The sequence below is a fragment of the Anolis sagrei genome, chromosome 4 (assembly GCF_037176765.1).
Source record: "Anolis sagrei isolate rAnoSag1 chromosome 4, rAnoSag1.mat, whole genome shotgun sequence".
NCBI classification, from domain to species: domain Eukaryota; kingdom Metazoa; phylum Chordata; class Lepidosauria; order Squamata; family Dactyloidae; genus Anolis; species Anolis sagrei.
Genome location: NC_090024.1, coordinates 110,638,161 through 110,708,221, shown reverse-complemented (window position 1 = coordinate 110,708,221; position 70,061 = coordinate 110,638,161). Strand labels below are relative to the sequence as shown.

At 43.5% G+C, this 70,061-nt stretch overlaps 1 protein-coding gene across 1 annotated transcript; it reads left to right on the top strand.

Moving 5' to 3' along the window:
* Positions 1–24,207: 24,207 nt before the first annotated feature.
* Positions 24,208–46,241, top strand: LOC132772770 (arylacetamide deacetylase-like 4). Its single transcript, XM_060771634.2, has 4 exons — positions 24,208–24,493; positions 39,850–40,066; positions 41,929–41,992; positions 45,458–46,241. Exons 1-4 carry the CDS (start codon positions 24,302–24,304, stop codon positions 46,230–46,232), a joined length of 1,248 nt encoding a protein of 415 aa, XP_060627617.2. The 5' UTR covers positions 24,208–24,301; the 3' UTR covers positions 46,233–46,241.
* The last annotated feature ends 23,820 nt before the right edge of the window (positions 46,242–70,061 follow it).

Here is a 70,061-nt window from a genome sequence, read left to right as displayed (position 1 = left end):
AGAAACTGCGGTATACAAGTAAAGTAAATAAATAAATAAATAAATTTTATTCTAATCCCTAGATCTTCCTCCCATATCTCTCTTAATGTTACATTCTTAATTTTTTCCCCTTAATATCAATTATTATCTTATACAATTTGCTAGTTATTCCTTTCAGCTTGTGGTATCCTCCCGTCGCTCTTTTTTTTTGTATCATTTGTTCACCTTGTGTAAGTTTGCCTCCTTCCCCATTATTTTTTTATCCAATTCTTGAACCATTGTTCTAACTGTAGACAATTGTCCATTGTCTTGGATGTAGTTAATCCAGCCCTGGGGACTTGAATTCCACAGTTATCACTAGGATAACCATATATAAACGGATAACCATGTATAACAGGCATATATATAACTGGGATAACCATATATAACAGGCATGGGTAAACTTCAGCCCTCCAGGTGTTTTGGACTCAACTGGCTATTAGGAATTGTGGGAGTTGAAGTCCAAAACACTCGGAGGGCCAAAGTTTGCCCATGCCTGATATTTAAGGAACGTTTGTCTGCATTGACTACTTAGGCTATCACTGTTGATATTATGTCACTGTTGCATCATTGTGGAATAATGTATAAGAATTTTCAGATATGTTAAATCTGAAAGATTAATCAGCTCTCCAGACAGCAGTCTGGGAACCAAGTTGCTCTACAACTTTTTAACTGTACTGTTTTATAATCAAGTCAGTTCCACCTCATTGCTAGGTGTGCTGCGGAGACACGTGTGAATAAATACACCCATTCAGGAGGGAAAAAACCACATATAGATGTGACCTTTGGACACTGACAATGACAAATCTGGAAGGACAGGTTCCAGAAAAACCCTACTCACACAGAACAATTTCTCACAGAGAATGTTATTGAAAATGCAAATAATTGCAACAAGGAATTAGCAAATGTTGCAGTAGAATTTTCATTGGTGAATCCATTTCCTCATTGAACATAACGCATACTTAGCATGAAAAATAAATGCATATAAAATACAGTTTCATAGACAAATTTTTATTTATGTAAGGAAAATCACCATGACAGCAAAATCTGTGAGATTTCATCTCAGTCCAGGTACGGTCAGTAGCAGATATTAGTTTTAGCAAATGGCATCAATTGAGGCTGAGTAAAGGGTGACAAAGAAGCATAGAAGAGGTGAGAAGATGCAGATGATATGTTCAGGCAATCAGAAAGAGAAATTGTGTGCATAAGCTAGTTTTCCTGTAGGGTTTCCATGGCAAAAGGATGCGGTAATACAGAAAGGATGCCTGGTACATTAATTCAAGCCATCTTCCTTAAATATGCATACTTATAAGTTTCTTTTCATTTCTTCTTGAACATTTTTGCCTCCACAAAACTATACCTGTCTTGATAATGTCCTCTAGAAGAACTTTGGAAGTGGGTAGAATGAGGTCTAGCAAGAAGAGACGGACCTTCTAAATTATATTTCGCTGTGCTTCTTTCTTGGCTGGACTTCTGAACAAAACAAGATTTTAAAATATTCCCCTAGGTATTTACCCACACACAAAGGATGACAGAAATGCAGATACATAATTCCCAAAGGCAGATACATAATTCAATGTATTGTTGAAGGCTTTCATGGCCAGAATCACTGGGTTGTTGTAGGATTTTCCAGGCTATATGGCCATGTTCTAGAGGCATTTTCTCCTGATTTTTCACCTGCATCTATGGCAAGCATCCTCAGAGGTAGTAAGGTCTGTTGGAAGTAGGAAAATGGGTTTATATATTTGTGGAATGACCAGGGTGGGACAAAGGACTTTTGCCTGCTGGAGCTAGGTGTGAATGTTTCAACTGATCACCTTGATTAGCATTTAATGGCTTGGAAGTGCCAGGGGGGAATCTTTTGTTGAGAGTGATTTGATGTGCCTGATTGTTTACTCTCTGTTGTTTTGCTGTAATTTTTGAGTTTTTTTTAATACTGGTAGTCAGATTTTGTTCATTTTCATGGCTTCTTCCTTTGTGTTGAAATTGTCCACATACTTGTGGATTTCAATGGCTTCTCTGTGTAGTTTGACATGGTGATTGTGAGAGTGGTCCAGCATTTCTGTGTTCTCAGATAATATGCTGTGTCCAGGTTGGTTCTGCTATGGCTGACTTCTCTGACTGAAGTAGTCTGCAGTGCATTTCATGTTCCTTGATTCTTGTTTGGGCACTGCGTTTGGTGGTTCCTATGTAGACTTGCAGCGTGAGTGAATTTACTCACCCTCCCCCCCCCCCCCCACAAACTCCTTTTTCCCATTTTGGCAATGGGATAGATTCATAGGTGCATGAACCATCGCCCCTTTGAAGGCAGACCTGTGCAGGCAAGTGATGCTCCATGTCCCCAGGTGGGTGCTCCTTCAAAGGGTTGCCTCTTTAAAGGAACAGCCATGTGGACAGATGCTTCCTTTGAGGGCACAGCCACACAGGTGGGTGAACCATCACCCGCTCACATGGCTGCATCCTCATCTTGACTATTACATGATGAAAGGAGGCCCTTAAATGGCACTTTTTCACCACAAAATAGTTGCCAGAGCATAATTGTCACACCCACCTTTTCCCCAAAACATGAGGAAGGGGGGAGTATAACTATTATTCAATGAAATACAGCATTGCCCAAGTGTAGGTTCCATTCTAATTATGCTGACATGTATTTATGCATAGCTCAAAGTATATATTATGAAATATGTGAACTCTTGGAATACTTGAAACCACATATAATAGGATTTGAAAGCAATATAGTGCCATTCCTTGATTAAAATTTGTTCTTTCTCTTTTACTGGCCAAGACTGGTCTACAGTAGTCCATGCTCTGGTTAAATTATTTATTTATTTATTTACAGCTTTTATATTCCGCCCTTCTCACCCCGCAGGGGACTCAGGGCGGATTACAGTGTACACATATATGGCAAACATTCAATGCCAATTTTTGACATACAAAGATATACAGACATACACAGAGGCTATTTAACTTTTTCTGGCCGCCAGGGGAGCTGTCGCTTTCATCGTCCATCTGTGACGCTGATGAAGCACTTCCGCATTCCCCGCATGCTTCCCAGCTGGAATGCTTTTGCTGGAGTCTTCTTTATGGCCTCATAAATCAGTTAATTTAGCCTCCCCACACTTTAAGGTGGTACCTTATTTTCCTACTTGACAGATGCCACTGTCCTTCGGGTTGCAAAGGTCGACAACAGGCTACACACAATTGGTTGGAAACCCACCCCAACCCGGGCTGGCTTCGAACTCATGACCTTTTTGGTCAGAGTGATCTTAATGCAGCTGACACTCAGCCAGCTGCACCACAATCCCGGTGCGAGAATTCATTTTACAGATGAGACTATTTTATTTGGAATAATAATAATAATAATAATAATAATAATAATAATAATAATAATCTTTATTTATATCCCGCCAACATCTCCCCAAAGGGGACTTGGAGTGGCTAACATGAAGCCAAGCCCAAAGATACAATACAACAACAAAAATACAGAATGCAGACAGCAAAAAATTACATCACAATAAAATGCGTACAGTAGCAAAATAGGATAAATAAAATAAATTAACACAATAGAAAATCAAACAGAATGGGCAAGCCAAATGGAGGAGGTAAAATGATAAAACCCTGGATGAGGTGGGAAAGAAAATTTGTAATTGAGGGGAACCCAAAAAGAAAAAGAAAAACCAATGGGGTAGGCATTCAATTTAGGATGGGGAAAACAATACTTAAAGCAAAGATGACACTTATGTGTAACTCATGTGTAACAGAACCACCTTAGTGCCCTCAGAAAGTAGCAAACCCTATTCTCAAATATTATTTTAACAGCAAACAAGATGTGTTCAATATCTTTGTTTGATGTTTCTAGGCACAATTCTGAGTGTTCATTATGACCTATAAAGTCCTAGATGCAGACTAACTGATGGATCATATCCCCTAGTATAAGAACAACATTATGGCCATAGGGCATTTTATAACATTATGACAACATAACAGCAGAAATAATAATAATAATAATAATAATAATAATAATAATTCGCCGATACATCACACAGTCCTAGACACTTGGGAAGTGTCTGATGTGTGATCCAATACAACAGCCAGCAGAGTGATCTTGTCTGCTATGGACTCATCTTGCTGTGTTTCTAATAATAATAATAATAATAATAATAATAATAATAATAATAATAATAATAATATTTTATTGATTTGTTTAGTTTTTATTATATGTTATGTTTTAAATTGTATTTATGACATTGTAAATATTGAATTTTGCCCTGTTAACCGCCCTGAGTCGCCTACGGTCTGAGAAAGGTGGTATACAGACACAATAAAAAAAACATAAAATAAATAATATTATTCAATGAAATACAGCATTGCCCAAGAGCGGGATCCATTCTAATTATGCTGACATGTGTTTATGCATAGCTCAAAGTATATATTATGAAATATGTGAACTCTCGGAATGCTTGAAACCACATATATTTGGAATTGAAAGCAATATAGTGCCATGCCTTGATTAAAATTTGATCTTTTACTGGCCAAGACTGGTCAACAGCCTAACTTTAGAGTTTAGTTCTTCCTTTGATGACAATGGCAGAATATTAAATTTTCCTCGAGAAAGCCTTCAGGTATGCCAGGCTCCACTGAGCCCAGCTGCTATGTAATCATATGATGCGCTGCCGTTTTGCGCCAAGGGGAAAAAAACCCTGGGATTTTCATCAGGTGTGTTAAAATAAGATGAGGTGTGTAACACATCATCAGATGCTTACAGAGACAGAGAGACGACGTTCAACAAAAGAGGGCATATTTGCTGCTCCCTCATGAACAAAGTCACAGGGCCGGCATCCTCATTAGAACTCCATTTTCACTTTTGATGGAGTTCATCTAACAAGCCGGACATCCCTCAACCAGAAAACCCTACTTTCTTCCGAGAAAGGAAATCCTTTGAGGGGAACCTCCCTTGTTCCGTTTCACCCAGCAGCCTCCAGTTTCGCAGGGAAGGAAGCAATTCTCACAAAGAATAAGCTGTGAAATGCATTTTTAAAAAGTGTTTCATTGCCATTCGTATTTGGGAGCTCAGTGTTGGAGGCAGCCATCTCCCTATAACACAGTGTCCCATGTGAGACTAACAGTGTGACAGATCAAGGGGGGGGGGGGGCACCTGCAAATTGGTTTTCAAGATTTCCTTATGAGTGAGTTGCACATCAGAGATCACTCCCTCGTGTTTCAAAATGCAATGGTTAAATCTATATAGTAATAAGAACCCTGTCCTTTGATTGCAACAGTAATTGATTTGTTTTAGTAATAGCTGCATTGCAAAATAAGTGGTGTCCTGTTTTGCAGTGAGCATCACTAAACAAGAGCCTCTAGGTTTTGTGTGATAATGATGGGTGTGCCATTAACACCTCCAGATTAAACTGAGCTGCTTTAACAGGGTAATCCAGACAGGTTTAGGCTCCTGGCCTATAGTGCTCTAGAGTAGTGATAGCAAACCTTTTAGAGATGGAGTGCCCAAACCGAGGGAGAGATGAACGAGCAAGCGGGGGAGGGGGAAGGCAAGCAAGCAGGGGAGCAGGTTGTGCTAGGCAAGTAGGCAAGCCCTATGAGGAGCGGCTTAAGGAGCTGGGCATGTTTAGCCTGAAGAAGAGAAGGCTGAGAGGAGATATGATAGCCATGTATAAATATGTGAGAGGAAGCCACATGGAGGAGGGAGCAAGCTTGTTTTCTGCTTCCTTGGAGACTAGGACGTGGAACAATGGCTTCAAATTACAAGAGAGGAGATTCCATCTGAACATGAGGAAGAACTTCCTGACTGTGAGAGCCGTTCAGCAGTGGAACTCTTTGCCCCGGAGTGTGGTGGAGGCTCCTTCTTTGGAAGCTTTTAAACAGAGGCTGGATGGCCATCTGTCAGGGGTGATTTGAATGTAATATTCCTGCTTCTTGGCAGGGGGTTGGACTGGATGGCCCATGAGGTCTCTTCCAACTCTTTGATTCTATGATTCTATGATTCTAAGTGCTGGGGTGGTGGGCAAGTAAGCAGATGAACAGGGGACAGGGGAGCGAGCAAACAAGCAGGGGGTGGGCAACTGGATGAGCGGTGAGCAGATCGGGGAGGGGGGGCAAACAGTCGAACAAGTGAGTGAGGGTGAGTAAGTGTGTAGTTGGGTGAATGGCGGCTCAACCCATTACGCAAAGTAAGCATTCGAAGTATAGTTGATTTTGCCCAGGGGCGCACTTGGGAAAAATAGACCTTGACATATGCGAGTTGTAGTTACTGGGATGTATAGTTCACCTACAATCAAAGAGCATACTGAACTCCACCAATGATGGAATTGAACCAAATATGGCACACAGAACTCCCACGACGAACAGAAAATATATATCCGTGATTGGTTGGGGGGGGGGCACCAAAATACTGTTTGCTTACCGTTGAAAATTACGTAGGGCCGCCTCTGGTGAATGGGGGCAGGTAATGGTGCACATGCCAGAAGGGAGGGCATGTGTGCCTCTCCTGGCACGCATGCCATAGGTTCACCACCACTGCTCTATAGAAACACAAGTGGTTTGGAGGGCAAATGAGAAAAGAACAAAGCAGAGCTATCCAGGAATTATCAGGAAAGAGAAGTGATAGGTGGTCTTGAATTATTTAGGGGACCTCACTGGATGTTTTAAAATAGGCCTCCCCTAAACTGATACCGTCCATGTGTTTTAAGACCATACTTTCCAGCCCTAAGTAGTCAACTATCAAAGATGAAGTTCACTATAATCCAGTGAACTTCACCAAACTTGGTAATGCTGCCCTAAAATGGCCACTGCTCTCTGCCTGCTGCTGAATGGAGCTCCACAATACACACCTAATTTCACCCATCACCTGTTTTGTGATTGAATATACTTGAATGCATGAGAATACTTTTGCAACTTAGAAAGTATCCTGTATAACTGCTTGAACTGGACAACAATTCCCATATGTTGTTAGAAACAGTGCTTAGGAAACTGACAAAAACAGCTGAGGGGGACAAATTTCTATTCTATGCAAGTCTTGGAAATTTCAATTTCCACCCACAGAAATACAACCAGTCACAGATTCAACAATCCATAACTTGAACTTCTTCTTCTATTTCTTCCTCTTCCGGGTCACTTAGATTTGGGGCTCCAACTCCTTCTTCCGAGTTCCTTCTCAAGTTTTCTCTTTCTGTCTCCTCTTCTTCTGGCGAATCTGTGCGTCTTTTCTTTTTCATTCTTCCCTTTGTGTGTTCTTCCCTCTCTCTTTCTCTTTCCATCTTTATCTTGTTTAAGAACTCTTTCGCTCTTTCTTCACTTTTAATCCAGTATCTTTGATCTCTATATGTCAGCATCAGACCTTCTTCCCTTTCCCATCTGGACCTCATCTTTTGTCTCTTCAATTCCTCAGTTAACAATGCATATTTTCTCCTTCTTTTCAGTACTATTCTTGGGTATTCTTTTAGTATGATTACTTTCTTTCCCTTATAATATACTGTTCTTCTGTTATTCAGTCTCAGGACATCATCTCTTGTTGTCTTTTTTACAAAATGTACGATTACGTCACGTGCTATTTTGTTTCTTCTTGCGAAGCTTATATTGATTCTGTATATTCTGTCTGTCCAATATTGCATTTCTTGTTCAGAACATTCCATCAATTCTGCTAGTATTTCTATCACCTTCTCCTTGATATTCTCATTGATGTCTTCTTGAATATTCCTTAGTCTGAGGTGAAATTCCATTCCTTTCGCTTCTAATTCCTCTTGCTTGTGTGTGTGTGTGTGATTTTGCGCATGCATTGTAATTTTTTTGGCTTTTTAAGTCTCTTCTGCTGTGTTTTTCAGTGTTTTTATGAGTGATGGTCACTCATTGGCCTGATACGTGTATTGTGTCCAAATGTGCTGTCAGTTCGTCCAGTGGTTTTTGAGTTATGTTAATCCCACAAACAAACATTACACACACACACACACACACACATCCATTGGTTTTTGTATCCAAAGGAATTCCTGGAACCAAACCCCAGCAGACGCCAAGGGTTCACTGTAGTTTCTCCTTTGCTTGATATGTTTGTTTTTTTTTACAAAAATGAACGATATGCTGTGAGCAACTGTGGTCAATGCCATCATGAGTTCAGCAGTGGAACTCTCTGCCCCGGAGTTTGGTAGAGGCTCCTTCTTTGGAAGCTTTTAAACAGAGGCTGGATGGCCATCTGTCAGGGGTGATTTGAATGCAATATTCCTGCTTCTTGGCAGGGGGTTGGACTGGATGCCCCATGAGGTCTCTTCCAACTCTTTGATTCTATGATTCTATGATTCTATGAATGGTATATTAAACATTAGCCATCCAGACCCCTGTGACATCATCAAATGCTTCTCTAGTATCATCACTTGGGAGCACCCACTTTAACATTACTTGGAAACATCATTACCTCTCAGATTTGGATCCAGAACTCTCAGTGTCTGTCATCCTGCTCCTGACTTGGAGTAAACAAGATGGTAAACAATCAATTTTATAGACTTTTAGGCCTATGTTCTCAATAGTTCTACCCAAGTTTTTGCAGATTTTCAGCAGAAAGGAGCATTGAAATGTTGGAGGACTGGATTCTGTATGCTGTTCTGCCTTTTCTCCAAATATGGTAGAAAATCTCCAAAGATATGGTGAAATATCTCCAAATATCTCCTTTCCACCTGCTACTAAGGAGGTTGTTGAGGTCCTGGACTGGTGCTTGGCTGCTGTAACGGTCTGGATGAGGGTGAACAAATTGAAACTGAATCCAGACAAGACAGAGGTACTCCTGGTCAGTCGCAAGGCCGAACAAGGCATAGGTTTACAGCCTGTGTTGGACGGGGTTACACTCCCCCTGAAGACGCAGGTTCGCAGCTTGGGTGTGATCTTGGACTCATTGCTGAGCCTGGAACCTCAGGTTTCAGCGGTGACCAGGGGAGCATTCGCACAGTTAAAACTTGTGCGCCAGCTGCGCCCATACCTTGGGAAGTCTGACTTAGCCACGGTAGTCCACGCTCTGGTCACATCCCATATAGACTACTGCAACACTCTCTACGTGGGGTTGCCTCTGAAGACTGCTCGGAAGCTTCAAATGGTCCAACGATCGGCAGCCAGGATGCTAACAGGAGTGGCACCCAGGGAGCATACAACTCCACTGTTGCGCCAGCTCCACTGGCTACTAATTTGCTACCGGGCATAATTCAAAGTGCTGGCTTTAGCCTTTAAAGCCCTTTAAACCAGAAAACCCTACTTTCTTCCAAGAAAGGAAATCCTTTGAGGGGAACCTCCCTTGTTCCGTTTCACCCAACAGCCTCCAGTTTCACAGGGAAGGAAGCAATTCTCACAAAGAATAAGCTGTGAAATGCATTTTTAAAAAGTGTTTCATTGTCATTCGTATTTGGGAGCTCAGTGTTGGAGGCAGCCATCTCCCTATAACACAGTGTCCCATGTGAGACTAACAGTGTGACCGCTGAAAGGGGGGGCACCTGCAAATTGGTTCTGGCCTGACTTACCTGTCCGAACACATCTCCTCCTATGTACCAGTTAGGACATTAAGATCATCTGGTGAGGCCCTGCTCTCGATCCCGCCGGCTTCACAATCACGCCTGGCGGGGACGAGAGACAGGACATTCTCAGTGGTGGCTCCTCGGCTGTCGAACGCCCTTCCTACGGATATTAGATCGGCCCCCTCCCTACTGGCATTCCGGAGGAGAGTGAAGACCTGGCTGTTTGAACAGGCATTCAACTAGGCAGTGCAATTGACTATTGGAACACGGAATAATGGATATTGAGACTGGATTCTGATTTTATTGATGAGACGTGATGGATTTGTTAAATTGATGTATTGATGTTTGATGTTTAATCGCTATGCTTTTAAATGTCCAATGATTTTGTACTGTGTATATTGAAATCAGAAGACGCTTACTTCTTGGGAGGAGAGCAATGTCCAATCTCGATAAAATAGTAAAGAGTAGAGACATCACACTGGCAACAAAGATCCGCCTAGTCAAGGCCATGGTATTCCCTGTAGTAACCTATGGATGTGAGAGCTGGACCTTAGGAAAGGCTGAGCGAAGGAAGATCGATGCTTTTGAACTGTGGTGTTGGAGGAAAGTTCTGAGAGTGCCTTGGTCTGCGAGAAGATCCAACCAGTCCATCCTCCAGGAAATAAAGCCCGGCTGCTCATTGGAGGGAAGGATACTAGAGACAAAGTTGAAGTACTTTGGCCACATCATGAGGAGACAGGAAAGCCTAGAGAAGACAATTATGCTGGGGAAAGTAGAAGGTAAAAGGAAGAGGGGCCGACCAAGGGCAAGATGGATGGATGGAAGGAAGGGAAGGATACTAGAGACAAAGTTGAAGTACTTTGGCCATATCATGAGGAGACAGGAAAGCCTAGAGAAGACAATTATGCTGGGGAAAGTAGAAGGTAAAAGGAAGAGGGGCCGACCAAGGGCAAGATGGATGGATCGCATCCTTGAAGTGACTGGACTGACCTGCAAGGAGCTGGAGGTGGTGGCGGCCAACAGGGAGCGCTGGCGTGGGCTGGTCCATGAAGTCACAAAGAGTCGGAGACGACTGAACGAATGAACAACAACATATTGAAATCGTTGTTAACCGCTCTGAGTCGCCTAAGGGCTGAGAAGAGCGGTATACAAGCAAAGTAAATAAATAAATAAATAAGATATGGTAGAACATTTTGCTAGTGCTGAATATAGTTCAGCTGCCCAGCTCTGCAGAATGAGTGCAGAGGTGCCATATTATCTCTCACTGCAAGCAGAAAAATGTTGACCAAGCTAAGCTCATTATTGTTTGTTGTTGCCAGACATCTAATGCCGAAATCTACTACTGTGTAATACCTACTGAGTTTGGCAAACACATCGGAGCTGGTCAAAAGATTTATTTAAGTGCTTGCAACAATCTACTGTCGCCATCCACAACCATGCAAGGCAGCAGAAGGTGCCTATTGTTCAAAGGAGAGGTAAAAGGGATGCCCAACCATTGCCATGGTAACAGAAGTCAATGCCAGGGAAGAGGACCATGCGGAAGAAAGAAGTGCATTATGCCAGAAATATGTCTCCATAACAACAGCAGGACACAGGGAGAGGATGTTTTCAAATAATAATAATAATTTTTTAAAAATCACCCCATGAGTGCAATGGCCCATTGAGAAAAGCTGGGCACTTGGTAAAATGCAACTTGTCAGTTTTGGTTTTATGAACTAAATATGATGCATAATTGGTTACACATCATAGACTATTACTGCTGCTTATGTGGCACACAAGACATTTTGCAGACAAAGGAGCTGTGAGAGTATGCAATCTAAACATGTTAAGATAAGAGCAAAGAGGTTACTAAATAATGAAAACTTTGCATTAGCAAATTAAATGCAGAATTATGTGCTATATAAAAAGTTCAACAAGGTCCCCCATGACCTTCTGGCAAGGAAACTAGTCCAATGTGGGCTAGGCAAAACTACGGTGAGGTGGATCTGTAATTGGTTAAATGGACGAACCAATGCTTCCTCTTCATCTTGGAAAGAAGTGACGAGCGGAGTGCCGCAGGGTTCCGTCCTGGGCCCGGTCCTGTTCAACATCTTTATTAATGACTTAGATGAAGGGTTAGAAGGCAGGATCATCAAGTTTGCAGACGACACCAAATTGGGAGGGATAGCCAATACTCCAGAGGACAGGAGCAGAATTCAAAACGATCTTGACAGATTAGAGAGATGGGCCAAAACTAACAAAATGAAGTTCAACAGTGACAAATGCAAGATACTCCACTTTGGCAGGAAAAACGAAATGCAAAGATACAAAATGGGGGCTAATGCCTGGCTCGAGAGCAGTACGTGTGAAAAAGATCTTGGAGTCCTTGTGGACAACAAGTTAAACATGAGCCAACAATGTGATGTGGCGGCAAAAAAAGCCAATGGGATTTTGGCCTGCATCAATAGGAGCATAGTGTCTAGATCTAGGGAAGTAATGCTACCCCTCTATTCTGCTTTGGTTAGACCACACCTGGAATATTGTGTCCAGTTCTGGGCACCACAATTCAAGAGAGATATTGACAAGCTAGAATGTGTCCAGAGGAGAGCGACTAAAATGATAAAAGGTCTGGAGAACAAGCCCTATGAGGAGCGGCTTAAGGAGCTGGGCATGTTTAGCCTGAAGAAGAGAAGGCTGAGAGGGGATATGATAGCCATGTATAAATATGTGAGAGGAAGCCACAGGGAGGAGGGAGCAAGCTTGTTTTCTGCTTCCCTGGAGACTAGGACGCGGAACAATGGCTTCAAACTACAAGAGAGGAGATTCCATCTGAACATGAGGAAGAACTTCCTGACTGTGAGAGCTGTTCAGCAGTGGAACTCTCTGCCCCGGAGTGTGGTGGAGGCTCCTTCTTTGGAAGCTTTTAAACAGAGGCTGGATGGCCATCTGTCAGGGGTGATTTGAATGCAATATTCCTGCTTCTTGGCAGGGGGTTGGACTGGATGGCCCATGAGGTCTCTTCCAACTCTTTGATTCTATGATTCTATGATTCTATGATTCTCTGTTTATGGGTCTAGGTGAATCAAAGTTACAGTACTGATTCAGTGGGTTAATAATGTAAACTCTGAATCTATGGGCCAATTAGATGACACAACAGTATTTAATACAAACTTTGAAAAATGTAGATAGCAGCTGCCATGCAATTACAAGTATACTTTTACACCTCCTTATTAAGATACCATCATCCATTATTAAGTTACCCTCATAATATATTATGCCTTTATTATTGCCACTGTACCAGGTGATGAGCATACAATTGTTAAAGACAAAGATACCAGAAGAAGGCACACCTTTGTAGAAAAAGAAAAACGCTTTTCTGAATTGACAATATAACTATGTATTGTCGAAGGCTTTCATGGCTGGAATCACTCAGTTCTTGTGGGTTTTTTCAGGCTATATGGCCATGTTCTAGAGGCATTTCTCCTGACGTTTCGCCTGCATCTATGGCAAGCATCCTCAGAGGTGAGGTCAAGAACCCACAAGAACTGAGAGAATATAACTATGTTTGCTCTCTATATATGAGTATGTAGTATCTTTAAGTCACCTGCCAACTGATGGCGCTTCCATGAATTCCACAGGGTTTTCTTAGGCAAGGAATTCACCAAGAAGGTTTTGCCAGTTCTTCTTCTGAAATATATTGTACAGAACCTGGTTTTTGTTGACAGTCTCCCATCTTAGTACTAACCAGAGTTGACACTATTTAGCTTCCAAGATCAAATGGAATCTGGTACATTTGAGGTAGTTGATGAGATATTTATTTATTTTACTTATTTACTATATTTTTATACTGCCTTTCTCAGCCCACGGGTGACTCAAGGCGGTTTACAGAGGTAAAATTCAATGCCAACATCATAAAGCATTTAAAAACATTAAAAACGTAAACATTAACATATACTATACAATCATAAAAGGTCATTAAAACATAAATCATTTCCATCTCCTATGTAACAGATATAGGAACGTTCCATGTTCCTATGTCTGTTACACCCCCTTAAAAATTTATAAATGCTTGGTCACACAGCCAGGTCTTGACTTTCCTCCAGAAAGATAGAAGTGTGGTGGCTGATCTAATGTCCTTGGGAAGGGCATTCCATAGTCGAGGGGCCACCACTGAGAAGGCCCTGTCTCTCATCCCCGCCAAACGTATTTGTGACACAGGCGGGATCAAGAGCAGGGCCTCCCCAGACAATCTTAATGTCCTAGTTGGTTCATAGGAGGAGCTGCATTCAGACAGGTAGGTTGTGCCAGAACCGTTTAGGACTTTATAGGCTAAAACCAGCACTTTGAATTGTACCTGGTAGCAAACTGGCAGCCAGTGAAGCTGGCGCAAGATAGGAGTAGTATGCTCCCTGAGCGCCGCTCCTGTTAGTAACCTGGCTGCCAACCATTGGATCATTTGGAGCTGCTGGACAGTCTTCAAAGGCAACCCCACATAGAGTGCGTTGCAGTAGCCTATATGGGATGTAACCAGAGCGTGGACTATCGTGGCCAAGTCAGACTTCCCAAGGTAGGGGTGCAGCTGGCACACAAGTTTTAATTGGTCAAATGCTCTCCTGATCACCGCCGAAACCTGGGGTTCCAGACTCAGCGATGAGTCCAGGATCACACCCAAGCTGCGAATCTGCATCTTCAGGGGGAGTGTAACCCCGTCCAACACAGGCTGTAACCCTATGCCCTGTTTGGCCTTGCAACTGACCAGGAGTACCTTTGTCTTGTATGGATCCAATTTCAATTTGTTCGCCCTCATCCAGACTGTCACATGGCCAAGCACCGGTTCAGAACCTTGACAGCCTCCTTAGTAGCAAGTGAGAAAGAGTGACAGGGTTGGACGTCATCTGCGTACAGGTGACACCACACCCCAAAACTCCAGATGATGACTATTTGTGAAGCAGTACAGAAAGATTCATAAGCAAAACATCTCCACCAGCGGCTTCATGTAGATGTTAAACAGCATGGGGGGCAGTATTGAGCCCTGAGGAACCCCACAAGACAACTGTTGTGGGGTTGAACAGGTGTCCCCCAATAACAACTTCTAGGTGCGACCTTCCAGAAAGGACCGGAGCCACTGCAAAACAGTACCTCCAAGTCCCATTCCAGAGAGGCATCCCAGAAGGATGCCGTGGTCGACGGTATTGAAGGCCACTGAGAGGTCCAGCAGAACCAACAGGGACACACTCCCCCTGTCTAGCTCCTGATGCAGATCATCAATTAAGGCAACCAAGACTATCTCGGTTCCATACCCCAGTCTAAAGTCAGACTGCGTTGGATCCAGATAATCCGTGTCTTCCAAGAATACCTGGAGTTGTGAAGCCACCACACGTTCCAGAACTTTGCCCAAAAAGGGGAGATTGGAAACAGGCCAATAGTTGTCAAATTGAGTGGGGTCCAGTGATGGTTTTTTCAACAGCGGTTTTATTATAGCTTGTTTTAAGCTCTCTGGAATATTGCCTTCCTGAATATTAGCTACTGTGATTCAGATATGCACATACCCATCAATTGTTGGTATTAAGGCACACACCCATTGCCTTTAATTTATTTTGAAATAATGAATATGCATTATTTTATGTCTCATTTTACTGTATTTGTATGGAGTCTGAATTGAACAAAGAAATGACCAACAACAGTGGTTAGCCTCCGTTTGGCTTGAAGGATCTGCAGCTGGCCAAAGAGAAAGGCTACCTGGCTAATCCCAGACATTTGTAGTGAGATCCTAAAGGCTTCTGGAGCCAGCTTCCATGCCCACAGAGCCATACCCTCCAATTTCACAGCAGAAATGAGAAGGATGCATGCCCTATCATCTTGCCCAATAGCCTGCTCTTCATTACATCAGTCTTTCTCCTCCTTCTCTCAAACTATGCATATATTATCAGCTGTTTTGCTGGTGTAGTTATTGTTTTGTGGCTGATGACTATTTGTGAAGCAGTACAGAAAGATTCATAAGCAAAACATAACAGAGCGGCTATTGAAGAAACCAGTAACAGTGGAAGTTGTGTGCAATGCAACAGCACTAACTAGCCCACTGTCTGGCTGCATATTGTAACTATATAGAATTTAATCTTTTGAAGAGGTATATTTGAGGTTGCACTATTTCCTGATTGTGGATAGAAAAGTATTTAATTGATCTTACTAGTATGAGAGCTGGACCATAGGGAAGGATGAGGAAGAAGATAGATGCTTTTGAACTGTGGTGTTGGAGGAAAGTTCTGAGAGTGCCTTGGACCGAAAGAAGATCCAACCAGTCCATACTTCAGGAAATAAAGCCCGACTGCTCATTGGAGAGAAGGATAGTAGAGGCAAAGATGAAGTACTGTGGCCACATCATGAGAAGAAAGGGAAGCTTAGAGAAGACAATGATGCTTGGGAAAATAGAAGGAAAAAGGAAGAGGGCTGACCAAGGACAAGATAGATGAATGGTATCCTTGAAGTGACTGGCTTGACCTTGAAAGAGCTGGGGGTGGTGACGGCTGACAGTGAGCTCTGCCGTGGGCTGGTCCATGAGGTCACGAACAGTCGGAAGCAACTGAACGAATGAACAACAAAAGTGTCCCTGTCAGAGGCCTCACTGGCTGGTATCTATCATAATCCAAGATGGAGACCTCCTGCAATGCCTGATGGAGGAGGAGGTCCCGTGGGGCTTGGTTAGCTGTTCTTCATTCGCTGCTTCTCTGAAGGAAGATCCGTAGATCAGGCCTGTAGCTAGGATTTTGATTTGGGGGGGGGGGGGTGAGTCTGAGTGAAAGAGAGTCTACTCTAGCAAACCTTTTGTATTGTTACTCCAATACCCCCATGTATATGGGATATATTGAGTATGGTGATCAGAATAAACGTAACAGTTTAAATAATGCACTTGCGGACCACCATGAGAATTTCTACATGCCTGCTCAAGATGGTGGGTTGTCTCATACTAGTGCTACTTCTTGTGAGAGAACCACCCTAAACCTCACGAGAGATAGCACTAGCATGCTAGCGCAAGACTATCTGCCATCTTGCATAGGACCCACTTGTGGGGCATGAGCTTCCTCCTTTGGTTCTTAGCTCGGATCACTGTCCATAAGTCCGAACAGGAAATCCAATGAATAATGGCTTGTATCTTGAATTTCATAAGTTGGGACACTCATAAGTTGAGGTTCCACAGTACGCTAAATTCTATACTTGGCCTCACTTGAACAGATTCAAGTAGTAAGCATTACTGATTTAAAAAAATAGACACCAATTAGAGAAAATGTAAAACCAACATTTTACAGTATTAAGAAAACTTAATTAAAGATAGGAAAATTCTAAGGATTTGAAGCTAACACAGAACCAAGTTTCCTTTTTAGTCAAACTGAGACAATACAAAGACAGAGAAAGAAATGAAAGATCTCTGAGATTATCAGTATATTTTTCCAAGGGATGAGGATGCAGGAATAAGATATGATGAGACCTTGGGTCATTGAAAACTACTTCACCTTGCTGTGCATGTGTGTGTGTGTGTGTGTGTGTGTGTATATATATATATATATATATATATATATATATATATATTAGGGCTGTCCAACCATGGAAAAATTTGTTTCTAAAATCGATTCGTTTTTTGGGGGGTTTTGCGTTTCGATTTTTAAAAGAATTCTGAAATTTTTCTTTTAAAAAGTTCGATATTTACGAAATTTCGTAAATTACAAAACAATATGAAACAATTACAAAACAATTACAAATCGATTCGTTAATGGCGGACGCAACCACGCAATACGCTAAAAAACCTCCAAATGGGACAGGGGGAACTTCTGAAGCTTCCCTCTCCCTCTGTTGTTGACTGTTGATGTGATATTTATAATTTTTTTCACTGATTAAACAAACAACAACTATAAAACTTGCCCCAGACATGCGGAAATAATAACGAAACAATTTCAAAACGATAACGAAACGAATACATAACGAATTCGAAACAATTACGAAACGAATTAAAAATTTGTTTCGTTTTTTAGTTGCTCCTGAATGGTTCGTTATCACTTCGTTATAAAAAAATGAATTTTTAAAGAATTACGAAATTACGAAACGAAACCGCCCAGCCCTAATATATATATATATATATATATATATATATATATATATATATATATACACACACACACACACACACACACACACACACACACACACACTTAGCTGAGAACTGCATATTTGGATTCAAATGGAGTAAATTGTAGGGGTGATACAGATATTTGATCTGCATCTGGATCTTGCTCCCTTCTTAACAGCTTGTTTATTTTAATTTTAGTTGTAACATGGATTGTATGCTGTATGTGTCAAGTGTATTTGTCAAGTGTTTTGATATGGCCAATGGGCTAATCAACAAAACAAATAAACAACAAACTAACTTTTTAATGCAGAGCGTTGTTACATGTCCAACAACTGTGACCACTTTCAAAGTTCATTCTTCTCTGTGTATGTGTATACACATTTTTCCAACTAATACACTTTAGTGTTAGGTACACTGTACAGCACAAATGAAGGTCATAAAAGACTTGGGCAAAGTTTTATGTTATTGATAGGCGTTAATGGCCAGTGACTTTGAATGATGGGTGCTGATCTGAACAGATTCTTGTTCTACCTGATGGGTCTGTGGTTCAAATCTGGGGGAGGGGGGCATCTTGTGTATTTTTGATTGAAAGTGGGACAACTCACCCTGTTGTAACTACCTTTAAGGAACTTCCCAGCAATGTACAGATTCCCATTGTGGGAGTGGTTGGAAAAGAGTTACAAAACTCTGTTGAAATTTATGGAATGCAGAATTGGAAAGTGAGAGTTTGCATATCAGTTTCTATATATGCCTGATGCCCCATCCACACTGCCATAGAATCCAGATTCTGAATCCAGATCATCTGCTTTGAAGTGGATTATAGGGCAGTGTAGACTCATATAATCCATTTCAAAGCAGTTAATCTGGATTCAGAAATTAAATTATACAACAGTGTAGATCCAGCCTAAGTATCCACTTCCTTTGATGACACCCCAGATGGGATCCCATAGCCAGTGTCCTTAGAATGCTCTTTGATTGTAGGTGAACTATAAATCCCAGCAACTACAACTCCCATTGTCATTAGGCCATAACAGTGGGACAGGACCTGCATATTCCCATCCTTGAGAACACTCTCGGAAAAAGATAAGGGAAAACCATTCAAAAGTGGCATCTTTCCCCACTATATTTGCATTAGATATATGGGTTGAATCACTCTGTTTCCAAAGTATTAAAGCAAGTACAAAGTTGATTTTCAGAGCACATTTTTATTCAATACTAGCTGTCCCCTGCCACACGTTGCTGTGGCCCAGTCTGGTGATTTGGAAAATAAAGAAATGTGAAAGTGTTGGTTTCTAATATATGTAATTTCTTTATGCTTGTGGGTAAACAGTATTTGATTATGTTTTCTTGCCCTGGTGAAGGGAGTTGGACTGGATGGCCATAAGTATTTTCTATTGGTCATAGGGGTTCTGTGTGGGAAGTTTGCCCCAATTCTATCTCTTGTGGGGTTCAGAATGCTCTTTGATTGTAGGTGAACTATAAATCCCAGTAACTGCAACTCCCAAATGTAAAGGTCTATTTTTCCCAAACTCCACCTGTGTTCCTAGTTGGGCATATGGAGTATTTGTGCCAAGTTTGGTCCAGATCAATCATTGTTTGAGTCCACAGTGCTCTCTGGATGTAGGTGAACTACAACTCCCAAACTCAAGGTCAATGTCCACCAAACCCTTCCAGAATGTTCTGTGATAGTAGGTGAACTATAAATCCCAGCAACTACAACTCCCAAATGTCAAGATTATATTTTCCCCAAACTCCACCAGTGTTCACATTTGGGCATATTGAGTCTTCATGTAGAGTTTGGTCCAGATCCATCGTTGTTTGAGTCCACAGTGATCTCTGGATGTAGGTGAACTACAACTCCAAAAACAAAGGACACTGCCCACCAAACCCTTCTAGTATTTTTTGTTGGTCATGGGAGAATTGTGTGCCAAGTTTAGTTCGGTTCCATCGTTGGTGGGGTTCAGAATGCTCTTTGATTGTAGGTGAACTATAAATCCCGGCAACTACAACTCCCAAATGACAAAATCAATTTTTTGAGTGAAGGACATACATTGGGTTGTTAGGTGTCTTGTGTCCAAATTTGGTGTCAATTCATCCAGTGGTTTTTGAGTTCTGTTAATCCCACAAATGAACATTACATTTTTATTTATATAGATTCCAAAACACTTTTTGAAAGCACACAACACTTTCAGAGGTTTCTTCAACTAGGAAGAAGTCTGCAGTGAGCTGAAGACTGGTTCTTCTTCTACACTAAAGTTGGATCTACACTGCACTATATCTCAGAGTCTGATTGCATATTATCTTCTTTTAACTGGATTATATGAGTCTACACTCCCAGATAATCTGGGATAAACAGATAATCTGGGATCATATCCTGAGTTATATAGGGCAGTGTAGAGCCAGTCTTAAATTCCCCATGAAGGTTGAAGAAGAGCATATCCACATTCTTCTTAGGAAGAAGGGCCAGCATCTACTGCTTTCTGAATGAACTTATTTGTGTTTGAACTAAACATTTCCCTCCATTGCCTATGGTATTTGTTCTATGGATTGTTGGTCTAAAGACCATTTATACCTGGTGCCCTATGGTATTTGCCAAGCACCACCCACTCTGCTGTGATCCAGGAGTTTCATAACAGACATGCAATCCATTTGAAAGGCAGTACATTTTTGAGCACTCAATCAACACAGAACAAACAAGTCAAGTCATTCAGGGTAGGCTGCTAATGTTTCCTAATGCTAATGTTTAGGTGGAGTGTCTTTCCTAATCATTTGCATCCATTGATTTATCTAAGTGGGGAAAGGTTGCTCTATTTTCAACATGACATGCCTTCAGATGCTTAAAGATAGCCCTCATATCACCTCTCAATCTTCTGTTCTCCGAGCTAAACATACTCAGCTTCCTAAGTCATTATTTTACGAGACTTACATTTCAGACCTTCCCCACCCATTTTTAGATTTTGCATTCAAAACTGTACATTGTATTTCAAGTGAGGCCTCACCATAGCAAAATACAGTAGTAGTAGTAGTAGTACTCCATCCAATCTGGACATTATATCCCTGTAGATGCAGCCTAGAAAGGCATTGGGTTTCTGGAGCATCACATCACACTGCTGTTTCATGTTTAACTTGTGGTGTACCAAGAGCTCTAGATGTTTTTATCACATGCATTGCTTTCAAACTAATGACCTCATCAGATGGAGCATTTTCCCCATCGTAGTACACTTCATCTCCATTTCAAGGACGAGGAGGCACACAGTCCATCAGATGATGTTTGTTGATTTCCAGCCATCATCTGTTGTCCTTCGTTCTTGAAATTGAGATGAAGCGTGCTGAAAGGAAGGAGCTCAGAACATGTGAAGTAATCATGTTTCTATCCTATTGGTGCACACTGGAACCATAGCTAATGCCAAAAAGCACATGAGATGAGATCTGACAGATTCACCCATGTTGAATTGTTTCAGTGATGTGGAGGAGTTGGCGTTCTTCATCACTTTGCTGTCACTGCATTTTCTCCTTAATTGTAATCTAGGCTTGAAATTGTGCTCTTCTTAGCTTTTAAACATCATAATAATAAGGAAAGGAAGGGAATCCATCCACACTGGTTTAAACTGATGCGGATCCATCCACACTGGTTAAAATTGCTTCTCTCGCAGGAGGGAAAGGAAAGGAAGGGAATCCATCCACACTGGTTTAAACCGACGCAGGAGGGAAAGGAAAGGAAGGGAATCCACCCACACTGGTTTAAACTGAGGTGGATCTATCCACACTGGTTAAAACCACTTCTCTCATGGGAGGAAAAGGAAAGGAAGAGAATCCATCCACACTGGTTTAAACTGATGCGGGGGGGGGGGCAGAGGAAAGGAAGGGAATCCATCCACACTGGTTTAAACTGATGCGGGGAGGGGGGGGAAAGGAAGGGAATCCATCCACACTGGTTTAAACTTATGCGGGAAGGAAAGGAAGGGAAGGGAATCTCTCCACACTGGTTTAAACTGATGCAGGAGGGGAAGGAAAGGAAGGAAATCCATCCACACTGGTTTAGAGCACTTCTCTGGCTTGAACCGAGAGTCCGACTCACTTACTGTTTCATGAGAGAAATGGTGGGAAAAGCTTCAGGAAGGCAAAGGGACTTCCAGTTTCCTTAAAAACTTTGAAATTGCTTCAAAAAGGAGATTGTTCCGAATTTATTCTGAATTATGACGATTCCAACCGAACCGAACCATGCCTAGTAGGCACATGTGATGGGATGAAAGAATTTGAAACAGGACAATTGGAGATCGAAATGTACTATTGCCTTTGCTAGATAGAACATTCCCCATGCTTCTCAAAGTTCATGTGACAAGGTCACCCATCCTATATTTGAGCATTTTATTTCTCCTACCTAGGTGTACTCTCATACATTTAACAAAATTCATTTCTTTTGATTTTGGCCCAAATCTGCAATCTGTCAAAGCTATTTTAAATTGTGATCCTTCTCACCTGGGCTAAAGGTATTAGCTCCCTCACTCCCAACAAGCACCCTATTCTGTCATCTAAGTTATGTATAAAGGTGTTGAAACACCAGACCAAGGACTGAAACCTGAAGCATTCCCTAGTCACTTCTCTCCTGGATGAAGAGCAGCCATTGGTTGACTGCTATCTGGTATGTCAGCTATTTACAAATCTGCATATCAATAGCACTGTGGGAGGAATTTATTAAAAGCCTTACTATGGTCAAGATATATGAGCCACAGTCTTCCCAGTAATATAAACATTGGCTATTTGTATGCATTTCACTTTAGGGATTTTCTTCCTTCGTCCTATTACATTCATGTCACCTTTAAATGTCAGGTCATTTTAAAGTTTCTGTACATTCATCCTTGTTTCTTTAGATACCATTCACTTTTTTCCAAATCTACTGTATTTTCTGTGCATACAAGACAACTAGGGGTATTAGACAACCCCCAACTTTTCAAGATAAAATACAGAGTTAGGTACATACTCGCCATTTAAGACCACCCCTCTTCCAATACTATACCTCCACCGCCCCCACCGCTCACCTCCTCCGAAGGCCACTGAGCTCACCTGGGCTCAAGGAAACTCCCCTGGATGACAACTCCCAGCAGCCCCGGATGGTGTTGTGCCTTGGATGTCCTCGCTGAGGCATTCTGGGAGCCATAGGAGTCAGGGAACTATTGCTCCCAGAATGCTTCAGTGAGCACATCCAAGGCACACCGCCATCTGGGGCTGCTGGGAGTCATCATCTGGAGGCTCCTCCTTGCGCCTCTGGATGATTCCCAGCAGCCCCAGGCTGTGGTGTGCCTTGGATGTGCTCACTGAGGCTTTCTGGAAGCCGTAGGAATCCAGAAACTATGGTTCCCAGAATGCATCAGCAAGCACATCCAAGGCACGCTGCTACCCAGGGCTGTTGGGAGTCGTTGTCTGGAGGTGCTTCCTTGCGCCTCTGGACAACTCCCAGCAGCCCTGGCTTACAGCGTGCCTTGGATGTGCTTGCTGAGGCATTCTGGGAGTCATAGGAGTCTGGGAACTATGGCTCAGCAAGCACATCCAAGGCACACTGCCATCTGGGGCTGCTAGGAATCATCATCGGGAGGTGCTTCCTTGGGCGTAGTCAAGCCCAGTGGCCTTCAGAAGAGGTGAGCAGCGGGAGCAGAGGAGGGCCTTGAAAGTAGAGCATAGAGAGCAGTGGGGGCCACGGGAAAGCCCAGCGGGCCATCACCCCGGCTGGTCTTCGTGGCAATGAGACCTGCTGCTCCTCCTCCCTCCGCCCTCCTTCTCGTCCTCCTCTCTCCTCTGGCCATGCCACTAAATGAGTTGGATTTTATTATTTTCTTTATTATTATTATTATTATTTTGATTTTGATTTTGATTTTGATTTTATACCCGGCATACTAGACAACTCCCGACTTTTCATAAGATTTTCCAGGGTTAAAAATACTGGTCTAATACGCTGTAAAATATGGTATTTAAAACAACAACAACAACCCGGCATCAGGATTCTCTTTTATTTCAGCCTTTTTGACCATAGGATCTCACGCAATATTTCCCTAATGTATTGAAATCAGCTTTCTTCAAGTCCAGAGCCTATGCCTGTATGCATTTGACTTCCTCTCTCCTCTGCATAACAAATTTTAAGAGAAAATGGACACTCCCAGACACTATTTCCACTCCATTGGCATATTTTTTTCCCTTTGGTTAGGACTGAATCCAAAAGAGATGATCTCTTTGTTGCCTCTTCCAAAGAAACTCTCCCTGCACCCTTGATGTTTTAATAGAAGGCATGCTTCTTTATAGAAAAATCTAGCAAATGAATGGTGCTACAGGTGAAGTGGAAAACAACCACTTTATGAATACAGACATTGAACCTGAAAAATTTAAAGGATATAAATTACCATATCTTACACACATTCTCTTCTAGCAGTGATGCATTCTCTGTCTAGTTACCAATTTATCTAATTGCTTAATGCATATGCAGCAACTTCATGCCATACCTTCTCTGGGCAGTGCTCTTTCCCAACCACATGAATATGCGCTCTGATGTGCTTAGATTTGGAGATCCTACCTCCACCTGTGTAGGTGGAGAATTGACTTATTTACAGTGCTGTAACTGGTTTGGAGTTCACAAACAGCACTTGGCAAAGGAGCAAGAACTTCGATCCCATCTCCTTTGAACAGGACAATGCCTTTTTTACAGAGCTTGGTTTCAATTTTCACGTCTGTCACAAGACGTGCAATGTACATTCCTGCATTGTTTGTTGAACGTTCTCTGCTTGCCTATAGTGCATTCACAAAAGTAGACTTTCCTGTGGAAGGGAGAGACCCTATAAAGCTCTGGCTATATCATGTGGGAACAATCTATGCATTTCAATGGGTAAGCATCAAAACATCCTTTCCTTTCCTTCCTTTTCCTTCCCTTCCCTTTCCTTTCCTTTCCTTCCTTTTCCTTCCCTTCCTTTTCGTTCCCTTCCCTTCCCTTCTTTTCCCTTTCCTTTCCTTTCCTTTCCTTTCCCTTCCCTTCCTTTCCCTTCCCTTCCCTTCCCTTCCCTTTCCTTTCCTTTCCTTTCCTTCCCTTCCCTTCCCTTCCCTTCCCTTCCCTTTTCTTTCCTTTCCATCCTTTTCCTTCCCTTCCCTTCCCTTCCCCTCCCCTCCCTTCCCTTCCCTTTCCTTCCCTTCCTTCCCTTCCCTTTTTTCCCTTCCTTTTCCTTCCCTTCCCTTTCCTTTTCTTTCCTCTCCTTCCTTTTCCTTCCCATCCCTTCCCTTCCCTTCTCTTCCTTTCCCTTCCTTTCCCTTCCTTTCTTTCCTTTCCCTTCCCTTCCTTTCCCTTCTCTTCCTTTCCCTTCCTTTCCCTTCCTTTCTTTCCTTTCCCTTCCCTTCCTTTCCCTTTCCTTCCCTTCCCTTTCCTTCCTTTCCCTTCCCTTCCCTTCCCTTCCCTTCCCTTCCCTTCCCTTCCCTTCCCTTCCTTTCCCTTCCCTTCCCTTCCCTTCCCTTCTCTTTCCTTCCTTTTCCTTCCCTTCCCTTCCCTTCCCTTTCCTTTCCTTTCCTTTCCTTTCCTTTCTTTTCCTTCCTTCCTTTTCCTTCCCTTCCCTTCCCTTCCCTTTCCTTCCCTTCCCTTCCCTTCCCTTCCCTTCCCTTCCCTTCCCTTCCCTTCCCTTCCCTTCCCTTCCCTTCCCTTCCCTTCCCTTCCCTTCCCTTCCCTTCCCTTCCCTTCCCTTCCCTCCCTTCCCTTCCCTTCCCTTCCCTTCCCTTCCCTTCCCTTCCCTTCCCTTCCCTTCCCTTCCCTTCCTCCCTCGGATGTATTACTGCAATTGTAATATCTGCATCTCACACTTGTTAGAATGAGATTTCATGTTCTTAGGAACAGCTAATAATTGGTAAAACTAGTAACTATTTCTCTTTGATGAATTCCAACTGAAAGACAGATTTCTATCCACCCAACAGATGATGATGATGATGATGATGATTATGTTTATTTATACTTTGCTTTTTCTCTCCACAAGGAAACTGAACAACTAATATTGTAGCCAAATTACAAGAACTTGTGTGCCTAACCTCTGGTCTACATAGTGGGATACCATCATAGTAAGAATTTTGAGAAGGAAAAATAGCAATGTGAAGTTACACGTTTGGATGCCATTCTATTTAGTTCACACAGTACTTTGTTGATAGTACGTATCTGGTGTAAGCAAGTCAGGCACACTCTCTCGGTGCCCCAGGAGGGATAAGTTCAAGCAACAGCAGGTTTAAAACAAACTTACTGAACCAGTTTGTTGACATGTGTGTGTGTATGTGTATGCAGAATTTAAAGTATTCTCATTATGATGATGATAATTGAGGATGCTTTTATATGTTGGGACTTTAACATCTGGATTTCCTTTATTTAATAAAAAATATATTATTTATAGAATTGCTGTTGTAATTGTGAAATGCTGGCAATTGTTGGTTTATATTCTGTCCTTCCAATGTGGTGTTGTTAGTGTCAGCATGGTGTAGTATAGAATCCCAGAACGGCTTCCGCCCCTCCAGAGAAACCGTGGACATGATCTTCACAGCACAACAGCTCCAAGAAAAATGCAGAGAACAAAACCAACCTCTGTACATGGCATTCATTGACCTTGCAAAGGCATTCGACACAGTGAAACGCAGCGCTCTCTGGACCATCCTTCAAAAAATCGGGTGCCCAAACAAATTTGTGAACATCCTGTGGCTCCTCCATGATGACATGATGGCAACAGTCTTGGACAGCAATGGCTCCCAAAGTGACCCATTTAAGGTGGAATCGGGTGTCAAACAGGGATGTGCTATTGCCCCAACTCTATTCTCCATCTTCATTGCTATGATACCTCACCTTGATGACAGGAAGCTTCCCACCGGAGTGGAAATCATCTATCGGACAGATGGCAAGCTGTTTAACCTCAGCAGACTGAAAGCCAAAACCAAGGTTACAACAACATCTGTTATAGAGCTCCAGTATGCTGATGACAATGTTGTCTGTGCGCATTCAGAAGAAGATCTACAAGCCACTCTAAACACCTTTGCAGAAGCATACACGAAGCTTGGCCTGTCACTGAACATCGAGAAAACCAAAGTGCTGCTCCAGCAGTCACCAGCCATCCCCTCCCAAATGCTAGAGATACAGCTTAATGGTGTAACGTTAGAAAATGTTGACCATTTCCGCTACCTTGGCAGCCACCTCTCCACCAAAGTCAACATCGACACTGAAATACAACACCGCCTGAGCTCCGCGAGTGCAGCATTTTCCCAAATGAAGCGAAGAGTGTTCGAGGACCGGGACATCCATAGGGATACCAAGGTGCTTGTCTATGAAGCTATTGTCCTCCCAACCCTGATATATGCCTGCAAAATGTGGACTGTCTACAGATGTCACATGCAACTCCTGGAACGATTCCATAATCGCTGCCTCCGGAAAATCCTGCAAATCTCTTGGGAAGACAAGCGGACAAACGTCAGTGTGCTGGAAGAAGCAAAGACCACCAGCATTGAAGCGATGGTCCTCTACCATCAACTCCGCTGGGCCGGCCACGTTGTCCGGATGCCTGACCACCATCTCCCAAAGCAGTTGCTCTACTCTGAACTTAAGAACGGAAAACGGAATGTTGGTGGACAGGAAAAGAGATTTAAAGATGGCCTCAAAGCCAACCTTAAAATCTCTGGCATAGACACTGAAGCCTGGGAAGCCCTGGCCCTTGAGCGCTCCAGCTGGAGGTCAGCTGTGACCAGCAGTGCTGCAGAATTCAAGGAGGCACGAGTGAAGGGTGAAAGAGAGAAACATGCTAGGAGGAAGGCACGTCAAGCCAACCCCGACCGGGACTGCCTTCCACCTGGAAATGCCTTCACTGTGGGAGAAGATGTGGGTCAAGAATAGGGCTCCACAGCCACCTACGAATCCACAAGGAAACCCATCATGGAAGACTATATTACTCGTCCAACAAGGGATTGCCTAAGTACTAAGTAATACACTGACCATTCAATCAGCCCTGCAATGGTTAAATGCCACAATGGGGCTGATCCAGCTCATCCCATAGAAAGTCATTTTACATAGCTTCCACCTTGGGTGAAGCAAATCCAGGAACAAATTGTGACTGTGGCGCAGCTGGCTGGGAGTCAGCTGCATTAAGATCACTACTGACCGAAAGGTCATGAGTTCGAAGCCAGCCCGGGTCAGAGTGAGCTTCCAACCAATTTTGTGTAGCTTGCTGTCGACATTTGCAGTCCGAAAGACAGTTGCATTTGTCAAGTAGGAAATTTAGGTACCGCTTATGCGGGGAGGCAAATTTAACTAATTTACGAAGCCATAAAAATCTCCAGCAAGCATGCAAAGAATGAGGAAGTACTTCATCAGTGTCACAAATTGTCGGTGAAGGGACAGCTCCCCTGGTGGCCGGAATACCTTCAAGAAAAGCTGGAATGTGAAATTGCCTTTCTGTCTATCTATATATGTTGGATGTCTATGGCATTGAATGTTTGCCATGTATTGTAATCCACCCTGAGTCCCCTGCGGGGTGAGAAGGACAGAATATAAATACTGTAAATGAATAAATAAACTAATTCCTGAAGGGCCTGTTGAGACAGTTGGGTCACCCTGGGCTCCCCGGGCTCAAACAGCCCACTGATAGGACATGGTGATTCCTTCCATCCTCATTTATCATGTCATGGCAGGCTAGAGCCACAACACAGACATCTATCTTACCCTCAGGAGTCTTCTTGTAAATATCATGACTCAAGAAGGAGGCAGGGAGGAGGGAGAGGGGAAATTGCATTAGGTTCATCTTAAGTCAGAAAAGGCATGGCCCGACTTACCGGGCCAAGGATGTTGCGGTGCAGGGCGTCCCCCACCACCATTCTTGCCTCAGGGGGGTTTCTTCCTCCCAGAAGCTCCCTCGGATGGTGGGAAGGTTTCCCGCCGGCGGGTCAATTGACCAATGGACAACTGACCACACCTCGCTGCGGGAGAGGCCTGAGCTGGCCTCTCCCTCTCCGTGGGCAGCCTATATAGGGCTGCCCCAAGCTCCCCAGCAGGCACTGTGCGGTTTATGTTTTCATCGGTGGTTAATTTTTGTTGTTGTTTACCGTGTCCTGGTTACCTGTTAGCAGTTACTTGTTTGTTTTATGCTTCTTGTCACAACTCCTTGTTGGCGTGGGGCATGGGCCCTGGATCTGGTTTGGTACCTTCCCCTAGCGAAAAGGGGGAATGCCTGGTGGTCCCTGGGGTGCCGAGTTGCGTTTGCCCGGTATTGTGCCGGCGGCACCCTGGCTTTTGCAGTATCGGACAGCAGTGGGCTGCCTGATCGTGATCCAGGACCCATGCTTGGCTGCCAACCCTTGTTCCTGTTATCAATAAATGAGTTGTGGCCATTGTTCATCCCAACATCATGTGTGAGCGTACTCCTTGGGTTGGTTGTGGGAGGTGTATCGCACTTGCACACGCAAATGACTTGAAGGCACACAACACAAATAAGGCTAATATATGCTATTCAATATAGTATAAGATTCAGGACCATATGTATGTATACCGATCCTCCAACTAGCATAGGATATGGCGCACAACCTTTTTGGGATGGAGTGTATACTCCTTGTGAAGCTGCAGGAGGAATGACTCAGAGTAACCTCAACTGGGAAGCTATTTTCTGAAAATAGCAGACCCAGCTGCCATTATTCACTTTTCGTAGCTCAGGACAGAATTGTTGCAATGTTCTCTTTCACAAACGATCCATATATAATACCTTGAAAATTTTAATGGGTGTAAAATGGTTGCTTCTTACAGTTGTTTCAATTTGCTTCTCTCATTTCATTATAGGATGTTAATCCCCCTCCTCGGGCAAACAGTTCCTGAGAGCACTTTATGTACAAGCAGTGAAAGACAGCCCCTGTTTGTGGGTTTACTTACTAAAGAAACAGAGCATCAAGGAAAAATGGATAGGAGAAAAGAGGGGGAGAGCAAATCATAGCTTATTAGATGAAGCAGTTGCATATTTCTCTACTTCAATCCCCTGGAATGGTTGCCAGGGGTGAAAGTAAGGAGGGGAGCCAGGGGGCCTTTCAGAAGACCTGATGAGGGTTTTTTGGGCACATTGCCACAGTGTTACTTGATCTCCATTGATCACTTGCCAATTTTGGTAGGTTGCATGTTCCTTTATGTAAAGCCTTAAATGGCTTGAGGTCTTAGCTTGCCTTGCTTATACTCTTCCCCGAATCCTTTTCTTGAAGTTGAGCAAGTGTACCAAATTTCATCATCTACTGAACTGTGTGTATATATATATAGGAGGAATAGCTTCTTCTTTTTTCTTCAAGGCATCAGGTCCATGTTATATTCTTTCCAAAGATGCTCAATTCTAAAAACCATAAGTTACAAACTGAACACCTAGCTTTAAAAAAATCTTGGCTGAGAGCTGTAGGTTGAGAAGTGCTCAGAGGAGAATCCGATGTTTAGAGATTAGGATTCGGGAGTAGAGGCTCTAAAATCCAAAGGGGAGCCCAAAATGTATTTCACTTTTCAAGATGGAGAAAACCCCTATTTATCTATTTCACTTCACTTCACTTTATAGGAGTCCCCGGTGGCGCAGTGGGTTAAACCCCTGTGCCAGCAGGACTGAAGACCGACAGGTCGAAGGTTCGAATCCGGGGAGAGGCTGATGAGCTCCCTCTATCAGCTCCAGCTCCTCATGCAGGGACATGAGAGAAGCCTCCCACAGGGATGATAAAAACATCAAATCATCCGGGTGTCCCCTGGGCAACGTCCTTGCAGACGGCCTATTCTTTCACACCAGGAGTTACTCCTGACACGACAAAAAAACAACAACTTCACTTTAATTAGTTTAATTAATTAATTAATTAATTAGTCGCTCTCCACCAAGGTACTCCGAGTGACTTACAATTTAAAATAGCATTTACACAATATAAAAATATTCAACATAAAAACATACAACAGTGACTATTTGGCAAATTAGATCTGATCACTTTACTTAAATGCACAACCAAACAGCCAAGTCTTGAGTGCCTTTACAAAAGGTCGCAACTCCGATATTGCTCTAATGTATGGAGGCAATGAGTTCCACAGAATTGGAGCATAGGTCGAAAAAGCTCTACGCCGTGTAGCTTCCAGGTGTACCTCCCTAGGGCCCAGTATGTATAGGAGATTTTCTTGGGTGGATCAAGGTAACCACTGATGGAAAAAAGGAATGAGGCGATCCCTAAAATATAAAGGTCCTTGGCTATTTTGAGCTCTAAATGTCAGGATCAGTATCTTGTAAGAGATCCAATGCTCTATTGGTAGCCAATGCAGTTGTTGTAGAATCGGTGTAATATGGGATCTTATAGATGATCCCGCTAGCAACCTGGTCACCGCATTTTGGACCATCTGAATCTTCTGAGTTGTTGACTTCGGAAGGCCGGCATATAAGGCGTTGCAATAGTCCTAGTGGTGACTGTTGTGTGGATTACCGTTGCCAATGCTTCTACCGAAAGGTAGGATGCCAATTTCCTTGCCTGGCGAAGATGAAAAAAGGCCTGCTTATGGCAGTGATCTGGGCCTCCATCGTCAGCGATGAGTCCAACACAACCCCAAGGCTTTTAACAGTGGAAGACGGAACCAGAACTTCCCCATCGAAATCAGGCAGAGACTGGATTAATTCTGGCGGCTGGCCAGGCCAGAGTATCTCAGTTTTTGCAGGATTCACTTTTAGTCTGCTTACTCGCATTACTCCGGTTCCGGCATGGTGGCGAGACAGCTGGAATTGCAGAGCTGCTTGCCCTAACTTGAATCCGAGGGAATCCCACCCCTCACCCCTCACCAAACCATCTATAACTGAGGGGAGAGAGACCCCCGAGCCTCTGGCTCTTCATAGGGGGGTCGAAAAAGCCGGGAAAGTACCAGGAAGGCAAAGGAAAGAAGGAGAAGGAGAAGAAGGGAAGCGGCCGCCGCCATTATATCGAGGCCGACCTACCTGCGGCCTTGCCGGCCTCCACGACCGCGTTAGGAACAGCTGGCCGGCCAGATCAGCCGCTGCCGCCGCTCTATCGGGCCCTTGCCACCGCTGGGCCATTCTTCCATCGGGTAGTGGCGGAGGCTGCCAGGCCTCCGCCTCTGCTAGTCGCGGAGCCGCCGCCATTGTCGTGGAGCCGCCGCCTGGACTGAGACGCTGCCGCCCTAACTGAGGGGCCGAGCTGGAGTGGGGCCGCCACCGGGCCGCAGCCGCCGCCGGGCCGCAGCTGCCGAAGGGCTGCGCCGCCATCACTGCGGCTGCGGCGGCCGCCATTGCCATCACTGCGGCTGCGCCGCCACCACCATCATCACGTCCGCGGCTGATGTCACCGCGAAGCCGCCAGGCCGCTGCCGCCGCTGCCGCCGTCGGCAAAGAGCATCGCCGCCCGCTGTAAGGGCTGGGCTGCCGGGCTGCCGACGCTGTCCTCACCAGGCCGCAGCTGCCGCCTTTGGGCCTCTAGGCCGCTGCTGGGCCGCCGTCGCTGCTACAGCCGGACGGGACCATCGCAGAGGCTGCGGAGGCCGAGCCACCGCCGGGCCGCCGCCGTCCCATCAGGCCTCTACTGCCGCCACCAGGTCACAGCGGCCACCAGGCCACCCACGCGGCCGCCGCGGCTTTTTACCATCTGCCGCGAGGCCGTTGCGGAGACCACCGCCACCCGCGGGAAGGGCCGAACAATTACCGGACCGACACCGCTGCAGCTGGGGCCTGCCGCTGCCTCACTATTGGGCTGCAGCCGCCGCCAGGCCGCGGCCGCCATTAGGCTACCGCTACCACTGCGGCCGCCGCGGCCACTACTACCACCTGGCCTCTGCGGTCTTTTGTGAGACATTGTATGCCGACCTTCTGTGTAGACCTTGCTAGCCTTCCTGTGTAGGCCTTGGGGAAGATCTTAAGTTTGGGTAAATCTTGTGTAGACCGTTAAGATTTGTATAGACCTGTAAGCTGGCCTTCTCTGCATTACACATATGGTGCATTAACACATATTGTGCATTAACACATACTGTGACCGACCAACGGTGCTGCCCCACCGCTGAGTTGTAATCTCCGGAAGCCTATCCGCTGGTCACCAACCGTCTAAAGTCTCATTGGGGTCATAGCAATATTAGTTAATTACCATCATTATCGTATACGGGTAACTGTATAATATCAACTAGCACCATCCGGTAGTCCTTGTTGTCATTGTCATCATTGTAATAAGAATGATTTATTGCACTCAGGCGCCTGCCATTTGCTGCTAGATTGCATCAGCACTTTCACCTCTACCCTCTCCCTCTGTGCCGCACTTTATACTGCTAACTAGAGCACTTTAGATCTAACACTTGTTCATGGGCTTGAATGTGTGCTGCTGCTAAGTAATTTCGATCATCCTTGCTCATTGCCGGACTGCTCCCGAAACTTTTTGCACTTTAAGGACCTTAAGAACTGGCACTTTAAAATCTGGCGATATTTGCACCTTAAGAACTGGCTAGATTGATACCAACATCCGAATCGCCATTACCCATGTGGCCCCCTGCCCCCCTTTGGATATTGTTTACGCTGCTCTGGTGCGGTGGAGGGGGCGGAGGAGGAGGTGGTCCGGAGCCTGGGATTAAGAGGGTGGTGGGGAGGGGGGAGGAGGTGAAAGGGGGATGCTGGCAAGAATTAACAAGCTTAACAACAAGCATAGGAGAAAACACTCTTACGACTCACAACTGCGGCATGGAGGGGGGGAGATGTTCTATTAGCCGAGGGGCCCCCATAGAGGTCGTGGTGGGAAGGAGGAGATGCGGGAGAAGGAGACCCCGAATTCGGCCTAATTCGGACCGCTTGCCCAAATTAACTATTCCAAATAGGTCTCCTAAGGTAATTTGGTGTAACCAGGTGAGCGGGCCCTCTGGCTTGAAGGTGGTGTTGTTGAACGCCAGATCTGTCAACGGAAAAACAACTTGGATTCAGGACTTAATCCTGGAGGAGCGGGCAGATCTGGCGTGCATCACGGAGACCTGGCTGGATGAAGCGGGGGGCGTAAACCTCTCCCAGCTTTGTCCTCCAGGGTTCTCCGTGCAACACCAACCCAGAGCCGGAGGACGGGGAGGCGGGGTCGCAGTGGTCTATAGAGATTCCATCCATCTAACCAGGAGCCCCATCCCGCAGACCACAAATTTTGAATGCGTCCACCTGAGGGTGGGTGACCGGGACAGAATAGGGATTCTGTTAGTGTACCGTCCACCTCGCTGCACTACAGTCTCCCTACCTGAGCTAGCGGGGGTGGTCTCGAGCCTGGCGGTGGAGTCCCAACGGCTTCTTGTGCTGGGGGACTTCAACATCCATGCCAAGGCAACCCTCACAGGTGCGGCTCAGGACTTCATGTCAGCCATGGCAACCATGGGGCTGTCCCAGCAAATAACTGGCCCCACCCACTGCGCTGGACACACATTGGACTTGGTTTTCTGCCAGGGATGGGAGCAGGGTGGCGGGGTGGAGGAGTTGTCCATCTCTCCGTTGCCGTGGACCGACCACTTCCTGATTAGATTTAGGCTCGCTGCGGCCCCTAACCTCCGCAAGGGTGGAGGACCCATTAAGATGGTCCGCCCCAGGAGGCTTATGGATCCGAACGGATTCCTGATGGCTCTTGGGGAGTTTCCCGCCACCATGGTAGGTGATAGTGTCGAGGCCTTGGTCGCTCTCTGGAATGGGGAGATGACCAGGGCTATTGACAAGATCGCTCCGGAACGTCCCCTCTCGAGTAACCGAGCTAAACCAGCCCCTTGGTTCACTGAGGAGCTGGCAGCGATGAAGCGAAAGAAGAGGGTTCTAGAGAGCGTGTGGCGATCGGATCCAAGCGAGTCAAACCGAACACGGTTTGTGTCCTTTTTGAGGGCATATGCCGCGGCAATAAAAGCCGCAAAGAAAATTTTCTTCGCGGCTACTATTGCGTCTGCAAAAAACCGTCCGGCGGAGTTGTTCCGGGTTGTTAGAGGTCTTTTAACTCCCCCTACGGGTGGGAGCCCTGACAACTCGGCAGCGCGCTGTGAAGCATTTGCTCGGTTCTTCGCAGACAAAGTCGCTTTGATCCGCGCTGGGCTGGACGCCACATTAGATGCAGTCTCTGTGGATGTGACACAAGCACCTGCTTGTCAGATTTTGTTGGATTCTTTTCAGTTTGTGAAACCCGAGGATGTGGACAAGATACTTGGAGGAATGAGGCCCACCACGTCCATCCTAGACCCCTGCCCATCCTGGCTTCTTAAGGAGGCCAGAGGGGGATTGGCCGAGTGGGTAACGGTGGTGGTTAACGCCTCCCTTCGGGAGGGCAAGATTCCAGCGAGCCTAAAACAGGCTATTATAAAGCCGCTGTTGAAGAAACCATCACTTGACCCCACTAAATTGGACAACTTTCGGCCTGTTTCCAATCTCCCCTTTTTGGGCAAAGTCATGGAAAGCGTGGTGGCCTCACAACTCCAGGTATTCTTGGGAGACACGGATTATCTGGATCCGGCACAGTCTGGCTTCAGACCGGGACATGGTACCGAGACGGTCTTGGTCGCCTTAGTGGATGATCTGCGCCGGGAGCTAGACAGGGGGAGTGTGTCCCTGTTGGTGCTCCTGGACCTCTCAGCGGCCTTCGATACCGTCGACCACGGTATTCTTCTGGGGCGCCTTGCAGGGATGGGCCTTGGGGGCACTGCTCTGCAGTGGCTCCGGTCATTCCTGGAGGGTCGTACTCAGAAGGTGTTATTGGGGGACTCCTGCTCAACACCGCAGCCGTTGACCTGTGGCGTTCCGCAGGGTTCCATCTTGTCCCCCTTGCTGTTTAACATCTACATGAAGCCGCTGGGTGAGATCATCCGGAGTTTCGGGGTGCGGTGTCACCTGTACGCAGATGACGTCCAACTCTGTCACTCCTTCCCACCTGCTACTAAGGAGGCCGTCGAAGTCCTGAACCGGTGCCTGGCCGCTGTAATGGTCTGGATGAGGGCGAACAAACTGAAATTAAATCCAGACAAGACAGAGGTACTCCTGGTCAGTCGCAGGGCCGAACAGGGTATAGGGTTACAGCCTGTGCTGGACGGGGTCGCACTCCCCTTGAAGGCGCAGGTTCGCAGCTTGGGTGTGACCCTGGATTCATCGCTGAGCCTGGAGCCCCAGGTTTCAGCGGTGACCAGGGGAGCATTTGCACAGCTCAGGCTCGTGCGCCAGCTGCGCCCGTATCTTGGGAAGTCTGACTTGGCCACGGTGGTACACGCTTTGGTCACATCCCGCCTCGACTACTGCAACGCTCTCTACGTGGGGCTGCCCTTGAAGACGGCCCGGAAGCTCCAGCTAGTCCAGCGCGCAGCAGCCATGTTGTTAACGGGAGCTGGACGCAGAGAGCATACAACGCCCCTGCTGTCCCAACTCCACTGGCTGCCGATCTGCTACCGGGCCCAATTCAAGGTGCTGGTGCTATCCTACAAAGCCCTAAACGGTTCCGGCCCAAAATACCTTGCAGACCGCATCTCGGCCTACGAGCCCACGAGGGCCTTGAGATCATCCGGGGAGGCCCTTCTCTCGGTCCCGCCCGCCTCACAGGCACGTCTGGCGGGGACGAGAGAGCGGGCCTTCTCGGTGGTGGCCCCCCGGCTGTGGAACACTCTCCCTGTTGAAGTTAGACAGGCGCCCTCCTTGATGGCCTTCCGTAGGGGCCTAAAAACATGGCTCTTTGAGCAGGCCTTCAACTGAGTATAGTTAATTGACACTGGAATGATTTAGGACTACGAATTTTGGCTATGACCCCAGGACTTGACGAAGCGGATTTTTAGGATAAGTATATGTTGTGTTGTATTTGTCTGGTTTGTATGTCTAGACCCGCTGTACACTGTCTTTTTGTTGTTGTTCACCGCCCCGAGTCGCCTCCGGGCTGAGAGGGGCGGTCAATAAATGCAATAAATAAATAAATAAATAAATAAATAAATCACTGCTTCCAAACACAGCCTAAAGTTCTCAGGAATCGCGGTTGTCCCAGGTTCGAGACACAAGAGTAGCTGGGTATCATCTGCATACTGGTAGCACTCTATGCCAAAGCTCCGCACCAGTCCAGCAAGTGGCCGGACGGAGATGTTAAATAACAGGGGCGAGAGGATAGCAACCTGGGGAACTCCACAGCAAAGGCAGGAGCTCTCAGAGCTTTGGCCTAACCACTCCACCCTCTGTCTCCGGTCCCGGAGGAACGAATTGAGCCATTTCAGGGCTAAACCTCGTACACCAGACAATCTATTTTGTTTCTTTGTTTAGAATTGGTGGCTTATCTATTAACAGCAGTTTCATTATAGAGCAGATGCACTAGTAGAGTGTTTTACCAATATATCTTGGAGGAATTCCCTGGCATTAGTTTGTAACAGCCGCATATCTTAAATAGAACATGTACAGCATACCTTCTGCTACATCCCATAGAAGTGACCATATAGTTGCACACTTCAATTGACACATAGTATGCCATATCCAGAGGGTTTTGCATGAGTGTTTAGTAACATCTTCCTCATTCAGAGTAACAGGGCAAATAAGAATGTATTGTAGAAGGCTTTCATGGCTGGAATCACTGGGTTGTCGTAGGATTTTCAGGCTGTATGGCCATGTTCTAGGAGCATTCTCTCTTGACATTTTGCCTGCATATATGGCAGGCATCCTCAAAGGCTGTGAGGTCTCACAGCCTCTGAGGATGCCTGTCATAGATGCAGGAGAAACATCAGGAGAGAATGCTTCTAGAACATGGCCATACAGCCTGAAAAACCTACAACAACACAGGGAAGTAAGGCTAAGTCGTGTCAGGGAACAGAAGAGGCTTTTCATAAGTATCCTTGGCAGCTTCAGATTTCTTACCATTAACCTGATTTACTCAAGTCTAATGCATCATTGAATCTAATGTGCACCTCAATTTTCAAAACCCTGAAACCAAAATAGGTATTTGCTGCCAAAATAGGTATTTGCTGCCAAACGCATCTCCCCCTATGAACTATCGCAGAGATTAAGATCCTCCGGAGAGGCCTTGCTCTCTGTCCCGCCATCATCACAGGCGTGATTGGGGAGGTCGAAAGAGGGGGCCTTCTCAGTGATGGCCCCCGGCTATGGAACTCCCTTCCTGGTGAGATCAGATCGGCCCCCTCCCTCCTGTCCTTCAGAAGAGTGGAAAAACTTGGCTGTGGGACCAAACTTTTGGGACAGTGCGATAAAGCAGTGATAGGAAATTTTACCAGGCCAATTAGATCTGATGCAGATGGCCAAGCAGTGTTTTTTAATATTGAAATAAATGTTTTTATTCCTATGTATGCATATAATGAATTCTTGTCCCAGCATTGAATGTTTGCCATGTATATGCTGTGCTTCACCATGAGTCCCCTTTGGGGTGAGAAGAGCAGGATATAAATGTTTTAAATAATAATACATAATACATAAATAGAACTTGCAGTTGCAAAAAGTGCCCTCTTTGTCATTTGGCCATTACAGTTGCTGCCTGCTTAGAATTCCAAGTGGCAGAACACCGAAGCTTCTAGCAATGAAAAAGAAAATCTTGGGATGCACCTATACTGTGGAATGAATCATTTTAATTGCCCCAGCTCAATGCTATGGAGTTATGGGGCAGTGTTTGACAAGATCTTGAGCCTTCTCTTCCAAAGAGGGATGATGCCTCATCAAACTACAAATCCCAGGATTGCATAGCATTGAGTCAAGGCAATTAAATTAGAGATAAAGTCCCTCAAAGAGGAGCTCCTGGTGCATCTCCTGAAGCAACTTCCCCTTTGGTTTGGGCTCAGCACTAAGATGTATGGCATGTGAGGCGAGGGAGAGAGACTGTTTCCTATTTAAAAACCTCTTTGCTGCCTTATACTGATTCAGTTTCTTCTTTTATATTGGCAGGGACTTTCTGTGTACTGTTAAACCTTTGTACTTTATATCGCAGGCAATGAAACACTCTTGTGTATAACCAAGTAACACAGTTTATTTATAACTTCTGGCTCCAACACTTGTGGTTACATTTGTGTTTTGTTGCAATCTTGAGGCTTACAGTCAGTATCATTTACTTGGTTAACTTTTCTGAATAAACTATCAATGTTTCACATTCACAAACATGTTACTTGCTTTACACACTCTTGGCTGAATTATATTCTGAACTAAGGCAACACTAGCCTTCTTTATGTTCCTTAAAACTCGAGCTCTATTTAACTAACTGTTTCTCTATATCAAAAGTCTTTAACACATCTTCATAACTGCTTATTTCTATCAGGCACTCAAAAACCAACTCTCCTCTTCACACACAGATTCCTGTCATTTTCAAATTCCCTCAATCTAACTGCCTCTTTCAGAATCTTGGCTCTGCCCCTTTGGAATGTTCAGCTCTGCTCTCCCCAACTGTCATTTTGGCCTAGCAGCCTTTTCAAATCCTGGGCCTAAACCAATCTGCATATGACCAAGCAGCTTCACATATGCAAATGAATCCTATCTCTGCTGTTGTAACCCTGACTGTACTTATTCTTCCCTATCTGCCATATGCAAACATAGAGCTATACACCAAAACTTTAACACAGAGTAGCAATTTCACTACAGCATGAATCTAAACTCCACCCTAAGTTTGGAGAGATCATTTAGGCAAAAAGGTGAGTGCTAGATTTGAGTAAATACGGTATATCCAAAGGACATAGAGTAGTCAGTGTAGGACTTCCAAGAGTAGGAAAATGCAAACAGTGCTTCACAAACAGGGAGTTTAGAGAACAAAAACTGCACCAATGTAATAAGGGTAGATTGGAGGGTTTGAATTTTTTAAAAAATGGTCTGAAAATCAAAACAAAGATTGGGTATGACATTAATCTGGATTTTATATGGAACTGTGTAATCTTTAGAAGGAGGATTCTTGTTTAAAGAAAATTGATCTCCAAGCTAATTCATTAACCCTTCTCTATAAAACCATTTGAAAGCCATTAATGCATTGTTTTTGGAAGGGGATGAAACTTGTTGTCAGCTCCAACTTGTGCTGACCTTATCTTAGAGTTTGGGTGAGGGAAAATATATATTCAAAAAAGGTTTGTCATTGCCTTCATCTGAGGCTGAGAAAATGTAACTTACCCAAGGTTGATTTCCATGCTTGAAGTAGGATTCACCAAAATCCTAGTCCAGCACACACAGGCTCTCAATACTGGAAGAAATTGATATTCACAGTGCCTTATACTAATTTTCTGATCTACCACTCTCTTTCTCCCTCGCTGTAAAACAGGGGAAGATTTTTGAGAAATTAAGGATCTGTACCCAACTTCAGTTCATCAGATTTCTGTTGAATTCAGTACCAGTGGGGAAGGAGTCAAAGCTCTTCATTGAGGATTCAAGGTTTGAGCATGTGCCAATAAGGATTTACCATCCAAAAACTCCATCTAGTGAGCTAAGAAGAGGATTGATCTACATACATGGTGGATGTGCAGTGGTTGGAAGCAAAAGTAAGATATATCATGGAACTGTAACATTGCCTTTTAAAATAATATGTGATTATGACTGGGAATCCAAAATGAGACTTCCAAGAGTTTCAAGAAGTAATCAAAGAACATACATCACCAGGTCATATTTATATTTGTGGAGTGTGAAGCTGACTGAGGTGCTGATATCTATACATGTCAGAAGGGATCAGCACCTTGGATAGCTTCAGTAAAGCTCAGCCTAAAATTCAGAGGGGATCCACTGCTCCATGTACATGGGAGCCACTCCTTGTAGAATTGACTTCCTACTCTTCTGATGACTATAACGTTGCCATAGTAGTTATAACGCAATCATGTCTATGTCTATAGTGTGAAATGGCTGGAGACATATCTTATTTCATTTTTATTAACAAAATCTATTATTCTTTTAGATAGTTAAACCCTAAATCCAAGTCAATGTAACAGCTCTGCTGCTTTATTTTCCAGTTTCACAGGCACATTGCAGATTTTGTGAGCACCTGTGATGGCAGATAGTACTCCTGATGGCACAACTAATATTTCCCTCTGCCACACAATACCAATTATTCCCAACTCAGATTAGAACCATTGATCCAATGGCCAACTAATAAAATTATCACTGGTGTAAATCTCAGCTAGTGGAATAAAACTGTTGGATAGCAGCCATAATTATTAATATAAATAAAATGTTCCATTGTTGTTGTTGTTCATTCGTTCAGTCGTTTCTGACTCTTCATGACCTCATGGACCAGTCCACGCCAGAGCTCCCTGTCAGCCGTCACCACCCCCAGCTCCTTCAAGGTCAAGCCAGTCACTTCAAGGATGCCATCCATCCATCTTGCCCTTGGTCAGCCCCTCTTCCTTTTTCCTTCCTTTCCCCCCAGCATAATTGTCTTCTCTAAGCTTTCCTTTCTTCTCATGATGTGGCCACAGTACTTCATCTTTGCCTCTACTATCCTTCTCTCCAATGAGCAGTCGGGCTTTATTTCCTAAAGTATGGACTGGTTGGATCTTCTCGCGGTTCAAGGCACTCTCAGAACTTTCCTCCAACACTGCAGTTCAAAAGCAACTATCTTCCTTCGCTCAGCCTTCCCTATGGTCCAACTCTCATATCCATAGGTTACTACGGGGAATACCATTGCTTTAACTATACGGATCTTCATTGCATGTGTTATGTCTCTACTCTTCAATATTTTATCGAGATTGGCCACTGCTCTCCTCCCAAGAAGTAAGCGTCTTCTGATTTCCTGGCTGCAGTCTGCGTCTGCAGCCAGATGTACCATTATTCATTAAATATTATTTTAAACCATTGTTGGAATCCTAGTAGGGTGTTTCCAGATAAGTGGACTCTTGTGTGCATGAAATAGAATTGTGAAGATACTTAACTTTAGTATCAGAGGGGATACTTTGTAACTATGTAGCAGAGCTAGTAAAGGAACTGATGTGTACAATAGGAAACCAACAAGGGAGTTGTTATGCACATTGGGAATTCCCAATGTATATCTGTTATGAATGTTGGCAATTCAATAACTGGGTTTCTTAGCAACTCTGCTACTGCGGTTGGATCTACACTGACTAATAATGCCATTTCAGAACTGAATTATATGGCAGTGTATACTCATATAATCTAGGTCTATGAAGTGCAAACTAATTCATGTTACATGAAAGATCATACATGATTCCAGTCCAGGTTGCAGAATCAGCCCCCTGGTCTCATGCTGCGAAATACCAGCCCCTATATACATTATTTAATAAAAACTCACATTCATAATCAACTGTGAAACTTAACAATAATATTAGTGAAGCTACAGTGGTGAGGACCAACTTGATTTTTAATAATTTTTGTCAATTGATATTTTTCCTCCTAGGAACCTACGAACTTCTATGCCGCTACCTCGCAAGAGAAAGTGATTCGGTAGTTGTGTTTTTAGAGTAAGTGGTTTTATAATGGTAGTGGCTTTTAATGTATGTTTTTGTTTACTGTTTTGATATTTCATTTTTCGTATTTATTTATTTACTTCACTTGTATACCCCTTTTCTCCCTCCAGTGGGGGACTCAAAGCTGTTTCCAACATAATTACGGCAAAATGTAATGCCTACCCTAACATAACACTAAAACAAAATTATCACTTAAATCATAAAACATGACATCATTTACCATTAAAACATGGAATTAAACACATATCAATATAAACATTAAATTGGACCAGTTCTTAAATACACTTCTGGAATGAGCTTCGTGTATTCCAAATAGACTGGGGCGTACTCAGTCCTAATCTTTTTTATATATACTGGTTTTAAACCACTTCATTGGATGTGTTGCAATAGCAAATTCCCAGATTAGTTTAGTGTTTACACCTTATTTTATTTTTCTAGTTATTTAATATTTAATGTTTATTTTACTTAAGTGATATTTGTCTTTACTCTTCTAATGTAGCACAAATCCTATGTAAAATCATACTACGTATTTTTGACATTAATATTGAAATCTGAAATATATACAGAAAGCGTATGACGTTGGGGGGAATTATATTGATCCTCGAGCAGTGAAAGGTTTCATACCCAACAAGCATATTTTCCTCCTATTGGACACTAGTTGAGTGTCATTTGTAGAAGAGTGAGATAGAAACGTAACAAATAATGGATGGCATTCTCTTAGTGGCAAATGCATGTGTAGATTTCATTTGTGCATGTGTATGTTGTTTTGGGATATTGTGGAGATTGGATAGCAGGATCCCATTCTCCTAATGCACCCCTCTCCTGTTACAACCAAAAAGAGAATCATAAAGAAAGAAAATACACTGATATGAGAAATAGACCAATAAATCCACCACTCTTTCCTCTCTTATGTGATCCAGTAACAGATGTAAATGTTAGGGCTGGGCAACCACGGAAAAATTTGTTTCTAAACTTGATTTGTTTTTTGGGGTTTTTTGCGTTTCGATATTTAAAAGAATTCCGAAATTTTTCTTTAAAAAAGTTCGATATTTACGAAATTTCGTAAATTACGAAACAATTATGAAACGATTTCGAAACGAATACGAATCGATTCATTAATGGCGGACGCAACCGCGCAATACGCTAAAAAACCTCCATATGGGACAGGGAGAACTTTTGAAGCTTCCCTCTCCCTCTGTTGTTGACTGTTGGCGTGATATTTATAATTTTTTTTCACTGATTAAACAAACAACAGCTATAAAACTTGCCCCAGACATGCGGAAATAATAACAAAACGATTTCGAAACAAATACAAAACGAATACGAAACGAATACGAAGCAATTACGAAACGAATTGAAAAATTCGTTTCTTTTTTAGATGCTCCTGAATGGTTCAAAATCACTTTGTTATCAAAAAAAATAACGAATTTTTAACAAATTACGAAATTACGAAACGAAACCGCCCAGCCCTAATAAATGTGTTTCCTCCAGCTTTAGATGCCTTCTGCTGAAGTAAGTCTGTAAATGTGTTTCAGCCTGCTTTATCCAAATCATGGGAGTTGTAGTTGAAGCACCCTTTGCAAGAGAAAGCAAAATTATGACTCCCATGATTCCATAGCATTGAGCCATACCAGTTCAAGTCTTGTCAAACTGCATTAATTCAACAGCATATATGCAACCATAAAGAAGGGCCATGTTTTCACATGGATAGGACCCACACCCCAGCCTCATCATTTCTCTCTATTTATTTTGACCTTTGGGCCTTCTACTATTATTATAATACAATAGTATATTGATCTTAATTTTTTGTACATATGCATAACATACCCAAGAATAATGGAAAACGTAACAGGTGTTTTGGAAAGAGTCAAGCTTTAAGAAAACATAGAGAAGGTGTGCCAAAGGTTTCATTCCTGACCATAGACGTGGTAGTTGTTTGAACAAAGAATCAAGGGAAGATAATAATCTTTCCTGAACAATTTGAATGGTTGGCAATGACCACGACCGTAGCCAGGATTTTGATTTGGGGGGAGCTGAGTTTGATTCGGGGGGGGGGGGCTGTGTCTGGGTAACAGAGGGTCTACCCTAGCAAACCTTTTGTAATGTTACCCCAATACCCCCATGCATATGGGATATATTGAGCATGGTGATCAGATCATGATATGAATAAATAATAATAATAATAATAATAATAATCCTTTATTTATACCCCGCTAACATCTCCCGGAGGACTCGGTGCGGCTTACAAGAGGCCGAGGCCCAACATAACAAAAAACAACAGCATAACAAATACAACAATAAATAACTCATAAAACAAGCAGTAAACATTAAACCATAGCAATTAACATTTGACGATAACACCATAACACATTTAAAACTAAGGCCGGACCAATGTAGTAATTAAAAAAAATTAAAATGCTGGGCATGACAGATGAAATTGATAGGTTTTGGAGATAGGTGCAATGTGCAGACAATCTTAAATTTCTAATAAAGTGCAATTGGGACATAATGCTTGGGGTTTCCTATTCTGGGAAGGCACACTGGAGCAACCACGTCTTTAAGCTCTTCCTAAAGACTGCCAATGTTGGGGCCTGTCTGATGTCCTTGGGGAGAGAGTTCCAGAGTCAGGGGGCCACCATGGAGAAAGCCCTGTCCCTCGTCCCCACCAATCACGCTTGCGACACAGGTGGGATCGTGAGCAGGGCCTCTCCAGATGATCCGGGAGATATTGTGTGGGTTCATATACGGAGATGTGGTCACAAAGGTAGGCAGGTCCCAAACTGTTTAGGGCTTTGTAGGTAAGCACCTGCACCTTGAATTGGGACCAGAAAATGAATGGCAGCCAGTGGAGCTCCTTAAACAGGAGGGTTGACCTCTCTCTGTAAGGAGCACCAGTTAACAACCTGGCCACCGCCTGTTGGACTAGTTGGAATTTCCGGGCCGTTTTCAAGGGCAGCCCCACGTAGAGCGCATTACAGTTGTCCAATCTGGAGCTGAATAAGGCATGGGCCACCCTGGCCAGATCAACCTTCCCAAGGTACGGTCACAGTTGGCGCACGAGTCTCAATTGTGCAAAGGCCCTCCCGGCCACCACCGACGCCTGAGCTTCAAGCGTAAGTGATGAGTCCAAGAGGACACTCAAACTGCGGACCTGTGTCTTCAGGGGGAGTGTAACCCCCTGTTAAACATAACTGTTAAGTATAACTGTTAAACATAAACTGTTAAACATAACAGTTTAAATAATGTACCAGCAAGGCCTTCTTGCAGACCACCATGAGAATTTCGGGGGGGAGGTGGGCTGAAGCTTCTCAACCCCCCCCCCCCCGACTACATGACTTAATACTGTTGTAATGATTGATTAGCTGTCGTGGGTTGTCCCAGTCTGAGTAAAGGTCTAGCGAAGGAAATTGTACCATTTTATCAAATGATGCAAACTAGTACTTTTGTTTGCCATTTCAGCTTTCGGCTAGCTCCTGAGCACCAGCATCCAGCCCAGATGACAGACTGCCTCACTGGAACTCTATATTTTATGAACCATGCAAAAAACTATGGAGTAGATCCTAACCGCATAATCCTTATTGGGGAAAGCAGTGGAGGGACACTTGTTTCAACCGTCTGTCGGGAACTGGTGAAAAAAATGCATGTTCCAAAGGTTCGAGCTCAAATCTTGTTGTACCCATTCCTTCAAATAGTGGACCTGTCATTGCCAGCTCATCAGCAAAACCAATTTGGCCCTGCTTTGACCATGAGACGGGCCGCAAAGCTTGCTTTTACCTTTCTGGATGAGAAATTGGACAATGTAGAAGACATGTTGAACAATGCCCACGTTCCTGATATTATGAGGATGCAAATCAAGAAATGTATTAGTGCAGACCTCATCCCGGAAAAATTTAAAGCCCGTGGATACAAACCTCCACCTCCAGTTCCCTTTTCAAAAGAATTATATGAAAAAGTCAGACTGTATGACAAAACATTGAGCTCACCAATTCAAGATGTGGATGCCGTTATACAGCAGCTCCCTGAGACATACATTTTGACTTGTGAATATGACATATTTCGAGATGATGGGCTGCTGTATAAGAAACGACTCGAGGACAATGGCGTGCGTGTGACCTGGAACCATCTCGAAGATGGGTTCCATGGATTTGCATTATTTGTTGATACTGGGATTACTGAATTTGCATGCACGAGATCAGCATTTGCAGACATACTTCAGTTTATTAAAAAGTTCTAAATGGGTGGAGGTGAGAATTCTGAATTTTTCAGGTAGTTTTTGCATGTGTCATGGGATTGGGTGCCCTACTTCCCTGATTTTGGAAGCTAAAGGTCAGTCCTGGGGAATATTTGAATGGGAAACTGCCAGTGAAGATCAGATGATGTGAGTGATATTTCAGAAAAAGTAACTGGGAAATCTACCTCTGGATATTTATTGTTTAAGAAAACCCTATGAAAGTCATGAAACCACCATAAGTCAACTGGTAATTTGAAGGCACACGCACACACATGCAACTGGGTTTGGAGTTTTGTTTTTGAACTTTATTTATTTATTTATTTATTTATTTCGGACACTTCTACCCCGCCCTTCTCAACCCCCAAGTGAGGACTCAGGGCGGCTTACAACCAGCACAATTCGATGCCAACAATTCAACAGATAAAATACATAACAACAATAACCACAATAGTTAAAACATTCAATTAATACAGTAACAACTAAAAAGCCAATCTAGTGGCCAACATTCACCGAGTTCTAAAATCCGTAAGTCCATTCAACATTACCATAGTCCTTTCCAAATTCTGGTCGTCATTATCTTGTCAATCTGCCAGATTACCCAAAGGCCTGGTCCCATATCCATGTTTTCAGCTTCCTTCTGAAGGAGAGGAGGGATGTTGATGACCTAATTTCCCCGGGGAGTGAGTTCCACAGGCGAGGGGGCACCACTGAGAAGGTCCTGTCCCTCGTCCCTACCAGCCTCACTTGTGATAGAGGCAGGGCTGAGAGCAGGGCCTCCCCAGAAGATCTTAAACTCCGAGGTGGGACATAGAAGGAGATACGAATCTCTTTCTCTCTTTCTTTCCCTCTTTCTTTCTTTCTTTTTCTCCTTTCTTCCTTCTCAACATCTTTCCTTCCTTCCTTTACTCTTTGCTTCCATCCTTCTTTCTTTCTTTCTTTCTTTCTTTATCCCCTTCCTTCCCTCCTTCCCTCCCTGCGGGGCTAGGCAGAAACGAACGGCAACGGAAAGAAATGGATTGCTGGTGCAGAGCTGGCGGAGTTTGACAATCAGCTGGTTTCTGTCAAAATTTATTCTTTAAAACAAAATAATTATTTCCTGGGCGTAGGGATCCAAAGTGAGAAAAGCGAGATAACAGTTTAGTTAGGAATTGGGGGTAGAAAAATATGAAATTGAAACGGGGCCGATCCGCCATTTTGAGATTTTAGCGGTTACGGGGGTCCAATAGGAAGGTTTCCATATCTGCGGTTTTAACTGACGCAGATTCGGCCTCCCCGGGATGCCCAGAAGGCATCCCAGGCAGGCCCGCAGCTGCCTGGAGCCCAGGGAGAAGTTTATTTCATGTTTGGGTTAGTTTGAGGCAGGGAAGGAAACAAAGTATCAAGCGGAAAAAGTTAAAAGTTGCAAAATTGAAGTATCTTTATTAGGGATTGGTTACAAAGTAAGGAGAGGGGGAAAGTAGAGGAAGGCTGAGCGCAGTCCTAATTTTGAGCTGTCTGCTGGGGCACATTTCATCAGTTGGTCCCAAACATGGCTCTTGGGAACTGCGGAACTCTCCGCTGTGGTTCACACCAATTTGAAGGCGGGGGCCTCCGCCGCTCTCGGGGACAGTTTTAAGTCCTTTCTGCTATTTTTGAGTTTTTTTATGAGTGATGGTCACTCCTTGGTCTGTTAGGGGTATAGTGTCCAAATTTCATGTCAATTCGTCCAGTGGTTTTTGAGTTATGTTAATCCCACAAACGAACATTACATTTTTATTTATATAGATAGGTAATTTATGTTGGAATAATCCAATATAATGGTGGCAAAATAATTTTAAAGATCTTGTACAAGGAGGTAACTTTTTGCACAATACTTTTGAACCGGGGGTGTGGAAACAGATATATCCTCTAGGGCTGTCCAACCACGGAAAAATTTATTTCTAAACTCGGTTCATTTTTAGGGGTTTTTTGCGTTTCGTTATTTAAAAGAATTCCAAATTTTTTCTTTAAAAAAGTTCGATATTTACGAATTTTCAGAAATTACGAAACAATTTCGAAACAATAACTAATCGATTCGTTAATGGCGGACGCGATTGCGCAATACGCTAAAAAACCTTCCAAATGGGACAGGGGGAACTTCTGAAGCTTCCCTCTCCCTCTGTTGTTGACTGTTGGTGTGATAATTTATTTTTTTATCACCAATAAAACAAACAACAACTATAAAACTTGCACCAGACATACGGAAATAATAACGAAATAATAACAAAACAATTTCGAAACAATTTCGAAACAATTACGAAACAATTACGAAATAAATTTTAAAAATTCGTTTCTAAATTCAGTTGCTCCTGAATGGTTCGATATCGCTTCGTTATAAAAAAAATAACGAATTAATAACGAATTACGAAATTAACGAACGAAACCGCCCAGCCCTAATATCCTCTTTGCGTTGTAGGTTTTTTCGGGCTACTTTTAATCCTACGTGCCTCCTGCCATTTCAGCACTTTTAACCCTTGTACCCCATTGCGCCGGCCGAACCAGTTTTAATAATGTCTTGATGTACTGCCATTGTCGTTATTTTGCTTATTGTTTTGATTTGCTTTGCTATTGTTGTGTTATGTTTTCTATTGTATTGTGTTTTGAGGCTTCGGCCTGTGTAAGCCGCATCGAGTCCTTCGGGAGATGCTAGCGGGGTACAAATAAAGTTAATAATAATAATAATAATAATAATAATAATAATATGGCCATGTTCTAGAGGCATTTCTCCTGACGTTTCGCCTGCATCTATGGCAAGCATCCTCTGATGATGCTTGCCATAGATGCAGGCGAAACGTCAGGAGAAATGCCTCTAGAACATGGCCATATAGCCCGAAAAAACCTACAACAACCCAGTGAATCCGGCCATGAAAGCCTTCAACAATACATATATCCTCTTTGCTGAAACTGCACTCTCTCCAGCCATTTAACTGGCTGCAGAATTATGTGTGGCATTCTCTGGCTACTTTGGGGACCCAGAAAAGAAGAATCAACCTTTGGCCATGTTCAGCAGGAGGCAAACAATTTCTCTGCTTCTTCCCCAAGTGTGCAAGGGAAGCAGGATGACTCCAATCAGTAAATAGAGATAAAGCCTCAGGCTACCGTTACACTCAGAGAAAACGTAACCATAACACATACACATCCCTGAGCACCAGCATGCACACACACTGGTGGAGATTTATGCTCTGCCAGCTGACCAAAAGTATTTTAGCTCCTTTGAGCTACTCGTATACATATGAAATGCTGATGCTCCATTGCAGCATCCTATAAAAATAGCAAGGACTGTTAATCAATATTGATATTATAACATTATTGATGCCAAAGCCAAATTAAAACCATATAAAGAAATGTTTTAAACTGAAACACAGAAAGAACATATATCGCCATCACTATACATCACACTTCTATATAAATAAAAAAGTAATGTTCGTTTGTGATACCATCAGAACTCAAAAACCACTGGGGGAATTGACGCCAAATTTGGACACAAGACACCTAACAACCCAATTTATGTCTTCCACTCAAAAAAAATGATTTTGTAATTTGGGAATTGTCGTTGCTGGGATTTATAGTTTACCTACAATCCAAGAACATTCTGAACCCTACCAATGATGGAATTGGGCCAAACTTAGCACACAGGGCTCCCATGACCAACAGAAAAAACTGCAAGGGTTTGGTGGACATTGACCTTGAGTTTGGGAATTGTAGTTCACCCACATCCAGAGAGCACTGTGGACTCAAACAATGATGGATCTGGACCAAACTTGGCACAAGTATTCCATATGCCCAAATATGAACACAGATGGAGTTTAAGGGAAATAGACCATGACATTTGGGAGTTGTAGTTGCTGGGATTTATAATTTACCTACAATCAAAGAGCATTCTGAACCCCACCAATGATGGAATTGGGCCAAACTTAGCACACAGGGCTTCCAAGACCAATAGAACACACTGGAAGGGTTTGGTGGGCATTGACCTTGAGTTTGGGAACTGTAGTTCACCCACATCCAGAGAGCACTGTGGACTCAAACAATGATGGATCCGGACCAAGCTTGGCACGAATATTCCATATGCCCAAATATGAACACAGATGGAGTTTAAGGGAAATAGACCTTGACATTTGGGAGTTGTAGTTGCTGGGATTTCTTGTTCACCTACAATCAAAGAGCATTCCAAACTCCACCAGTGATGGAATTGAGCCAAATATGGCATACAGGACTTCCATGACCAATAGAACACACTGGAAGGGTTTGGTGGGCATTGACCTTGAGTTTGGGAATTGTAGTTCACCCACATCCAGAGAGCACTGTGGACTCAAGCAATGATGGATCTGGACCAAACCTGGCATGAATATTCCATATGCCCAAATATGAACACAGATGGAGTTTGGAGGAAATATACCTTGACATTTGGGATTTGTAGTTACTGGGATTTATTGTTCACCTACAATCAAAGAGCATTCCGAACTCCACCAAAGATTGAATTGAACCAAACATGGCATACAGGACTTCCATGACCAACAGAACACACTGGAAGGGTTTGGTGGGCATTGACCTTGAATTTGGGAATTGTAGTTCACCTACATCCAGAGAGCACTGTGGACTCAAACAATGATGGATCTTGACCAAACTTGACACAAAAAATCCATATGCCTAAATATGAACACGGATGGAGTTTGGAGGCAATAGACCTTGACATTTGGGATTTGTAGTTACTGGGATTGATAGTTCACTACAATTAAAAAGCATTCTGAAACCCACAAACGACAGTAATGGGGCAAACTTCCCACACAGAACCCCGATGAGCAACAGAAAATACTTAAGGCCATCCAATCCAACTCCCTTCACCATGGCAAGAAAATGTAATCAGAGCCCTCCTGACGAAGAGCCATCCAGCCATAAATATAGATAGATAGATATGATTCTCACACACACAGAGAGATATAGTATCATAGATTTGAAAGAGACCCTTAAAGAAGGGCAATGATATGTTTTATATTCCAGCGTAGGCAAACCAGACACTCTCCACATCAACACTGACAAAGAAACAACAAGAAATACTGTTTACTCACAAGCATAAAAGAATTACATATATTAGAAACCAACACTTTCTCATTACTTTATTTTCCAGATCACCAGACTGGGCCACAGCAACGCGTGGCAGGGGACAGCTAGTTACAAATAAAAGAACAATGAAATAGTTCTCTGCCTGCAGGCTTACCATCTATGTGCAAGATGTATAATTAAAATGATGACAGATGCAACATGTATATAAACATGGCAGATTTATGAACATTAATAGCAATGAAGTACACATGTTTTCTCAGAAATCATTCCAAATATGTTCAGTGGTTCTGACTTTCTTGTAAGAGTGTTCAGGACTGCAATCTAAAAGAATGCATGTATTGGTGAGATTTCCATGGTTCTTACCCATGAATCTCATCAACAAAAGCAATCTTACATTTTGTATCCTCATCAAAATGTTTTTTTTCCCCTTGAGTCAAGCAATTAGACTTTTTTATCGTTGTTCTGGTACAGCTATACCAGGAGCTCCAATTTTGTTTGCTTTGCATTGGATGTTTGTTTGCAGTCCTAAGTTTCAAGGACTCTGCAGATAGGTGGCTTCTTTGGTTGCAGTTATAGGGCAAACCACCTGTCCATCATCATTAAGTTTGGTCCCGCCCCTTGCTCAGGGCAATTGGGTAGGGGAGGGAGCCATTTTTTTAGTTAGTCTCATCAAGGAAAGCTATGTACAGGACGTGTGTAAAGCTTCCCCTGTACAAAAGCTTCAACCTTTAAGAATTTCCAGGGTTACAGAAATTCCAACAGAAACAGAAAGGAAAGAATTTCCAGGGGAGCATCCCCAAAGCTTTGAAGACTTTCCAGGGGAGAACAGCCCTAAAGATCAAAGAACTCCAGCTGAAGAGACTACAGGACTTGCTGGTAGGTCCACTCGGTGCTTTGAGACACAGTTCAACCCGGTAGTGGTGCCCACATCAGTTAGGTTTAAGTTTCAGTCAGCCTGGAAGAAGTTAAAAAGGGGAATTTCCTTTAAAGAAGAAGTTATTGAAGATAGTTGCCTGTCCTTCGTGGGCACGTTTAGGAATTCACCAGTTGCCCAAAAGCTTGGAATCATTTACTTTACTGAAGACAAGAGAAGTTCCTGTTTGATTGTTCATTAATAAAAGAATTTGTTGTACTTCTCAAACCATCTAAAGACTGTTTGTGGTGGAAACCTCTGAGAACTTCTCTTTAGGCTCCCTGCCTTCCTGTTGGGCAAAGGTTGCACGTCCTGTTTTAAAGACAACTATTTACAAGCCCAGTGTGCGACAGAACAATCGTGTCAGGGGCAACTTAAGAAACTGCAAGTCGCCTCTGGTGTGAGAAAATTGGCCGTCTGCAAGGACATTGCCCTGGGGACGCCCAGATGTTTTGATGTTTTACCATCCTTGTGGGAGGCTTCTCTCATGTCCCCGCATGAGGAGCGGGAGCTGATAGAGGGAGCTCATCTGCGCTCTCCCCGGATTCGAACCTGCGACCTGTCGGTTTTCAGTCCTGCCGGCACAGGGGTTTAACCCACTGCGCCACGAAGGGCTCCAAGCAATTAGATACTTGATGATAACAATGGCATGGAGAACAGAAATTCTAAAGCCAATGCATACATTCTGAGACAGAGAAATTTGGAAAGATTTACAGTTCGACCCATGAATTTTGAATCAGTGGAGCTAGACTAGCACACAAGTTTAAACAAAGTAGTCTTTACTTTCTTTACGAGACAGTTTATCCTGTAAAGATGATGATGATAATAATAATAATAATAATAATAGCAACAATAATAATAATAAAAAAAATTGTTAAAGGCTTTCATGGCTGGAATCACTGGGTTGTTGTAGTTTTTTCGGGCTATATGGCCATGGTCTAGAGGCATTCTCTCCTGACGTCTCACCCTGGTCATTCCACAGATATATAAACCCCTTTTTCCTAGTTCCAACAGACCTCACTACCTCTGAGGCTGCTTGCCATAGATGCAGGCGAAACGTCAGGAGAGAATGCCTCTAGACCATGGCCATATAACCTGAAAAAACTACAACAACCCAGTGATTCTGGCCATGAAAGCCTTCGACAATACATTGAACATCTCTACAGGGAGAAACTGTTCCAAGAGACACGAAAATTGGAAAAAACTAAGGACCAGTAAAGCACATCTACTGTGCTCCCTGACCTTCCTTCTACGCTGCAGAAACACAGATACCATCCCACAATTTCTCGCAGCCAAAAGGACTTTCAAAACACCACAGGCTCACCGGATCTATGACCGCCTGGAACACAACCTCTTACGAGAGAGAATTCACACCATCCACAAAGAACTCGCAAACACAGACAAGGAACTGCTGCACCTCCATATCAACATCAGCCAGAAGATGAATTCCCAGGACTGGGACAAAATAGACAACCTCACTTACAGGAAAGCAGACAAAAGTCCATTGTCTCACCCTGGTCATTCCATAGATATATAGCCCCCTTTTTCCTAGTTCCAACAGACCTCACTACCTCTGAGGATGCTTGCCATAGATGCAGGCGAAACGTCAGGAGAGAATGCCTCTAGACCATGGCCATATAGCCCGAAAAAACTACAACAACCCAATAATAATAAACTTTATTTATACCCCGCCGCCATCTCCCCAAGGGACTTGGAGCAGCTTACATGAGGCCAAGCCTAACAACACACCAATAAAACAACAAGCAATAGGCAAAATAAACAATACAATTAGTATAACTCACACGTAGACAATAAAACACAAGAATTAAAAAACCTATGGCCGGGCCAGATGTAATAGTTAAAACTTTAAAAATAAATGCTGGACATGAACAGAGGATGTATCTAGTAGGAGGGTTTTAAACCAAAAGTGGAGAACAGCCCAACGGGTAATTAAAGTGCTACTCAAGATATTTTGCAAGGGATTGTTTCAGATTGCACAAAAACTAATGTTGTGAATTCCTGGTTTACACTCAAGATAATCCAGACATGCTTCTTTTGAAGAATTTGCAAAATACTACTTAATTCCTCTAGCAAGTCTGGAAGCACTAGCTGAACCACTGCAAATCAACAGTAGATTTCAATATACTTTCTGCACAGCTCAGCTATATAGAAACCAGTCTTCTAATCCTGAAATCCTTCTCTCTAATCTCAGCTATTAACTGGTGTTGGGAAGGTATCCTAGATGTTTTTACCTTTGTTGCTGTCAGAAAGTCAACAGAGGCTTAAACAGATGCCTGAAGTTATGCCTAGCCTGCTGGTCTGCTATGAGGTATGTATGCTCATTTGACCTTCTTTGGTCATAGGGAGGACCCTAGTTGTGCCTGCAGTGTACAATTATAGTAGCTTGATACCACTTTATCAGCCCCATAGGCAACCTAGGGTTTGCAGTTTGGTGAGGTCTTAAGCTGAACTCTTTGGATAAGAATTCCATGAAATGGAACAATGACAATTTAAATGTGTCGTAATTATGTTTTGTCACTACACCTACAGAGTGTGCGGCATTGTTCCCTGTGAATACAAAACCTCTCATGATATAATTCTTGGGAGCCTTGCTTAAGTGTTCACCTTCTAACAATGAATGCTTCCCATATTCTACGAGGGTTGAATGAAAAGTAATGCCTCCACCTTCGTAACTCTTCAACAGATGGCAGTACTGGTATGCGGCAGGTACTGGCTTGTTCAGTAGACTCTCTTCTACTGTTCCATTTTGGTGGGATGCCTTAGCATTGAACAGGTGTGTTGTTCTAGTGCAAAGTATGGAACCCTGTTCAGACAGTTGGGCAATGCAAATTAAGCAATGTGCAGACATTGAATTCTTGACAGCAGAAGGTGTCACCCCAAAGGAGATTCATCAGAGAATGCAAGCTGTTTATAGTGATTGTGTTCATGTGATTACTGTGTGTCGTTGGGTGAGTAAGTTTAAAGATGTTGAGGTGGGAACATCTAACTTGCATGACAAAGAGTTGGACATTCTATGACAGCAACCAGTGAGTTTCACAAGCAAAAGATTGATAGATTGATTCAGGACAATCGTTGTATCACTCAGAGAGAAATTTCAAGTATAATCGGCATAATCGGCTGACATAACAAGAATGTTATGTCAGCTCCACTGGCTGCTGATCCAGTTCCAAACCAGCAATTCAAAGTGCTGGTTTTGACCTACAAAACCCTATACGGCTCCAGCCCAGCGTACCTGTCTGAACGGATCTCCCTCTACATCCCACCACGGAGTTTAAGATCCTCTGGGGAGGCCCTGCTCTCGGCCCCACCTTTATCACAAGCGAGACTGGTGGGGACGTGGGACAGGGCCTTCTCGTTGGTGGCCCCTCGCCTGTGGAATTCACTCCCCAGGGAAATTAGGTCATCAACATCCCTCCTCTCTTTCAGAAGGAAGTTAAAAACCTGGATATGGGACCAGGCCTTTGGGTAAGCTGGCAGATGGATAAAAGACAATGACGACCAGAGTAGGAAAGGACTATGACAATGCTGGATGGATTATGGATTTATGAATTGGCGAATGTTGACCACAAGATGATTTTATTGCTGCTATTGTATTAATTTGATTGTTTTAACTAGTTATAATTGTTGTTGTTATCCTATATTTTGTATATTGTATTTTGTGAACTGTTGGGCATCGAATTGTGCCTTTTGTAAGCCGCCCCGAGTCCCCCCTAGGGGGTTGAGAAGGGCAGGGTATAAGCACTCGAAATAAATAAATAAATGTGTGGGTCACATTGTTGTTTTGCTTGGCTGTCAGAAGATCTGTGCACGATGGGTACCCAGGATGCTGATGCCTGAAATGAAAGTGCACAGACTTGAAAATTCAGAGACTGGATCTCACCACCATACGACATCCTCCATACAGTGTTCCCACCTAAACATCCAGATTTAGCACCATCTGACTTCCATCTGTGGCGACATTATTATGCTTCTGATGAAGACGTTGAGAGAACTGTGAGACACTGGTTGTGGAAACAGAGTGTCAACTTCTTGCGTGACGGCTTCAGAAAACTTGTTCATCGTTGGCAGAAATGTATCCAATTGTTTGGTGATTATGTGGAAAAGTGAATAGTGGTAGTTAAAGAGCACGTTCTAAGGATTATTTCTGCGTATGATTTATTAAAATCTTCCCATCCAAACCCAAGTAATGAAGGAGGAGGCATTACTTTTCATTCAACCCTCATAGTAGCTTGATACCACTTTATCAGCTCCTTTAAAAAAAATATTTTGATACATCCCAACAATCAACAAAAATTTTGCCATACAAGACTTATTTCAATAAACTTTATTCCAAAAGTAAATTTTCCTTAAATGACATTGTATACATTCCTTAATTATCATTGCATCAATTTAACTGTGTGGAAAGCCTGGTTCAAAATACTGTATTTGTTGTCTCCGTCTATTTTGTCAATTAACACAGACCATTTCCTAAACCAGTCTTGTTCTCTTTGACTATTTATATACTTGTTTTTCCTTTGATTGATAAAATCATTAATTATATATTCTGATAGATAAGCCCACCAGGTTTCCAAATCCCATTTTGTATCATCTCTCCATCCCCAGGCTATTGTGGCCTGTATTGCGGCTGTCATATATTTTAGGATTTCTGTCCAATTATTATTATCTTCCTTTACCTTTATGGTGAGGGACATGAACCTGGCTTTATTTCACATTAATTCTTTCCCTATTATGTCTTCCATCACAGTCCTTATTTTATCACAATAATTCTGTTTTTTTTTTCTACAATCCCACCACATGTGGGAGAATGTACCTATCTCCCCACACTTGTGCCAGCATTTGTTTGAGATATTTCCCATTATGTGTGCTAATTAGGTGGGGGTCCTATACTATTTGGAGATTATTTTCCTTTGGGTTTCCTTGATCCTCATATGTTTAATTTTATGAATATTGTCAATCCAAGACACAATTAATTTCTCTTTTTTCCAATTTTCTATAAGGGTTGTTTTTGTTTTGTAAGTTAAGGAGATTAATTCCTCATACAGTAGCCCAATAAATGCCACATTATCACGGGGTGTCTGCGCCCTACACCACTGGAGAAATTACACTGCTTAGCCGGTATTGCACCACCTGATATCCGCCGAGAAGTAGCAGCCAATAGTGAAAGGGCAAGGCAGAGACATCTCCAGCTCATCCCTTGTTGGGTATCAGCCAGCACATCAATGACTTAAATCTAGAAATAGTTTTCTAAGATCTACAGAGAGACTCGCTGGAACACCCCAGCAAGCGAGAGTCCAAAAGTGGCAGGCTCAAACCCAGAACCTCAACCAATGGCTGATACCAAATGAGATACTCCCCCCCTGGACACACAGAAAACTGGGCGACTTGGAAGGCGCTGAACAGACTGCGCTCTGGCACCACGAGATGCAGAGCCAACCTCAAGAAATGGGGCTACAAAGTGGAATCCACAACATGCGAGTGTGGAGAAGAGCAAACCACTGACCACCTGTTGCAATGCAACCTGAGCCCTGCTACATGCACAATGGAGGACCTTCTTGCAGCAACACCAGGAACACTCCAAGTGGCCAGATAACTGGTCAAAGGACATTTAATCAACTACCAAACTCACAAATGTTGTATTTTGTCTGTTTGTTTGCTTTGTTCTGTTAGAAATGTAATATAATTGACAAATAAATAAAGCCCAATAATCTCTTTGTCTATTTCTACTTTCCTTTTAATTATTCTGTCAAGTGGTGTTTCTGCTACTTCTCTTCTTTTCATGGCCTGAGCTTTACTGGACAGGCCTAACCATGCTATCCAGTTTCCTTGACCACATTTGTCTTTTATCTTATCCCACTTTATTATTGATCAGCTCCTTAGGCAACCTAGGATTTGTAGTTTGATGAGGTCTTAAGCTGAACTCTTTGGATAAGAATTCCATGAAATGGAACAATGACAATTTAAATGTGCCGTAATTATGTTTTGTCACTACACCTACAGAGTGTGCAATATTGTTCCCTGTGAGTACAAAAACTTTGGATTGCCCACTCCTGATGTAATTCTTGGGAGCCTTGCTTAAGTGTTTACTTTCTGACAATAAATGTTTCCCATATTCTTGAAACCCTGATGTTGGAAACAAGTTCTGGCTCTGCATTTCTTTCTCTAGCCAACCCCTTTACGCAAGATGGTTGTGCTTTACTAGTTAGTCATCACTTCTCGAAAACAACTCTGAAGCCCAATTGAAAAGTTACCCTTCCAGCAGCTGCTTTTTCATCCATTTTTCAGAATGGTGCTGAAAAAGCCAGACCGCATTGCAGCCAAGACTTCTGCCGCTGCCTGTCTCCATAGTTCAATTACTACGGCTTTAACAGGGCCAATTAGCATTCCTCAGAGCTAGATGTCTTTGAATGACAGGTAACCATGGAGAGTCACAATCGGGTGCACAAGAGAGAGCCTCCATTTTCTTTTTAATGATGCTTAAGGAACACTCCTGTATATATACAGCCATATGTGTGTGAGTGTGAATAGCAGCTATATGTATACCCTTACCTCCTGTTAGTGTTGCCAAGTCAGTGAAATGTTTGCGTTACATGGAAAGACACTTAAATCATTTCTTTTTATCGTTATTTAAAAGAAAACAAAATCCGGGGAATGCGTGGAAGAGACTATTATTGTCCGTGTGCAGTGTCCTCCCCCTGTTTCTCCTCTCTTTCCAGGTAATGATGTACACAATGATAAATGATCACTGCTTCTGTGTAAGCGGGGTGGAGTGCATTGTTGGCACATAGACAAAATGGTGGGTTGCGTTTCCCACACATGATGGGCCGGTCCCGATTTATTCCACTTTCTAAAAAAGGCCTTTTGTTGATGCTATCACGAATTGCAAGAGTTACCTAGATAACCAATATGTTTTCCTAAGCATCCTCTCCCCCTACCCCCCATTTTACTTATACGAAATAATCATCTGGCATTCTTCCTTTGCTGCTATGTGATAAAAAGAGCAAAAAGAATATGCCAGGTCACTGACAGCAAGAAAACATGTACTTAATTGTGGAATGTGTGAAGCAACAATCGGGATGACAGCTCCTGTGAGTGTATACTAGAGGGCAGGCATTTAAGCAAGTGAGCTCATAGTTTAAAACTGTTTTTGGAGGGGGAGCTTTTCACCCTCTCTAGAAGACACAGTACACCGACATCTGTCTCTCTTTTGACCTGATTTTGCCTTTTTAAACATGTACTACTCTGTGTGTATGTGTGGTTTCAATGGTGACCCCAACACAATCAGAAATACACAAACCAATGTCCTCTTTCTTTGGGTTTCAACTGTTCTCCCCAAGTCTCAAGAAGTCCACTCACTGAGCAAGATATAACTCTTAATTCAGATTTGCATGTATCCATGCAGGAAGATGACTATCGTGGTGCTACACAGTAAAACGCCTGTCATCAGGACTAGACTGAGCCAAAATTTCTCACAAGACTTTTTTTCTGAGGTTTTTCTCTCCACCTCACCATACCCCACATGTCCACCTAGAAAAAAGAGGCCGAAAGTTGACCCATCATTCAACACTTTTGGGAGGGGACTGTCATCTCCCCATCAACACCACACATGCACAGGGTGACACTGGGGTTGCATCTACACATCTCCTAAAACGTGTTAGGAAAAACTGGTAGGCGTCTTCTGCTGCTTGTAAATAAAGCTCATACCAAGCTTTATCTCTAGGAAAGTGTTAGCAAATGTCTCCGTGCCCCAAAAGAACATGCTGAAATAGTCCTGCCTCCTACGGCCATTTCTCTTTTCACAAGCAGAGGGAAACAATTTCCAGAGGTTAAAAGTACACAAGAAAATGTGGAGGCCGTGACAGACTTTGTATTTCTAGGCGCAAAGATTACTGCAGATGCAGACTGTGGCCAGGAAATCAGAAGACGCTTACTTCTTGGGAGGAGAGCAATGTCCAGTCTCGATAAAATAATAAAGAGTAGAGACATCAGACTGGCAACAAAGATCCGCCTGGTCAAAGCCATGGTATTCCCTGTAGTCACCTACGGATGTGAGAGCTGGACCTTAGGGAAGGCTGAGCAAAGGAAGATAGATGCTTTTGAGCTGTGGTGTTGGAGGAAAGTTCTGAGAGTGCCTTGGACTGCGAGAAGATCCAACCAGTCCATCCTCCAGGAAATAAAGCCCGGCTGCTCATTGGAGGGAAGGATACTAGAGACAAAGATGAAGTACTTTGGCCACTTCATGAGGAGACAGCAAAGCCTAGAGAAGACAATTATGCTGGGGAAAGTGGAAGGCAAAAGGAAGAGGGGCCGACCAAGGGCAAGATGGATGGATGGCATCCTTGAAGTGACTGGACTGACCTTGAAGGAGCTGGGGGTGATGACGGCCGACAGAGAGCTCTGGCGTGGGCTGGTCCATGAGGTCACGAAGAGTCGGAGACGACTGAATGAATGAACAACAACAACAAAAAGTACACAGCTCTTGATCAAGCAATCATTTCTTGTTGGGGAAATATGACCAGTGTTTGATTAGTGACATACGATGGTGTAACTTACTATCTAGTAGGCTTGATCGAGTTCGTTCGGAAGCTTCCTAAATCGGAATTAATTTGGATTAAATTCCCTTTTGAACCTATTTCAAACCATGCAGGAATAGTGGGAGAAGCAATTCCGAATTGAAACCACTTACCCATTGTTCGGAATTATTTTTGGATGTCTCCCACAGTTATTTTGATTTTCAGAACCATTAAGTAACTTTGGCAAAGCCTACAAATAGTTTTAAAATATCGCAGTTTCCCTTCCCTGGCAGAGGTGCAGAGGGACGAGATGGGCGTGGCTAAGCTGTGACAGCTCTTCTTGAAGGCCACTGGGGGCGTGGCCTTCAGGAAGAGCTGTGCTTAGCCACGCCCACCTCGTCCCTCTTTACATTGCCGTTCGCCACAAGGGAAGGGAAACTGCGAGATTTTAAAACTGTTTGTAGGCTTTGCCAAAGTTACTTAAGTTGGGATCAGTGGTTCCCAACTTTTGGATCTTCAGGTGTTTGGCTGGGATTTCTGGGAATTGAAATCCAAAACAACTGGATGACCAAAAGTTGGAAACCACTGAACTAGATGGTCCTTGCAGTCCCTTCCAACTTGAAAATGCTATGATTCCATGCAATGGTAGAAGAATAAAGGACAATTTTGTGTGTTGGGGGTGGGAACTTAAAAGGTAAAGGTAAAGGTTTCCCCTGACATTAAGTCTAGTTGCGTCCAACTCCATGGGGTGGTGCTCATCTCCATCTCTAAGCTGAAGAGCCAGCATTGTCCATAGACACCTCCAAGGTCATGTGGCCAGCATGACTGCATGAAGCGTAGTTACCTTCCTGCAGAAGTGGTACCTATTGATCTACTCACATTTGCATGTTCTCAAATTGCTAGGCTGGCAGAAGCTGGAGCTAACAGTGGGAGCTCACTCCGCTCCCCAAATTCAAGTTGCCAACCTTTTGATCAGCAAGCTCAGTGGTTTAACCCACTGTGCCACCAGGGGGCCTTCAAGTCTCGTGTACAAATAAAAACATTTTAAAAACCACTATATCCTGCACAAGTTGCATTTATATTTTTGGGTACCAAGCCTTCCTCCTAAAAGAAAACCGGGATTTAAATTTTGAGTTTTTGTCACTCTGTCACAATTCTAGTTGGCATTAATGTGATTTTTAGATACAGATGTTATGTGTTCAGATTTATGCAGACTTATTAGCAGAATAAAACAAACCTCTACAACAAAGCTTTCTGCCAACATAGAAACTTTAATGCCGTGATGAATGACTTTGAAATGCTTGCTTGTTATTAAGCTCAGAAAGAAATGGAACATATATTATTAATTCGAATTAGGATAGTGCCTCTAGGATTCTAACTTGGGTAAGATCTAAAGCTTTGACAAAATATTTGAGATTTCTCTGCGGAATACAAAATTAGACAAAAGCAGAGAGCTACTTTCTTTGACCTTTTAGGAATGTGAAAATATTCACCTACTTTGGAGGTTTGTTGTAAGGGAACTGAGCTCTGTAAAGCAGATCTTCCCCACTGCAGTGCCTCCAGTGATTTTGACCTCCCATTTCCCTTGGCCACCGCTAGCACATCCAAACTTGCTATGGGTGATGGAAACTATAGATCAGGTTTCCTCAAACTATGGCCCTTCAGCTGTTTGGACCTTCAAATCCCAGAATTCCTGACAATTGAACAAGCTAGTCAGGGCTTCTGGGAGTTGGAAGCCCAAACAGCTGGAGGGCCGTAGTTTGAGGATGCCTGCTATAGATGAACACATCTCATGAGTTCAAGAGTGGGGAAGAGATCCGGCGTGGTAGACACCAGTGTAGTATAATGACTGGAAAAAGATTCTCGGAGACCCAGATTCAAATTCCCATTCAGACATGAAATTTTACAAGTGAATTTGGACAAAACACTCAGCTTGGAGGAAAGCAAGGACAAACCCTCTCTGAACAAATCTTGCCAACAAAATCATAGAATCATAGAATCAAAGAGTTGGAAGAGACCTCATGGGCCATCCAGTCCAACCCTCTACCAAGAAGCAGGAATATTGCATTCAAATCACCCCTGAGAGATGGCCATCCAGCCTCTGTTTAAAAGCTTCCAAAGAAGGAGCCTCCACCACACTCTGGGGCAGAGAGTTCCATTGCTGAACGGCTCTCCCATGAAACACTCAATAAGTCGGAAATGGCTTGAAGGCCAACAACAACATACATTAAGTCTGAATACTAGGTTTTGGACACCAAATTTTGTTGAAATCAAATGTCTACTGACCTGGAGAGGTTTTATTAGATCCATGTACAACAATCTATATGTGTTTGGAGTATATTTCCCATTATCCATAGTTAATGTGACCAATGGGAACTGCAGTCCAAAATAGTAAAGGATTCACTCAGATTACCTGTCTGAACGTATCTCCTGTTACGAACCATCGCAAAGCTTAAGATTGTCAGAGGAGGCCCTGCTCTCGATCCCACCACTCTCACAAACGCGTTTGGTGAGGGTGAGGGATGGGGCCTTCTTGGCAGTGGCCCCCCGTCTGTGGAATTCCCTCCCTAAGGACATCAGGATGGTCACCTCCTTCCTGTCCTTTAGAAGACAATTGAAGAATTGGCTGTGGGACCAGGCTATCGTTTAATGGATAGCAACAACTGGAAGCAAAGTTAGGACATATGCGACATTGGATTTACCCGACTTGGTCTTGGATTTAACTGGCATCTTAATCTTTTGTTTAATGAACTTGGTAGTGTATCTGTATAATGTGTTTTAATTATTTTTACTGTTTTAATCGTAACCCTTGCTGTTTATATGTTGACAGCATCACATGATGCTTATGTGAGGCCGCCCTGCGTCACCCTTTGGGGGAAAAGGGTGGGGTAGAAATACGTGTAATAAATAAATATAAATAAATAGAGTTGCTTTAACAGGCCTTTCAAAGGTTGTATCCAAGACCTTTATACAAATATACATTTGCTCTAAACTCACCAGAGAATATCTGCTAATGGCTATCAGATGAATGGGAGGCAATCAGCTCCACAAAGATCACTGAATGTGAATAATCCATAAATGTCTTCTGGTTGGGCTAGGAAAATGCTTGCCTGGGAGAGCTATTGCAGGAAGAGTTGACAACATTGGTCTAGATCACATGTCAAACTCAAGGCCTGTGGGCCGAATCTGACTCATTATGTAATTTTAGGTGCCCCTTCAGATAGAATCATAGAGTTGGAAGAGACCTCATGGGCCATCCAGTCCAACTCCCTGCCAAGAAGCAGGAAAATTGCATTCAAAGCACCCCCAACAGATAGCCATCCAACCACTGTTTAAATGCCTCCAAAGAAGGAGCCTCCACCACACTCTGGGGCAGAGAGTTCCACTGCTGGACAGCTCTCACAGTCAGGAAGTTCTTCCTAATGTTCTGATGGAATCTACTTTCTAGACTACAATTCCTGTAGACTACGTGCTAGAGTACAACTCCTGATACTAGACTACAATTCCTGTATTCCTTATCATTAGACATCATTGACTAGAGCTGATTAGTATTATAATACAGTAACATCTGAAAGGCTGAAAATTGTTCTGTTCAGTCAATAAAATGGGATTTGAATTTAATTACAAGACTTGTGGATATACTATCTGACTTTAAATCCTCACAACCTCTGAGGATGCTTGCTGTAGATGCAGGCAAAACATCAGGAGAGAATGCCTCTAGAACAGTGGTTCTCAACCTGTGGGTCCCCAGATGTTTTGGCCTTCAACTCCCAGAAATCCTAACAGCTGGTAAACTGGCTGGGATTTCTGGGAGTTGTAGGCCAAAAACATCTGGGGACCCCAGGTTGAGAACCACTGCTCTAGAACATGGCCATACAGCCCGAAAAAACCTACAACAACCCACTGTCTTTTAACCTTTTCCCAACCTCAGAGCCACAAGTATTGTTGGGTTGCAATTCCTATTATCCCTGGTCTGTTTGGAGGATACTCAAAAGCCATTCAATAACATCTGGGGACACTAAAAAGAAGCAACAAGTATGTAAAAATATTATAGTGGCCCTCTATGTCCACGGATTCTCCATCCACTTTATGCTAGCCCTGAATGAGGGTTACACCGGTGTAAGTGTTTTACAGGTTATTTCATAAGGAAGTTTCTCCCTGTACGTTGCTTTTTTGCAAGGCTGGGCAACAGTGGTGAGGTGGGACCTGGAACAGCCCAGCTTCCTAAATCAAATGGCTGCTGACTGGAAGAACCCCTTTGAATTGTTATCTGATCTGTCAGATTTGTTGCTGTGTGGCTTCAAGTCATTTCCAAACTATGGTGGGGTTTTCCTGACCAGTTTTATTCAGATGTGGCTTTGCCTTTTCCCCAAGTCTACTAGTGAAGTTTTATATTTCACCAGTATCGAACTGGGTCTTAACCACAGACATAATACATAGAAGATACAGTCATTGTCTATTTTCAAAATTAATTGAAATTGGATTTTTTTTCTTGTCAAGAGCGTCTTGAGAAACTGCAAGTCACTTCTGGTGTGAGAGAATTGGCTCTCTAAAAGGATGTTGTCCAGGGGACACCTGGATGTTTTGATGTTTTACCATCCTTGTGGGAGGCTTCTCTCATGTCTCCGCATGGGGAGCTGGAGCTGACAGAGGGAGCTTGTAATGATTCTTACCTTGTAGGCTGAAGGAGAAGCCTGGGATATCAGTATGCAGGACTCCATTTTGGGAGTGTAAGCAAAGAAAGCAGACATCTTGAGAGGGTAAAGTGAGAAGAGGGGAGGAGCTGGAGATCTCTTAGGATTGGTTAGGACAGATGGGAGGAGTTTAGTCCTGAGAGAGAAAAGTGTCAGCTTCACAGAGAGCAGGGAGATGAGTTTTGGGAACAGAAGAGAGAGGAGAGGTATTTTTTGAGCTTAGGATTTTTCTGACAGAGAGCGTTTGTGACAGGCAAGGCTGCATTATTGGCCAAGATGGTCAAGTAGTTGCCTGGGTGCTTGTGTGGGTTTTACACAAGTGGTTTTCTCTCTGGGTTAGTGTAGATTAGCCATATAGAGGACTCTGCTTAGAGTGGGGCTAATTGCTCTGTAGACAACCTGATTAAGTTAGTCTGGGGAACTAATTGCTACTGTGTTATTGTAGAGTGAGGAGTTTTACTCATATCTAAGTCAAGTAACCTGTTTAAGGAAACCATCAAGAATATTGTACTTCAGTAACCATTCAAGCTTGTGTGCCTCATTAAAGAAGATAGTTGCTTTTTGATATCAATAAATCTTTTCTCTATTTCAACTTTTAAAGAAGTCTCAGTAGTCATTCATTCCTGTGGGAATAATTCTAGCTGTTTTAACATCTTAACATCACAGTCATCGTAGGGAGCTAAGGGAGAGCTGGGTGGCAGGAAAAAGTTTACCTCAGAGAATCATCTTTAATGTCCTAGAGTATTTTAGGTGGTGGCAGCAAATCTACCAGAGTACACACGTTACCTCATATATATATGAATATGACTCTGTGCCAAGAATCATATTCTTTTAAATTGGTGTCCAGCTGGGGGACTAGTAACTATATTCCTTTTAGATTCGTGACAGTGGCGTGATTTATTCGGAGATATAATCCATGATCCTTTAGAGTGGTGGCAGCGGCGTGATTTATTCAAAGAAACATAATACCTCTGTTATGTTAAACTGGTGACCAGCGGTGTGATTTAGAATAGCATACTTGTAGTATTTGTAGTACTTAGAATCATAGAATCATAGAATCAAAGAGTTAGAAGAGACCTCATGGGCCATCCAGTCCAACCCCCTGCCAAGAAGCAGGAATATTACATTCAAATCACCCCTGACAGATGGCCACCCAGCCTCTGTATAAAAGCTTCCAAAGAAGGAGCCTCCACCACACTCTGGGGCAGAGAGTTCCACTGCTGAACGGCTCTCACAGTCAGGAAGTTCTTCCTCATGTTCAGATGGAATCTCCTCTCTTGTAGTTTGAAGCCATTGTTCCGCGTCCTAGTCTCCAGGGAAGCAGAAAACAAGCTTGCTCCCTCCTCCCTGTGGCTTCCTCTCACATATTTATACATGGCTATCATATCCCCTCTCAGCCTTCTCTTCTTCAGGCTAAACATGCCCAGCTCCTTAAGTCGCTCCTCATAGGCCTTGTTCTCCAGACCTTTTATCATTTTAGTCGCTCTCCTCTGGACACATTCCAGCTTGTCAATATTTGTTGACAATACTTGTAGAATACTTGTAGTATTTGTAGTACTTGTAGAATAGCATACTTGTAGTACTTGCAGACTGTGGCCAGGAAACCAGAAGATGCTTACTTCTTGGGAGGAGAGCAATGTCCAATCTCGATAAAATAGTAAAGAGTAGAGACATCACACTGGCAACAAAGATCCGCCTAGTCAAAGCCATGGTATTTCCTGTAGTAACCTACGGATGTGAGAGCTGGACCTTAGGGAAGGCTGAGCGAAGGAAGATAGATGCTTTTGAGCTGTGGTGTTGGAGGAAAGTTCTGAGAGTGCCTTGGACTGCAAGAAGATCCAACCAGTCCATCCTCCAGGAAATAAAGCCCAACTGCTCACTGGAGGGAAGGATACTAGAGACAAAGTTGAAGTACTTTGGCCACATCATGAGGAGACAGGAAAGCCTAGAGAAGACAATTATGCTGGGGAAAGTGGAAGGAAAAAGGAAGAGGGGCCGACCAAGGGCAAGATGGATGGATGGCATCCTTGAAGTGACTGGACTGACCTTGAAGGAGCTGGGGGTGGTGACGGCCGACAGGGAGCTCTGGCGTGGGCTGGTCCATGAGGTCACGAAGAGTCGGAGACAACTGAACGAATGAACAACAAAACTTGTAATACCTCCATTTTCAGGATCCTTAGTTCTTTAGAGAGCTCATCTGCACACTCCCTGGATTTGAACTTGCAACCTGTCGGTCTTCAGTCCTTCTGGCACAAGGGTTTAACCCACTGCACCACCAGGGGCTTGAAATTGGATGAACTGTGTGAATCAATAAACAAAACATTACACTTTCCAGGAGAACACATGCAATGGTTAAGAATAACATACTACTGTATATGTTTGCAAATATAAAAAGAAGACTAATATTTTGTTGTTGTTCTTGTTGTTCAGCATAAGGTTGTGGGCCCAGATCCACATTTTGATGACTCTTCTCCTAAACAAATGTGTTGTAGTCGTTGCAAATGTATGCTAAAATTAATTTTATTTAAGCCAAACCATCAAACACAGCTCCTTCTCTAGAACATGGCCATATAGCCCGAAAAAACCCACAAGAACTGAGTGATTCCGGCCATGAAAGCCTTCGACAATACAGCTCCTTCACTTTAAAATGTATGCCAGTAATCAAGATCGTATTTTTGGAGTTTGGTTTTCATACAGTTTGCCTGAGATTGTTAACACTCTTACATGGACTTTCAATTAATGTGGGGATGTTTTTCCCCAGCTTGCAATTTATATTTATGCGTATTCATTTGCAGTGAATAGTTCCACCAAGTTTTCACTTAGAGGAAAGGGGGGGGGCTATCCTTGCTGCTTAGATTCAGCTCTCTTTTGCATTCAAGTACAGCCCCAGTTTTTAGGGGATCTCATCAGGATCACAAAGCCATTCATGTACTCTGAAATACACAAAACCGTGCTTTGATTCTGTCCTGTCTTGTCCCTGTCTGGATAAGTTTTCAGAAGCTGACAGAGCCTTTACAATTTAATTGGTGTTGACACCTTTTGAAGCAATGCCTTGAGGCACTGGGAGTCATTGTCTACTTGTTCCTGTTTGTCTCAGGCTACCTTCAGTTGGCTACTTGGCAGCCTGTGATGCTGTGTTGGCCCCTGCACTTTTCATTCATGTACGTACTTGTACCAGGTCCTCTTACAAGAACTCTTGTTAAATGCCCAGCAGGCAGTATTGAATAGAGATTTTCATTATCTGAGATTTTTCGGGGCCTCTAGCAACAACAGAAAGTGTAGTGCAAAACACACACACACACACAACATCCTAGCTGCAGTCTGTGTTGAGGCCGCTAAGAATTAATGGTAGAGTAGATCATGTTACTTCTTGCTTAAGTGCATACAAACGGAGAGCTTCATACCAGACACAATCGAACCTAATTAGGCTGGAAAGAGCTTTTTTCCTTACCACTCCATTGCAGAATGGAATTGCTCCATGCACTCTATTGGAAAGTCCTGGTTTCTTCCATTTTCTCATTTTAATTAATCACAACGTGGTGATTTTTTTTTTGTCTATGTGGTAAATACACACATACATTCACAGGTACATACATACTGTTCATCAGGAAGTAGGCTGCAACTAAAGTTCTTTTCACACAGGCTTATTTTCAGTGGTGGCGGTAACAGGGTTTGTAAGTTTGGCCATGGAGCGCAACGGTTCCCATCACACTCATTAAAAGTACTTCCAGGGTGTCTCTGTGCCCAAACTGGGGGGAAAAATCCTGCTGCCACCCAAAATCAGTGGCAGAGGACAGCTAGTATGTGTGTTTGTATGTGTGTGTGTGTGTGTGTTTGCGCATGCATTATAATGTAATTTTTTGCTTTTTAAGTCTCTTCTGCTGTTTTAAAGTGTTTTTGTGAGTGATGGTCACTCATTGGTCTGATAGGTGTATTGTGTCCAAATTTGGTGTCAATTCGTCCAGTGGTTTTTGAGTTATGTTCATGCCACAAACAAACATTGCATTCATATATATGTGTGTTTAATGCTGAAATTGCACAATTGCACTAAAAATAAAAATATTAAATGAACTGCAAGGAACACAGGTTACAGAGTTGTGTAGGAAGGTGTTTTTATGAGGTTGTGCTGAACTCTGATCACAGATTGGTGATCAGACTGTGAATGGGACACTTCAGGGGCGGCTCATCCATTACGTGAAGTAAGCGGTTGCAGAACACTTTTTTTGCCAGGGGCGCAGAGGCGCCTCTGTAAATGCCCCTCAACCATCACTTGAGGAGCGCCTCCTCAGCTCACAACAGCCCTAGCAGTCCGGGGGGGGGGGGAGCCTCGGCTTTCTTGCCTCGCTGCTGGGCGATCCTCTTCCCAAAGGGGCCGGGCCCTTGAGCCTCGTCTAGCCCCTCTCATTCCTGCTCCACCCGGCCACCGGGTGCATGAGCAGAGCCGGTGCTCAATCGTTCTCCGCGTTTGATCCCTTTCCCGATCCCCCGGTGCCCCACCTGCCTCCTCTCCTCTCCCCAATCCACAGGTAGGCCAAGGGGTGGAGCCGCCACACCTGGCCCACTTCGGGTCTGGAGGCATGTCTGAAGACCCCAGCGTGCGCACCAAAAGTCG

Bases quoted from the DNA above. Each gene is read 5' to 3' on its own strand.
- LOC132772770 (XM_060771634.2), top strand. From the start codon at position 24,302: ATGCCTTTTTTACAGAGCTTGGTTTCAATTTTCACGTCTGTCACAAGA. The intron at 24,494-39,849 runs GTAAGCATCAAA...GCTGTAAAACAG, and splicing joins CAATCTATGCATTTCAATGG to GGGAAGATTTTTGAGAAATT. The intron at 41,993-45,457 runs GTAAGTGGTTTT...TTGCCATTTCAG, and splicing joins TCGGTAGTTGTGTTTTTAGA to CTTTCGGCTAGCTCCTGAGC.